A 72,089-nucleotide genomic window follows, 5' to 3' on the forward strand; every position below is an offset into this window, starting at 1 on the left:
GGACAAGGGGAAAACATTGACACCGGTAACCTTGGGAGCACTCGAAGACAAGTTGAACCAAATCTACAGTGTCGGAGTCAAGGTGTTTGACAATAAATGTCTAAGAGACGTTGTATTAAAGGACGAGACAGGGAGGAACTTAGAGGCTGTAGAAGAGGTTGAGCCGGGGAAAAAGAGGGTCAGGGAAGGGAGTGGAGAGGGGAACATAAAGATGGCGAGAGCATCAGGGGAGTTAAAGGATTGTGATGACGAGGATGGATGTGATTGTGACTGTGATTAAAAGTGATGAGTTTTGTCCAGTGGTAATTCCCACAACTATTCAGTACACATTCCCAAAGGTACAAGGGTTATAAGGGTTTAATGGTTATAAGGGTTAAGTAATAAGGGTTATAAGGGTTAAGTTATAATGGCTATAAGGGTTTAATGGCTATAAGGGTTTAATGGCTATTAGGGTTTAATGGCTATAAGGGTTTAATGGTTATAAGGGTTTAATGGCTATAAGGGTTTTAATGGTTATAAGGGTTTAATGGCTATAAGGGTTTAATGGCTATAAGGGTTATAAGGGTTTAATGGTAATAAGGGTTTAATGGCTATAAGGGTTTAATGGCTATAAGGGTTTAATGGCTATAAGGGTTTAATGGCTATAAGGGTTTAATGGCAATAAGGTATTAATGGCTATAAGGGTTTAATGGCTATAAGGGTTTTAATGGTTATAAGGGTTTAATGGCTATAAGGGTTATAAGGGTTTAATGGCTATAAGGGTTTAATGGCTATAAGGGTTATAAGGGTTAAGTTATAATGGTTATAAAGGTTTAATGGCTATAAGGGTTAAGTTATAATGGTTATAAGGGTTAAGTTATAAGTGTTATAAACCATGGTTCTAATTAAACTAGTTTAAGGCTTGTGAAGGTTAAAGACACGCTACATTACTTTGGCGACTAAGAAAGTCTTTTTTTAAACCTCCCACTTTGGGCTGGATGTGTCAATATGTCGTTCATACATGAGTCTATGAGCAGAAAAACCATTTCCCTACAATTCACCCCCCCTACCAATTTGAGTCTGAGCCAATGAGCATCAGCCCCTCACATTTGAGTGAAAACTAGTGTGGTGGCAGAATTTGTGTTGAACTGTTGTAACTTCTCAAGGGACATGTTCTGTGTTGGACTGTGATGTCATGTCTTTCATAGAGTCCTGGTGTGTCTGGACCTTAAACACACCTTAAACACAAGGCCATTGTGTTCTAGAACTGTTGCTGGTATAAATAACTGTTGTGTAACAATCTGATGATATTATCACCTCCCACTATATAAGGGACATGGAACCATTTACTCAGGAGGTTCTTCCCTGTGAAATCAGAATCATGTCCCCTGCAGCTGCTTGATTAAACATGTTTCTATACAATTAAAAAGTCTCTGCCTTCATCTTTGGATCTAATTTTCCACAACTGCAGCAAGAGGCCTGCCCAGCATTATCCAATGAGGTTGCATGGCGGGCCCAATAGCTCAGTGGACACGAGAGAGAGAGAAGCCAAAGGAACTGAGTAACATTAAGAAATGCTATAGATGGAAGGAATGTAGTGTGGAAACCTACCAAAAACCATTTAGGCAACAACAAATTCAATCCCTTTTAGACAACTTCTTTGATCAAATGTTCCACCGTAATGGTGAAGTTGTAAACTTGGCAGTATAAAACCTTAACAGTATAAGAAAATGAACAATGACAAATGGTTTGATGAAGAATGCAAAAATCTAAGAAAGAAATTGAGAAACCTGTCCAACCAAAAACCTGAGTCTACGCCTTCATTATGGTGAATCACTAAAACAATACAGAAATACACTACGGAAAAAGAAGGAACAGCACGTCAGAAATCAGCTCAATGTAACTGAAGAATCCATAGACTCTAACCACTTCTGGGAAAATTGGAAAACACTAAACAAACAACAACACTTTTTTAAAAATGTCTGACTGGTGACCACTTAGATAACATCATTTTCACATTTTGATATATACTTAGAATGTTTGGGAATTATGTTTTTTTAAATGTACCTTTATTTAACTAGACAAGTCAGTTAAGAACAAATTCTTATTTTCAATGACGGCCTAGGAACAGTGGGTTAACTGCCTTGTTCTGCCTTTGAACTGGACTGTGTGTTTACAGGCAGTAGGGCCTGTTATCATTCACTATGAACTGGACTGTGTGTTTACAGGCAGTAGGGCCTGTTATCATTCACTATGAACTGGACTGTGTGTTTACAGGCAGTAGGGCCTGTCATCATTCACTATGAACTGGACTGTGTGTTGACAGGCAGTAGGGCCTGTTATCATTCACTATGAACTGGACTGTGTGTTTACAGGCAGTAGGGCCTGTCATCATTCACTATGAACTGGACTGTGTGTTTACAGGCAGTAGGGCCTGTCATCATTCACTATGAACTGGACTGTGTGTTTACAGGCAGTAGGGCCTGTTATCATTCACTATGAACTGGACTGTGTGTTGACAGGCAGTAGGGCCTGTTATCATTCACTATGAACTGGACTGTGTGTTTACAGTCAGTAGGGCCTGTCATCATTCACTATGAACTGGACTGTGTGTTTACAGGCAGTAGGGCCTGTTATCATTCACTATGAACTGGACTGTAGGGCCTGTCATCATTCACTATGAACTGGACTGTGTGTTTACAGGCAGTAGGGCCTGTCATCATTCACTATGAACTGGACTGTGTGTTGACAGGCAGTAGGGCCTGTTATCATTCACTATGAACTGGACTGTGTGTTTACAGGCAGTAGGGCCTGTCATCATTCACTATGAACTGGACTGTGTGTTTACAGGCAGTAGGGCCTGTCATCATTCACTATGAACTGGACTGTGTGTTTACAGGCAGTAGGGCCTGTTATCATTCACTATGAACTGGACTGTGTGTTGACAGGCAGTAGGGCCTGTTATCATTCACTATGAACTGGACTGTGTGTTTACAGTCAGTAGGGCCTGTCATCATTCACTATGAACTGGACTGTGTGTTTACAGGCAGTAGGGCCTGTTATCATTCACTATGAACTGGACTGTGTGTTTACAGGCAGTAGGGCCTGTCATCATTCACTATGAACTGGACTGTGTGTTGACAGGCAGTAGGGCCTGTTATCATTCACTATGAACTGGACTGTGTGTTTACAGGCAGTAGGGCCTGTCATCATTCACTATGAACTGGACTGTGTGTTTACAGGCAGTAGGGCCTGTTATCATTCACTATGAACTGGACTGTGTGTTGACAGGCAGTAGGGCCTGTTATCATTCACTATGAACTGGACTGTGTGTTTACAGGCAGTAGGGCCTGTCATCATTCACTATGAACTGGACTGTGTGTTTACAGGCAGTAGGGCCTGTCATCATTCACTATGAACTGGACTGTGTGTTTACAGGCAGTAGGGCCTGTCATCATTCACTATGAACTGGACTGTGTGTTGACAGGCAGCAGCAACAGTGTGAATTCAGATCATTAGAACACATTCACCAAAAGCCACAAAATACACCTGGATGGATTTCTGTAAACACCACAGCAGTCCTCTTACATTTAGGGACTTTACAGTCCCATTGATCAGACAACCATGACACGGTCGGGTCTCTCTCTCAATTATACACATCAACAACTCATGCTCGCCAGAGCAAGATGAGCCAAAATCTAACGGAGCATTAGCTAAACCCTCTCTTTTTCAGCTAGTTGGCAGTCAAAATTGCACCGATAAACTATGGGAAATTGAAGCCTCCTCGTCCTTCTGCAGATTGCCTGCCAATTTACACCAATGCATGCTTGTCTCAACCAAAAATCCAAGCCAGCTGGTTAAAGTTGACTCGCTTGCTACTTCCAGACACAAATAAGAGAACAGCTGACTCTTACTCGCCATATCAGAGCTGGTTAGGTTGTTTTCATGCCATATAGAACCTTCATGACTGTTACTTTTTGCCTACGTTGACTGACACCGGTCATATTCAGCGGCTGGTGCACGTTTCCTAAATGAATCCGTTGTTCTGCGCTCTGGCACAGATGAGAGTCTTCTGAAACCGGAGTAGAGAGCCAGAGTGAATTTGCAAACGCAAGAGATATACTAACTGGATAACAGTTGTTCAAGTTCTTGCTAGTTAACCAAATGACACCTGCATCTCTAGCCGTGTATAGCCACCGAAAACCTATACGAGGGGAAAATGTCAGTCCTTCACCCACTCCTCCAATGGCATGACATCCTCCAGCTAGCTACTAACTTTAGGCTCTGTGTTTTTAGCTTGCTGCATAAATAGATACGCTAGTTTATTAGCCACGTAATCCATAAATAGATACGCTAGCCTATTAGCCACGTAATCCATAAATAGATACACTAGCCTATTAGCCATGTTATGCATAAATAGATATGCTAGCCTATTAGACACGTAATGCATAAATAGATATGCTAGCCTATTAGCCACGTAATCCATAAATAGATACGCTAGCCTTTTTGCCATGTTATGCATAAATAGATACGCTAGCCTATTAGCTATGTTATGCATAAATAGATATGCTAGCCTATTAGCCATGTTATGCATAAATAGATACGCTAGCCTATTAGCCACGTAATCCATAAATAGAAACGCTAGTTTATTAGCCACGTAATCCATAAATAGATACGCTAGTTTATTAGCCACGTAATCCATAAATAGATACGCTAGCCTATTAGCCACGTAATCCATAAATAAATACGCTAGCCTATTAGCCATGTTATGAATAAATAGATACGCTAGCCTATTAGCCATGTTATACATAAATAGATACACTAGCCTATAAGCCACGTAATGCATAAATAGATACGCTAGTTTATTAGCCATGTTATGAATAAATAGATACGCTAGCCTATTAGCCACGTTATGCATAAATAGATACGCTAGCCTATTAGCCACGTTATGCATAAATAGATACGCTAGCCTATTAGCCATGTTATGCATAAATAGATACACTAGCCTATTAGCCATGTTATGCATAAATAGATATGCTAGCCTTTTAGCCATGTTATGCATAAATAGATATGCTAGCATTTTAGCCATGTTATGCATAAATAGATATGCTAGCCTTTAAGCCATGTTATGCATAAATAGATAGGCTAGCCTTTTAGCCATGTTATGCATGAATGGATATGCTAGCCTTTTAGCCATGTTATGCATAAATAGATATGCTAGCCTTTAAGCCATGTTATGCATAAATAGATATGCTAGCCTTTTAGCCATGTTATGCTTAAATAGATATGCTAACTTTTTAGCCATGTTATGAATAAATAGATATGCTAGCCTATTGGCCATGTTATGCTTAAATAGATATGCTAACTTTTTAGCCATGTTATGAATAAATAGATATGCTAGCCTATTGGCCATGTTATGCATAAATAGATACGCTAGCCTATTAGCCATGTTATGCATAAATAGATACACTAGCCTATTAGCCATGTTATGCATAAATAGATACGCTAGCCTATTAGCCATGTTATGCATAAATAGATACACTAGCCTATTAGCCATGTTATGCATAAATAGATATGCTAGCCTTTTAGCCATGTTATGCATAAATAGATATGCTAGCCTTTTAGCCATGTCATGCATAAATAGATATGCTAGCCTATTAGCCATGTTATGCATAAATAGATACGCTAGCCTATTAGCCAGGTTATGCATAAATAGATAGGCTAGCCTTTTAGCCATGTTATGCATGAATGGATATGCTAGCCTTTTAGCCATGTTATGCATAAATAGATATGCTAGCCTTTAAGCCATGTTATGCATAAATAGATATGCTAGCCTTTTAGCCATGTTATGCTTCAATAGATATGCTAGCTTTTTAGCCATGTTATGAATAAATAGATATCCTAGCCTATTGGCCATGTTATGCATGAATAGATACGCTAGCCTATTAGCCATGTTATGCATGAATAGATATGCTAGCCTTTTAGCCATGTCATGCATAAATAGATATGCTAGCCTATTAGCCATGTTATGCATAAATAGATACGCTAGCCTATTAGCCATGTTATGCATAAATAGATATGCTAGCCTTTTAGCCATGTTATGAATAAATAGATATGCTAGCCTTTTAGCCATGTTATGCATAAATAGATACGCTAGCCTTTTAGCCATGTTATGCATAAATAGATATGCTAGCCTTTTAGCCATGTTATGCATAAATAGATATGCTAGCCTTTAAGCCATGTTATGCATAAATAGATGTGATAGCCTTTATGCCATGTTATGCATAAATGGATACGCTAGCCTTTTAGCCATGTTATGCATAAATAGATACGCTAGCCTTTTAGCCATGTTATGCATAAATAGATATGCTAGCCTTTTAGCCATGTTATGCATAAATAGATATGCTAGCCTTTAAGCCATGTTATGCATAAATAGATATGCTAGCCTTTTAGCCATGTTATGCATAAATAGATATGCTAGCCTTTAAGCCATGTTATGCATAAATAGATATGCTAGCCTTTTAGCCATGTTATGCATAAATGGATACGCCTAGCCTTTTAGCCATGTTATGCATTAGATTAGCCTTTTAGCCATGTTATGAAAAAATAGATATGCTAGCCTTTAAGCCATGTTATGCATAAATAGATATGCTAGCCTTTTAGCCATGTTATGCATAAATGGATACGCTAGCCTTTTAGCCATGTTATGAATAAATAGATATGCTAGCCAAGCCATGTTTTAAGCCATGTTATGCATAAATAGATATGCTAGCCTTTTAGCCATGTTATGCATAAATGGATACGCTAGCCTTTTAGCCATGTTATGAATAAATAGATATGCTAGCCTTTTAGCCATGTTATGCATAAATAGATATGCTAGCCTTTTAGCCATGTTATGCATAAATAGATATGCTAGCCTTTTAGCCATGTTATGAATAAATAGATATGCTAGCCTTTTAGCCATGTTATGCATAAATAGATAGCCATGTTATGCATAAATAGCCTTTAAGCCATGTTATGCATAAATAGATACTCTAGCCTTTTAGCCATGTTATGAATAAATAGATATGCATAAATAGCCTTTTAGCCATGTTATGCATAAATAGATATGCTAGCCTTTAAGCCATGTTATGCATAAATAGATGTGATAGCCTTTATGCCATGTTATGCATAAATGGATACGCTAGCCTTTTAGCCATGTTATGCATAAATAGATATGCGCTAGCCTTTTAGCCATGTTATGCATAAATAGATATGCTAGCCTTTTAGCCATGTTATGCATAAATGGATACGCATAAATAGCCTTTTAGCCATGTTATGAATAAATAGATATGCTAGCCTTTAAGCCATGTTATGCATAAATAGATATGCTAGCCTTTTAGCCATGTTATGCATAAATGGATAGCCATGTTATGCATAAATAGCCTTTTAGCCATGTTATGAATAAATAGATATGCTAGCCTTTTAGCCATGTTATGCATAAATAGATATGCTAGCCTTTTTTTAGCCATGTTATGCATAAATAGATATGCTAGCCTTTTAGCCATGTTATGAATAAATAGATATGCTAGCCTTTTAGCCATGTTATGCATAAATAGATATGCTAGCCTTTAAGCCATGTTATGCATAAATAGATATGCTAGCCTTTTAGCCATGTTATGCATAAATGGATACGCTAGCCTTTTAGCCATGTTATGAAAAAATAGATAGATGCTAGCCTTTAAGCCATGTTATGCATAAATAGATATGCTAGCCTTTTAGCCATGTTATGCATAAATGGATACGCTAGCCTTCTAGCCATGTTATGAATAAATAGATATGCTAGCCTTTAAGCCATGTTATGCATAAATAGATATGCTAGCCTTTTAGCCATGTTATGCATTAATGGATACGCTAGCCTTTTAGCCATGTTATGAATAAATAGATATGCTAGCCTTTTAGCCATGTTATGCATAAATAGATATGCTAGCCTTTTAGCCATGTTATGCATAAATAGATATGCTAGCCTTTTAGCCATGTTATGAATAAATAGATATGCTAGCCTTTTAGCCATGTTATGCATAAATAGATATGCTAGCCTTTTAGCCATGTTATGAATAAATAGATATGCTAGCCTTTTAGCCATGTTATGCATAAATAGATACGCTAGCCTTTTAGCCATGTTATGCATAAATAGATATGCTAGCCTTTTAGCCATGTTATGCATAAATAGATATGCTAGCCTTTAAGCCATGTTATGCATAAATAGATATGCTAGCCTTTTAGCCATGTTATGCATAAATAGATATGCTAGCCTTTAAGCCATGTTATGCATAAATAGATATGCTAGCCTTTTAGCCATGTTATGCATAAATGGATACGCTAGCCTTTTAGCCATGTTATGAAAAAATAGATATGCTAGCCTTTAAGCCATGTTATGCATAAATAGATATGCTAGCCTTTTAGCCATGTTATGCATAAATGGATACGCTAGCCTTTTAGCCATGTTATGAATAAATAGATATGCTAGCCTTTAAGCCATGTTATGCATAAATAGATATGCTAGCCTTTTAGCCATGTTATGCATAAATGGATACGCTAGCCTTTTAGCCATGTTATGAATAAATAGATATGCTAGCCTTTTAGCCATGTTATGCATAAATAGATATGCTAGCCTTTTAGCCATGTTATGCATAAATAGATATGCTAGCCTTTTAGCCATGTTATGAATAAATAGATATGCTAGCCTTTTAGCCATGTTATGCATAAATAGATACGCTAGCCTTTAAGCCATGTTATGCATAAATAGATACTCTAGCCTTTTAGCCATGTTATGAATAAATAGATATGCTAGCCTTTTAGCCATGTTATGCATAAATAGATATGCTAGCCTTTAAGCCATGTTATGCATAAATAGATGTGATAGCCTTTATGCCATGTTATGCATAAATGGATACGCTAGCCTTTTAGCCATGTTATGCATAAATAGATACGCTAGCCTTTTAGCCATGTTATGCATAAATAGATATGCTAGCCTTTTAGCCATGTTATGCATAAATAGATATGCTAGCCTTTAAGCCATGTTATGCATAAATAGATATGCTAGCCTTTTAGCCATGTTATGCATAAATAGATATGCTAGCCTTTAAGCCATGTTATGCATAAATAGATATGCTAGCCTTTTAGCCATGTTATGCATAAATGGATACGCTAGCCTTTTAGCCATGTTATGAAAAAATAGATATGCTAGCCTTTAAGCCATGTTATGCATAAATAGATATGCTAGCCTTTTAGCCATGTTATGCATAAATGGATACGCTAGCCTTCTAGCCATGTTATGAATAAATAGATATGCTAGCCTTTAAGCCATGTTATGCATAAATAGATATGCTAGCCTTTTAGCCATGTTATGCATAAATGGATACGCTAGCCTTTTAGCCATGTTATGAATAAATAGATATGCTAGCCTTTTAGCCATGTTATGCATAAATAGATATGCTAGCCTTTTAGCCATGTTATGCATAAATAGATATGCTAGCCTTTTAGCCATGTTATGAATAAATAGATATGCTAGCCTTTTAGCCATGTTATGCATAAATAGATACGCTAGCCTTTAAGCCATGTTATGCATAAATAGATACTCTAGCCTTTTAGCCATGTTATGAATAAATAGATATGCTAGCCTTTTAGCCATGTTATGCGTAAATAGATATGCTAGCCTTTTAGCCATGTTATGCATAAATAGATACGCTAGCCTTTTAGCCATGTTATGAATAAATAGATATGCTAGCCTTTTAGCCATGTTATGCATAAATAGATACTCTAGCCTTTTAGCCATGTTATGAATAAATATGCTAGCCTTTTAGCCATGTTATGCATAAATAGATATGCTAGCCTTTTAGCCATGTTATGCATAAATAGATATGCTAGCCTTTAAGCCATGTTATGCATAAATAGATATGCTAGCCTTTTAGCCACGTTATGCATAAATAGATATGTTAGCCTTTTAGCCATGTTATGTATAAATAGATATGCTAGCCTTTTAGCCACGTTATGACTGACTTGTGATCATTTGCCCTTGCTAGCTTTGATTGCATTGACATTCCCAGCCTTAGTTACATTCGTCTGTTTTTGTCCAGAACATTGAGTCATTGAAACTGAAACAGTGCATCCCGAATGGAGACAGCAAACAATGTACCAGGCCAGCTGGGATTTACAACCTGATAGCAATATATTCTGGACGACCAAGAAATGTATTGGTGAATTATATTCATCATGCATTGAACTACATTTATCTATTCTGACAACAATACCTTAGTGTACGTCATGGAATGTTGAGTCAACTCAAACAAATTTCTAAAAGCTCTAATTGGTTTTGTAGCATAAATTGGGAATTTGATAATTTCGATTGATATTATGATTGTCTGTTTGTTTCCTATCTGCAAAGTAGTTAAAACGTTGTCGGTTCCACTTTAATCTGTAGGTCAGCGGTTACTTTGTGTGCTAAATCATTAAATTTTTTGCAATAGGAAGTAATAGTTGTACATTTTGATTAGGAAATGCTTAATGGTTGTGTTTTTGTATTGTTATGATTGACACCTACTGGCTTATTATGTCTGAGTTTATGGACTGCTTATCCTTTAACATGCTGTGTGACTGCTGTCTCTCCATCAGTCCTATCCAGTGATGTAGTGGTGATTTAACATCCTGCTGTGTGACTGCTGTCTCTCCATCAGTCCTATCCAGTGATGTAGTGGTGATTTAACACCCTGCTGTGTGACTGCTGTCTCTCCATCAGTCCTATCCAGTGATGTAGTGGTGATTTAACATCCTGCTGTGTGACTGCTGTCTCTCCATCAGTCCTATCCAGTGATGTAGTGGTGATTTAACACCCTGCTGTGTGACTGCTGTCTCTCCATCAGTCCTATCCAGTGATGTAGTGGTGATTTAACATCCTGCTGTGTGACTGCTGTCTCTCCATCAGTCCTATCCAGTGATGTAGTGGTGATTTAACATCCTACTGTGTGACTGCTGTCTCTCCATCAGTCCTATCCAGTGATGTAGTGGTGATTTAACATCCTACTGTGTGACTGCTGTCTCTCCATCAGCCCTATCCAGTGATGTAGTGGTGATTTAACATCCTGCTGTGTGACTGCTGTCTCTCCATCAGCCCTATCCAGTGATGTAGTGGTGATTTAACATCCTGCTGTGTGACTGCTGTCTCTCTATCAGCCCTATCCAGTGATGTAGTGGTGATTTAACACCCTGCTGTGTGACTGCTGTCTCTCCATCAGTCCTATCCAGTGATGTAGTGGTGATTTAACATCCTGCTGTGTGACTGCAGTCTCTCCATCAGCCCTATCCAGTGATGTAGTGGTGATTTAACATCCTGCTGTGTGACTGCTGTCTCTCTATCAGCCCTATCCAGTGATGTAGTGGTGATTTAACACCCTGCTGTGTGACTGCTGTCTCTCCATCAGTCCTATCCAGTGATGTAGTGGTGATATAACATCCTGCTGTGTGACTGCTGTCTCTCCATCAGCCCTATCCAGTGATGTAGTGGTGATTTAACATCCTGCTGTGTGAATGCTGTCTCTCCATCAGCCCTATCCAGTGATGTAGTGGTGATTTAACATCCTGCTGTGTGACTGCTGTCTCTCCATCAACCCTATCCAGTGATGTAGTGGTGATTTAACATCCTGCTGTGTGACTGCAGTCTCTCCATCAGCCCTATCCAGTGATGTAGTGGTGATTTAACATCCTGCTGTGTGACTGCTGTCTCTCCATCAGCCCTATCCAGTGATGTAGTGGTGATTTAACATCCTGCTGTGTGACTGCTGTCTCTCCATCAACCCTATCCAGTGATGTAGTGGTGATTTAACACCCTGCTGTGTGACTGCTGTCTCTCCATCAGTCCTATCCAGTGATGTAGTGGTGATTTAACATCCTGCTGTGTGACTGCTGTCTCTCCATCAGCCCTATCCAGTGATGTAGTGGTGATTTAACATCCTGCTGTGTGACTGCTGTCTCTCCATCAGCCCTATCCAGTGATGTAGTGGTGATTTAACACCCTGCTGTGTGACTGGATACCCAGTGCAAATCCATGTCTATGCCCCTGATGCAAACAGCGTATTACGACAAAATTGGTTCGCAACTGCGCAAACATGTCTATAATAGATAGAAAGGCTGTTAAGATATGTTTCCAGAAAGAAGTGCATGTATTTGGCAAAGCGGTTTTGTGTGCTGACAGAATGAAAGATGATAATTAGGAGTTTTTTAAAATTATGAGTCCTTACTGTCCAACACCGAGTCAGGAACGAGACACTCAAAATGTGGTCTCGATACTGGACTGGCACTAAACCAGGAAATGCAGGTATCAGGAGAATATATTTGAATTGTGACGAGGAAAACACATTTAGTTCAGTCAAGAGAGCTTTCACTTACACAAAGTGCCCTTATCAGGAGTCGACTGTGGATCATCACCTCCCAAAATATTCCAACAATATCATGAACGAGTAGAATGAGGTGAGAATGGATGACAAATGGATGGATGACAAATGGATGACAAATGGATGGATGACAAATGAATGGATGACAAATGGATGGATGACAAATGGATGACAAATGGATGGATGACAAATGGATGACAAATGGATGGATGACAAATGGATAGATGACAAATGGATGACAAATGGATGGATGACAAATGGATGACAAATGGATGGATGACAAATGAATGGATGACAAATGGATGGATGACAAATGGATGACAAATGGATGGATGACAAATGGATGACAAATGGATGGATGACAAATGGATGACAAATGGATGGATGACAAATGAATGGATGACAAATGGATGGATGACAAATGGATGACAAATGGATGGATGACAAATGGATGACAAATGGATGGATGACAAATGGATGGATGACAAATGGATGGATGACAAATGGATGACAAATGGATGGATGACAAATGGATAGATGACAAATGGATGGATGACAAATGGATGACAAATGGATGGATGACAAATGGATGACAAATGGATGGATGACAAATGAATGGATGACAAATGGATGGATGACAAATTGATGACAAATGAATGGATGACAAATGGATGACAAATGGATGGATGACAAATGGATGGATGACAAATGGATGACATACTCAGATGGAAGCAAGTGTATCTGACCCCAAGACACTCATTATGTGGTCTGGAGTCCTACAACACTTCTTCCTAATGTAAGCTAAATGCATTGGATACTAAGCAAACCCTGGCATATTCTAAAGGAGAACATGTCCAAATGAATTATATGTATGCATATCAAACAGGAATATATATTAAGTGAATACATTACGTGGTAAACGCGTGGGGTGTTGTGTTTGTGTGCACAGAGACAGGGAGGTTCTATCAGAAAACACACTTTTACTTGGCATCATAAAATAAACATAACAAAATAACTTTGGGTTGGCTCTGTCCTTCTTCAGGGCCACCTCCTCGTAATCGGTTCCGTACCCCGGGAGCTTCGCGCCCTGCCTCTCTTTTCCTCCCCTGCAGTGTTCCGTTTATGTGGCCTGCACGGCTGGTTGGCACTCTCCCCTAATTGCTGCCATCAACGTCAGCGTCTCCATTCCGGGTACTCCCAGCAGAGGGAGCCAACGTACTTGGCACGTACCTCCCTCTCAATCACCAACCCCCGGGGTAGACCTCCCAGGATAGCACAATTATTGTGTTTCTCCTTGCATGGGGATTAGACAGATGAACTGCATCCTGTCCAAGCCTCCAAACCAGAACCAGAGACACCAACACTTGTCCTTTTTAATAATGTAAAGTCTTATTGGCTTCCTGTATCTGTGCACGAAACCTTAGAACACAGTCCATTGTACAAAATAAGTCATCCCCAAGTGAGGGACATCATGAAGATGACCCTCCAACACTCAAAAGCTTGTTGCGTACATGAAGGCTCATGACAGTCACATTTTGTTTTGTTCCAGACCCTTACTGAATGAAGGCTAATGACAGTCACATTTTGTTTTGTTCCAGACCCTCACTGAATGAAGGCTCATGACAGTCACATTTTGTTTTGTTCAATACCCTCACTGAATGAAGGCTCATGTTCCAGACCCTCACTGAATGAAGGCTCATGTTCAAGACCCTTACTGAATGAAGGCTGAATGAAGGCTCATGTTCAAGACCCTTACTGGATGAAGGCTGAATGAAGGCTCATGTTCCAGACCCTCACTGAATGAAGGCTCATATTCCAGACCCTTACTGGATGAAGGATGAATGAAGGCTCATGTTCCAGACCCTTACTGGATGAAGGCTGAATGAAGGCTCATGTTCCAGACCCTCACTGAATGAAGGTTCATATTCCAGACCCTCACTGAATGAAGGCTGAACGAAGGCTCATGTTCCAGGCCCTTACTGGGTGAAGGCTGAATGAAGGCTCATGTTCCAGACCCTTACTGAATGAAGGCTCATGTTCCAGACCCTTACTGAATGAAGGCTCATGTTCCAGACCCTTACTGAATGAAGGCTCATGTTCCAGACCCTTACTGAATGAAGGCTGAATGAAGGCTCATGTATCAGACCCTCACTGAATGAAGGCTCATGTTCCAGACCCTCACTGAATGAAGGCTGAATGAAGGCTCATGTTCCAGACCCTTACTGAATGAAGGCTCATGTTCCAGACCCTCACTGAATGAAGGCTCATGTTCCAGACCCTTACTAAATTAAGATTCATGTTCCAGACCCTTACTGAATGAAGGTTCATGTTCCAGACCCTTACTGAATGAAGGCTGAATGAAGGGTCATGTATCAGACCCTTACAGAATGAAGGCTCATGTTCCAGACCCTTACTGGATGAAGGCTGAATGAAGGCTCATGTTCCAGGCCCTTACTGGATGAAGGCTGAATGAAGGCTCATGTTCCAGACCCTTACTGAATGAAGGCTGAATGAAGGCTCATGTTCCAGACCCTTACTGAATGAAGGCTGAATGAAGGCTCATGTTCCAGACCCTCACTGAATGAAGGCTCATGTTCCCGACCCTTACTGAATGAAGGCTGAACGAAGGCTCATGTTCCAGACCCTCACTGAATGAAGGCTGAACGAAGGCTCATGTTCCAGACCCTCACTGAATGAAGGCTGAACAAAGGCTCATGTTCCTGACCCTTACTGAATGAAGGCTGAACGAAGGCTCATGTTCCAGACCCTCACTGAATGAAGGCTGAATGAAGGCTCATGTTCCAGACTCTTACTGGATGAAGGCTGAATGAAGGCTCATGTTCCAGGCCCTTACTGGATGAAGGATGAATGAAGGCTCATGTATCAGACCCTTACTGAATGAAGGCTCATGTTCCAGACCCTTACTGAATGAAGGCTGAACGAAGGCTCATGTTCCAGACCCTCACTGAATGAAGGCTGAATGAAGGCTCATGTTCCAGACCCTTACTGAATGAAGGCTGAATGAAGGCTCATGTCCCAGACCCTTACTGAATGAAGGCTCATGTCCCAGACCCTTACTGAATGAAGGCTCATGTTCCAGACCCTTACTGAATGAAGGCTGAACGAAGGCTCATGTTCCAGACCCTCACTGAATGAAGGATGAAGAAGGCTCATGTTCCAGACCCTTACTAAACACCTCATTCAACTAGTTGTGATCTAAATTGAGGATCATGAATAGTTGAACAGCTGGGCTGACAGGAAAGAACTTGTACACAGTGCATTACCCTGGGACAGAAATCACCCACATCTGTATCTTAGAATGAGCTTTATAAGTTATAATGAGCGGACAATTCTGCATGATAGATAACAGCATGTGTGAATCTACTTCTATCTAACCATAGTGATGGTAACTAAACTCCTGGGAGGGTGATGTTGCTGACTAACCTCCTGACTAACCTCCTGAGAGGGTGATGTTGCTGACTAACCTCCTGACTAACCTCCTGAGAGGGTGATGTTGCTGAATAACCTCCTGAGAGGGTGATGTTGCTGAATAACCTCCTGACTAACCTCCTGAGAGGGTGATGTTGCTGACTAACCTCCTGACTAACCTCCTGAGAGGGTGATGTTGCTGAATAACCTCCTGACTAACCTCCTGGGAGGGTGATGTTCCTGAATTACCTCCTGACTAACCTCCTGAGAGGGTGATGTTGCTGAATAACCTCCTGACTAACCTCCTGGGAGGGTGATGTTCCTGAATTACCTCCTGACTAACCTCCTGAGAGGGTGATGTTGCTGACTAACCTCCTGACTAACCTCCTGAGAGGGTGATGTTGCTGAATAACCTCCTGACTAACCTCCTGAGAGGGTGATGTTGCTGAATAACCTCCTGACTAACATCCTGAGAGGGTGATAACATCCTGAGAGGGTGATGTTGCTGACTAACCTCCTGACTAACCTCCTGAGAGGGTGATGTTGCTGAATAACCTCCTGACTAACATCCTGAGAGGGTGATGTTGCTGAATAACCTCCTGACTAACCTCCTGACTAACCTCCTGACTAACCTCCTGAGAGGGTGATGTTGCTGAATAACCTCCTGAGAGGGTGATGTTGCTGACTAACCTCCTGAGAGGGTGATGTTGCTGACTAACCTCCTGACTAACCTCCTGGGAGGGTGATGTTGCTGACTAACCTCCTGAGAGGGTGATGTTCCTGACTAACCTCCTGAGAGGGTGATGTTGCTGACTAACCTCCTGAGAGGGTGATGTTGCTGACTAACCTCCTGAGAGGGTGATGTTGCTGAATAACCTACTGAGAGGGTGATGTTGCTGACTAACCTCCTGACTAACCTCCTGAGAGGGTGATGTTGCTGAATAACCTCCTGACTAACCTCCTGGGAGGGTGATGTTGCTGACTAACCTCCTGAGAGGGTGATGTTGCTGAATAACCTCCTGAGAGGGTGATGTTGCTGAATAACCTCCTGACTAACCTCCTGAGAGGGTGATGTTGCTGAATAACCTCCTGAGAGGGTGATGTTGCTGAATAACCTCCTGAGAGGGTGATGTTGCTGACTAACCTCCTGACTAACCTCCTGAGAGGGTGATGTTGCTGACTAACCTCCTGACTAACCTCCTGACTAACCTCCTGAGAGGGTGATGTTGCTGAATAACCTCCTGACTAACCTCCTGACTAACCTCCTGGGAGGGTGATGTTGCTGACTAACCTCCTGACTAACCTCCTGAGAGGGTGATGTTGCTGACTAACCTCCTGGGAGGGTGATGTTGCTGAATAACCTCCTGACTAACCTCCTGCGAGGGTGATGTTGCTGAATAACCTCCTGACTAACCTCCTGAGAGGGTGATGTTGCTGAATAACCTCCTGACTAACCTCCTGAGAGGGTGATGTTGCTGACTAACCTCCTGAATAACCTCCTGAGAGGGTGATGTTGCTGAATAACCTCCTGAGAGGGTGATGTTGCTGACTAACCTCCTGAGAGGGTGATGTTGCTGACTAACCTCCTGACTAACCTCCTGAGAGGGTGATGTTGCTGAATAACCTCCTGACTAACCTCCTGGGAGGGTGATGTTGCTGAATAACCTCCTGACTAACCTCCTGGGAGGGTGATGTTGCTGAATAACCTCCTGACTAACCTCCTGAGAGGGTGATGTTGCTGAATAACCTCCTGAGAGGGTGATGTTGCTGACTAACCTCCTGACTAACCTCCTGAGAGGGTGATGTTGCTGACTAACCTCCTGACTAACCTCCTGAGAGGGTGATGTTGCTGACTAACCTCCTGACTAACCTCCTGAGAGGGTGATGTTGCTGACTAACCTCCTGACTAACCTCCTGAGAGGGTGATGTTGCTGAATAACCTCCTGACTAACCTCCTGAGAGGGTGATGTTGCTGAATAACCTCCTGACTAACCTCCTGGGAGGGTGATGTTGCTGAATAACCTCCTGACTAACCTCCTGGGAGGGTGATGTTGCTGAATAACCTCCTGACTAACCTCCTGAGAGGGTGATGTTGCTGAATAACCTCCTGAGAGGGTGATGTTGCTGACTAACCTCCTGACTAACCTCCTTAGAGGGTGATGTTGCTGACTAACCTCCTGAGAGGGTGATGTTGCTGACTAACCTCCTGAGAGGGTGATGTTGCTGACTAACCTCCTGACTAACCTCCTTAGAGGGTGATGTTGCTGACTAACCTCCTTAGAGGGTGATGTTGCTGACTAACCTCCTTAGAGGGTGATGTTGCTGAATAACCTCCTGACTAACATCCTGAGAGGGTGATGTTGCTGAATAACCTCCTGAGAGGGTGATGTTGCTGACTAACCTCCTGGGAGGGTGATGTTGCTGACTAACCTCCTGACTAACCTCCTGAGAGGGTGATGTTGCTGAATAACCTCCTGACTAACCTCCTGGGAGGGTGATGTTGCTGAATAACCTCCTGACTAACATCCTGAGAGGGTGATGTTGCTGAATAACCTCCTGACTAACCTCCTGACTAACCTCCTGACTAACCTCCTGAGAGGGTGATGTTGCTGAATAACCTCCTGACTAACATCCTGAGAGGGTGATGTTGCTGAATAACCTCCTGAGAGGGTGATGTTGCTGACTAACCTCCTGACTAACCTCCTGGGAGGGTGATGTTGCTGACTAACCTCCTGAGAGGGTGATGTTCCTGACTAACCTCCTGAGAGGGTGATGTTGCTGACTAACCTCCTGAGAGGGTGATGTTGCTGAATAACCTCCTGAGAGGGTGATGTTGCTGAATAACCTCCTGACTAACCTCCTGAGAGGGTGATGTTGCTGAATAACCTACTGAGAGGGTGATGTTGCTGACTAACCTCCTGACTAACCTCCTGAGAGGGTGATGTTGCTGAATAACCTCCTGACTAACCTCCTGGGAGGGTGATGTTGCTGAATAACCTCCTGAGAGGGTGATGTTCCTGACTAACCTCCTGAGAGGGTGATGTTGCTGACTAACCTCCTGAGAGGGTGATGTTGCTGAATAACCTCCTGAGAGGGTGATGTTGCTGACTAACCTCCTGAGAGGGTGATGTTGCTGAATAACCTCCTGACTAACCTCCTGACTAACCTCCTGGGAGGGTGATGTTGCTGACTAACCTCCTGACTAACCTCCTGAGAGGGTGATGTTGCTGACTAACCTCCTGGGAGGGTGATGTTGCTGAATAACCTCCTGACTAACCTCCTGGGAGGGTGATGTTGCTGAATAACCTCCTGACTAACCTCCTGAGAGGGTGATGTTTGCTGAATAACCTCCCTGACTAACCTCCTGAGAGGGTGATGTTGCTGACTAACCTCCTGACTAACCTCCTGAGAGGGTGATGTTGCTGAATAACCTCCTGACTAACCTCCTGGGAGGGTGATGTTGCTGAATAACCTCCTGACTAACCTCCTGGGAGGGTGATGTTGCTGAATAACCTCCTGACTAACCTCCTGAGAGGGTGATGTTGCTGAATAACCTCCTGAGAGGGTGATGTTGCTGAATAACCTCCTGAGAGGGTGATGTTGCTGACTAACCTCCTGACTAACCTCCTGAGAGGGTGATGTTGCTGAATAACCTCCTGAGAGGGTGATGTTGCTGACTAACCTCCTGACTAACCTCCTGAGAGGGTGATGTTGCTGACTAACCTCCTGAGAGGGTGATGTTGCTGACTAACCTCCTGACTAACCTCCTTAGAGGGTGATGTTGCTGAATAACCTCCTGACTAACCTCCTGGGAGGGTGATGTTGCTGACTAACCTCCTGAGAGGGTGATGTTGCTGACTAACCTCCTTAGAGGGTGATGTTCCTGTTGTTCGGGAGGTTCCCAACTTCTTTACATCTGTCTGGGTGATGGGGTGGGATGTGCTTCAACCTGAGAAGAACAGAGCGGAAACATAAGGGGGGGAATTAACCTCACTGCTCAAATGTCAGTGTTGGTTCAAGCTACTGAGAACCTCCACTACCTCTATTAATGTGCAATGGTTTCGTAAACAGTTTTGCATATTCATAGGCTTGATCAAGTTGTAGGCATTGTATGTATTCAGCTCCACTCCTTGTGGTGGTGGAAAATGGTGTTTCATTAAGCACATCTTTCTGCTTTTTTCCTCCTTCGATATTAAATCGAGTTCTGGAGAAAATGGAGGCCTTGTAGCAGAATGTTTTCACGTACTAACCGGTCCGCGGGGAATACCAATATAGACGGCTGCATACCATGCCTTTGGATGGTAAAATGAAACAACGAGATCTCCATCTGGATTGACTGATGTAATAATGTACAAATAAATTGGCTGGCTAACATGCCTAGACTGAACAGAACACAGCTGGTTAGCTGCATTTTCAACGTTTTTAAATCACATGTGAGATGAAGAGGTGTGAAGTGAACGCATCAGTTGCCATCTTTAGTTTCTGAATAATTTTTTTATAGATGTGCGACATTTGTCATTAGCTGACTAGGAAGTTCCTCCATTCAGGGTAAAAATAAATAAATAAATCTGGGTCTTCACAATTGACACATTGCTGACTTTACAATGATTTAGTTTAGTTGTTCATCTCTTAACAGCTGATATGCAGGAAGAGGTCGCCTGCCAGCTAGTTTTTGGATCTGATGCCAATTTAGCTTGACGAGCGAGCTGATAAATAGCACCGACTCGACATCTGAATTAAATATTCACATGAAAGTAATTTGTTGAGCATTTAAACAACTTGGTAAATAAATCAACGTAAATTTCAAAGTTATTCGCTATGTTCGCTCTGGAACATTTTCTCCCAAACGGGGACGTTAATTCAGACATTGATATGATTATTTCCGCTACTTGTCGCAAGGTGTTATGGGATAGCCTCCCCGGTGAAGGAAACATTGACGAGGCCTTCAAAATCAATAAAATAACGACACCTTAAATCAGCAGTTTAATTGGGATTAAAACACGCCAATTCTGACATATATTGCCTTGAAATTCTGCCTTTTATCGTTGTCGATTGGGACACAACTGTCTGACTTGATTTAGGTTTAGTTCAGCCGCCCTGTTGCACTTATCCAACATGACACTATAGGGCAGCGATCATCCACAGAAGTGCCTGTTTTCTCCACCACAGTAAACTAAATCCAGGGGAGGGACAAAATAAGGATGTTTGCGTGTAATCTTTTGCGCATTATTTTCCTGTTTGAAATCCAACCGGATGTCTAGCCAGTCTCAACTAGCGAAAATCCACCAATGGGAATGCGAGACAATCTCCAGGAACCGTATCCAACTACGTGTGGTCCAATCATATTCGTCCTTTGACTTTAGCTCCGCCCCAAAAGCAAACGGCGGCCATGACACTTTCTCCTCATCGGATCATTGTTTACATCAAACGGAGTGTTACAGAGGAAGTATCTTTTATAAGGTTGAATGAAATGGATTGTAATCTTATTGCTACATCTGTGAAGTTGTAAGAAGAATGGAAAAGCGAATTGAAAACATTATACAGTTCTATCTCTGCAGTCATCTACCTATGATGCCCGTTGTATTGGTTCGGTATCGGTAACTACCGGTACAATCAGCGGCCACTTGTCTGCATTTTCAATACTGTTTTTACAATCGTGTCTATTTTAATGTAACTATCTCTTATATTCGTGCTTTGTTGTATGTTGTAAGACGTCTGTGAAGTTGTGAAATCGTGTGAAGGTGATGCAGGCTACAGTTCAGTAACTTTAACATGCTACTGGACAGTAGTTTATTTTCAACTCCAGTGTTTAACACAGTTTGATTCAACATGTATCAGTCATGGATTAGCTAATACATGCATTATGTTATCTAGTTTAATGGTGTGATAATCGCGATATTTGCCTTGCATTTCAATCTACACATGAATATGGTTCTGCAATGTCAGGTTGGCTATTCTGTTCCCTTGACATTCTGCAAGCATGAATACTTTACACTAATGGAAGATATGTGTTCATCATACTAGTTGGCAATGTATTGAAGGATACACAACTTTCCATAGATGCAGTGTGGACTTTTTACAGATGAAACCCCTTCCATTATGACACTCCCTTCCTGTGTCTGTCATAAAGGCCAATGCATTCTTTGTCCTTTAGTTACACAACTAAATCTAGTAGCTGTCACTTACCTTTCATGCTGTAGGTCTGCTCTCATGGTGCTGAGAATGCTTAGTACTGTATCTGTCACTTACCTTTCATGCTGTAGGTCTGCTCTCATGGTGCTGAGAATGCTTAGTACTGTATCTGTCACTTACCTTTCATGCTGTAGGTCTGCTCTCATGGTGCTGAGAATGCTTAGTACTGTATCTGTCATGTATGTATTCTCTGTATGAAGGTATGAACCCTTGGACATACTGGTGCCTCCTGCACTCCCTCCTGCCTCACGTCTGGCCCCTGTCCCTGATGATCTACCCCAGGCCCTCTTGTATTCACCCCAGGCTTCTGAACTTGCCCCAGTGTGGTGAAGACCAGAAGAGGGTGATGTCCTTCCTGCCTCTCTCTCGCTCTCCCTTAAACACAGCTGGTGATTCCAGAGATGTGGTCATCTCTCAACAAGAAGCAGCAGCAGTGGATTGACCAGACACTGTTTACCAGGAGCCTCCTACAGAGCTCACAGTTCATCACTGTCCTTTCCCTGGTGGGGAGAAGACCAGAAGAGGGTGATGTCCTTCCTGTCTCCAAGGCCTGCTTCAGAATGTGCTGGGGTGAGTTTTTACATAATAAATGAGCAGCTTAGAAATGGTAATTTAATATTTTATTCTCTCATGATGTATCAATGTCTCAGGATGCCACTGGGTAAACATATCTAACTGATTAACTTCTCTGTGATGATATGTGGAACAAGGTGTGTCTGAGGTCAACAGAGGACTTGGCCTAGAGTTAGTCCTGTCTGGTATAATTAGAGGTCCAGACTGGACAAGGAGGGTTGGATAAACTCCTCTCTATGAAGATGAGTCCTGTCTGGTATAATTAGAGGTCAAGACTGGACAAGGAGGGTTGGATAAACTCCTCTCTATGAAGATGAGTCCTGTCTGGTATAATTAGTGGTCAAGACTGGACAAGGAGGGTTGGATAAACTCCTCTATGTGGAACAGGTGTAACTATTTATCATGTGTAACAATCAAACCTCCCTATTGGCTGTGTGTTCCACATTCTAAAGTAGAACCATCGTTTTACTTGCTGACATATTGTCCAGAAATGACCTCATTGGACAGAAAGTGGAACTCCTCCCACACGCATGTTGAACAAATATAATGTTTCCCTGAAACAAAGTATTTCTGTAGTTTCATAAAATAAGAAAGTAATTCATAGTGTCCTTTGTCTGGGGTGATGTGAGTTTCCTTCAACAATCAGTCTTCCAGAGAGATGACACGGGAACCTTGGTGTAAAACTCCTTAGTAATAAAATGTCATTGCAGACAGAATACCTCAGTAGTCTGCAGTAAAGATCTGTGTGGTGAAACAGGAGACAACACTCTGTGGTGTGGACAACCGATGTCAAATGCATACGTCAATCATACCTTAACATTGTTGCATTGGATTAGATACAAGGTGTCTAAGATAAGAAAAGCATGTCTAGACTGTGGTTTCTCACTCTGCTCTAAGCCATCAACCACACCTGTGTGGTCTCAGGCGCTTTGGTGCTTTCGGAACATTTTGGCCTTGAGGCTGCGTGACTATCAGCAGGTGCAAGCAGTTCTCAGCCTGAGAACTAAAGCAGTACATCTCCATTACTTTTACATCGTTGCTCATTGCAAGCATACAAAGGTTATCACATATACAGTAGGGCTCTTCTGGCTCTTACAGACCTGTAACTTCTTCTTTAAGAGGCTCCTCTGTCCTCCACTCGTTACCTGTATTAATGGCACCTGTTTGAACTTGTTATCAGTATAAAAGACACCTGTCCACAACCTCAAACAGGCACACTCCAAACTCCACGATGGCCAAGACCAAAGAGCTGTCAATGGACACCAGAAACAAAATTGTAGACCTGCACCAGGCTGGGAAGACTGAATCTGCAATAGGTAAGCAGCTTGGTTTGAGGAAATCAACTGTGGGAGCAATTATTAGGAAATGGAAGACATACAAGACCACTGATAATCTCCCTCAATCTGGGGCTCCACGCAAGATCTCACCCCGTGGGGTCAAAATGATCAAAATGATCACAAAAATCTCAGAACCACACGGGGGGACCTAGTGAATGACCTGCAGAGAGCTGGGACCAAAGTAACAAAGCCTACCATCAGTAACACACTACGCCGCCAGGGACTAAAATCCTGCAGTGCCAGACGTACTGTGAATCATGGAGGTGGAAACATCATGCTTTGGGGCTGTTTTTCTGCAAAGGGACCAGGACGACTGATCCGTGTAAAGGAAAGAATGAATATATATATACAGTAATCATGGCATTGGTGTAGCCCCTCCCCCGACCCCCAGGGTAACACCCAACAATAGTATTTCATACAAGCCCAACATTTTAAGGCAACATTTGATGTGAACAATTAGCAAATAAACTTCCACACCTTTAGAGGAAGTAGAACTGTGTGACCTGCTTCAGCTGTTTAACATTTGTATGTAGGTGAAGAAGTTAAAAATGTTTTACTTAAGCGAAGCAGTCATTTTAAATATTATACATGTAGGTAGGGTAGACTGGGGAACAAAGTAACACCGGGTCAGTTGTAACAGATAAATAACTCCAATTAGAAACCAGGTAGAAAGCTCTTATTCAATGTGATAATGGTTGGATAGTTTCTCTAATAGGGCTGGGCGGTATACTGTATTTGACTATATACCGGTGTTGATAAACGGACCGCTTTGGGTTTTTACTTTACCTTCTATAACGATATTTAAATGTTTGGTTTGTTAAATGTGATTCGCTGTGTGTAACGTCCATTTTTCTAGTTTACTTGAGTCGTCCCTCTCTGCTCTCTCTCTCTCTCTCTGCTCTCTTCTCTCTCTGCTCTCTCTCTCTGCTCTCTCTCTCTGCTCTCTCTGCTCTCTCTGCTCTCTCTCTCTCTCTCTCTCTCTCTCTCTCTCTGCTCTCTGCTCTCTCTCTCTCTCTGTCTCTCTCTCTCTCTCTCTCTGCTCTCTTCTCTCTCTGCTCTCTCTCTCTCTCTCTGCTCTTCTCTCTCTGCTCTCTCTCTCTGCTCTCTCTCTCTCTGCTCTCTCTCTCTCTCTCTCTGTTCTCTTCTCTCTCTGCTCTCTCTCTCTCTCTGCTCTCTTCTCTCTCTGCTCTCTGCTCTCTCTCTGCTCTCTCTCTGCTCTCTCTCTGCTCTCTCTCTGCTCTCTCTCTCTGCTCTCTCTCTCTCTCTGCTCTCTCTCTCTCTCTGCTCTCTCTCTCTCTCTCTCTCTCTCTCTGTCTCTCTGTCTCTCTCTGTGTCTCTGTCTCTCTCTCTGTCTCTCTGTCTCTCTGTCTCTCCCTCTGTCTCTCTGCTCTCTCTCTCTCTCTCTCTCTGCTCTCTTCTCTCTCTGCTCTCTCTCTCTCTCTCTGCTCTCTCTCTGCTCTCTCTCTTCTCTCTCTCTCTCTGCTCTCTCTCTGCTCTCTCTCTCTGTCTCTCTCTCTCTCTCTCTCTCTCTACGCCGCTTTCCACACAGACCTAGGCCCGTCCCCTGTCACTCAAGGAGAACATTTGTTGTTGCTTGACCACGACCCTCTTTCATTCAGTCTGCATGGTCAATGCAGCACATGCAACAATGTTGATGACAACGATGTTTCCACTTTGATCTTAATATAAAGCCACGTGTTCTATAATTACAATATTAGTTTGTGTTTCTTACATCAGCAAGCAGCTCGTTTGTATTTTCGTAGCAAGTTAAACTAAATCGTGTTTGCCACTAATGGCTAACACGCTAGTTAGCTGGCTAATTTTTTTATTTTTATTTTATTTCACCTTTATTTAACCAGGTAGGCTAGTTGAGAACAAGTTCTCATTTACAACTGCGACCTGGCCAAGATAAAGCATAGCAGTGTGAACAGCAATTCGTTCCAGTCGCAGGCAGCAGAGTACTGGAACGAAAGGCGGCCGAATGAGGTGTTGGCTTTAGGGATGATCAGTGAGATACACCTTCTGGAGCGCGTGCTACGGATGGGTGTTGCCATCGTGACCAGTGAACTGAGATAAGGCGGAGCTTTACCTAGCATGGCCTTGTAGACGACCTGGAGCCAGTGGGTCTTGCGACGAATATGTAGCGAGGGCCAGCCGACTAGAGCATACAAGTCGCAGTGGTGGGTAGTATAAGGTGCTTTAGTGACAAAACGGATGGCACTGTGATAAACTGCATCCAGTTTGCTGAGAAGAGTGTTGGAAGCAATTTTGTAGATGACATCGCCGAAGTCGAGGATCGGTAGGATAGTCAGTTTTACTAGGGTAAGCTTGGCAGCGTGAGTGAAGGAGGCTTTGTTACGGAATAGAAAGCCGACTCTTGATTTGATTTTCGATTGTAGATGTTTGATATGAGTCTGGAAGGAGAGTTTGCAGTCTAGCCAGACACCTAGGTACTTATAGGTGTCCACATATTCAAGGTCGGAACCATCCAGTGTGGTGATGCTAGTCGGGCATGCGGGTGCAGGCAGCGATCGGTTGAAAAGCATGCATTTGGTTTTACTAGCGTTAAAGAGCAGTTGGAGGCCACGGAAGGAGTGTTGTATGGCATTGAAGCTCGTTTGGAGGTTAGATAGCACAGTGTCCAATGACGGGCCGAAAGTATATAGAATGGTGTCGTCTGCGTAGTGGTGGATCAGGGAATCGCCCGCAGCAAGAGCAACATAATTGATATATACAGAGAAAAGAGTCGGCCCGAGAATTGAACCCTGTGGCACCCCCATAGAGACTGCCAGAGGACCGGACAGCATGCCCTCCGATTTGACACACTGAACTCTGTCTGCAAAGTAATTGGTGAACCAGGCAAGGCAGTCATCCGAAAAACCGAGGCTACTGAGTCTGCCGATAAGAATATGGTGATTGACAGAGTCGAAAGCCTTGGCAAGATCGATGAAGACGGCTGCACAGTACTGTCTTTTATCGATGGCGGTTATGATGTCGTTTAGTACCTTGAGTGTGGCTGAGGTGCACCCGTGACCGGCTCGGAAACCAGATTGCATAGCGGAGAAGGTACGGTGGGATTCGAGATGGTCAGTGACCTGTTTGTTGACTTGGCTTTCGAAGACCTTAGATAGGCAAGGCAGAATGGATATAGGTCTGTAACAGTTTGGGTCCAGGGTGTCTCCCCCTTTGAAGAGGGGGATGACTGCGGCAGCTTTCCAATCCTTGGGGATCTCAGACGATATGAAAGAGAGGTTGAACAGGCTGGTAATAGGGGTTGCGACAATGGCGGCGGATAGTTTCAGAAATAGAGGGTCCAGATTGTCAAGCCCAGCTGATTTATACGGGTCCAGGTTTTGCAGCTCTTTCAGAACATCTGCTATCTGGATTTGGGTAAAGGAGAACCTGGAGAGGCTTGGGCGAGGAGCTGCGGGGGCCGGAGCTGTTGGTCGAGGTTGGAGTAGCCAGGCGGAAGGCATGGCCAGCCGTTGAGAAATGCTTGTTGAAGTTTTCAATAATCATGGATTTGTCGGTGGTGACCGTGTTCCCTAGCCTCAGTGCAGTGGGCAGCTGGGAGGAGGTGCTCTTGTTCTCCATGGACTTCACAGTGTCCCAGAACTTTTTGGAGTTGGAGCTACAGGATGCAAACTTCTGCCTGAAGAAGCTGGCCTTAGCTTTCCTGACTGACTGCGTGTATTGGTTCCGGACTTCCCTGAACAGTTGCATATCGCGGGGACTGTTTGATGCTATTGCAGTCCGCCACAGGATGTTTTTGTGCTGGTCGAGGGCAGTCAGGTCTGGAGTGAACCAAGGGCTGTATCTGTTCTTAGTTCTGCATTTTTTGAACGGAGCATGCTTATCTAAAATGGTGAGGAAGTTACTCTTAAAGAATGACCAGGCATCCTCAACTGACGGGATGAGGTCAATGTCCTTCCAGGGTACCCGGGCCAGGTCGATTAGAAAGGCCTGCTCACAGAAGTGTTTTAGGGAGCGTTTGACAGTGATGAGGGGTGGTCGTTTGACTGCGGCACCGTAGCGGATACAGGCAATGAGGCAGTGGTCGCTGAGATCCTGGTTGAAGACAGCGGAGGTGTATTTGGAGGGCCAGTTGGTCAGGATGACGTCTATGAGGGTGCCCTTGCTTACAGAGTTAGGGTTGTACCTGGTGGGTTCCTTGATGATTTGTGTGAGATTGAGGGCATCTAGCTTAGATTGTAGGACTGCCGGGGTGTTAAGCATATCCCAGTTTAGGTCACCTAACAGAACAAACTCTGAAGCTAGATGGGGGCAATCAATTCACAAATGGTGTCCAGGGCACAGCTGGGTGCTGAGGGGGTCGGTAGCAGGCGGCAACAGTGAGCGACTTATTTCTGGAGAGAGTAATTTTCAGAATTAGTAGTTCGAACTGTTTGGGTATGGACCTGGAAAGTATGACATTACTTTGCAGGCTATCTCTGCAGTAGACTGCAACTCCTCCCCCTTTGGCAGTTCTATCTTGACGGAAGATGTTATAGTTGGGTATGGAAATCTCTGAATTTTTGGTGGCCTTCCTGAGCCAGGATTCAGACACGGCAAGGACATCAGGGTTAGCAGAGTGTGCTAAAGCAGTGAGTAAAACAAACTTAGGGAGAAGGCTTCTGATGTTGACATGCATGAAACCAAGGCTTTTCGATCACAGAAGTCAACAAATGAGGGTGCCTGGGGACATGCAGGGCCTGGGTTTACCTCCACATCACCCGCGGAACAGAGAAGGAGTAGTATGAGGGTGCGGCTAAAGGCTATCAAAACTGGTCGCCTAGAGCGTTGGGGACAGAGAATAAGAGGAGCAGGTATCTGGGCATGGTAGAATATATTCAGGGCATAATGCGCAGACAGGGGTATGGTGGGGTGCGGGTACGGCGGAGGTAAGCCCAGGCACTGGGTGATGATGAGAGAGGTTTTATCTCTGGACATGCTGGTTGTAATGGGTGAGGTCACCGCATATGTGGGAGGTGGGACAAAGGAGGTATCAGGGGTATGAGGAGTGGGACAAGGGGCTCCATTGTGAACTAAAACAATGATAACTAACCTGAACAACAGTATACAAGGCATATTGACAATTGAGAGAGACATACAGCGAGGCATACAGTAATCACAGGTGTTGAACTGGGAAAGCTAGCTAAAACAGTGGGTGAAACAACAGCTAATCAGCTAGCATAACAACAGCAGGTAAAATGGCATTGACTAGGCAACGGGGCCGACAGATAAAACAAACAAGCAGAATGGAGTACCGTGATTAATGGACAGTCCAGCGTGCATCAGCTATGTAGCCAAGTGATCAGAGTCCATGGGGCAGGGGGGCTGGACTGGCGAGTGTTATCCAGGTTAAAAAACTAACAATGACTAAATAGCTTGTAGCTAGTTAGCTGGTTAGCTTCTGGAGGTTCTTGAGTGTGTTCTAAAAATTAAAAATAATAGCGATTCCGTATCACATTGGTTGAGGCAGGTTTCCGGAAGGTATAAAAACAAATTAAAAATCAGGAAGAGATAGAAATTACATATGGGCCACTGCGTGTTTGGGACGCGGAAATGCAGACGGTTAGCAGGCCTGTGCTAACAAGCTAACAGATTAGCAGGCCTGTGCTAGCAGATTAGCAGGCCGGGGTAAACAAGGTAGTAGTTAGCGGACCTGGGCTAAACAAGCTAGCAGTTAGCATGCCGAATTAGCAAGCAAGGAGATAGCGAGGGCTAGAGAGTTAGCCTTTGGAGGGCGTCGCGATGGGGTGAGTCTGTTTATTCCTCTTCATGCAGTGACATCGATAGACCGGTCGTGGGTCCGGGTATTGTAGCCCAGGAGTATGCTATGAGCACAGGAGCTCTGGCCGGGCTAGCTTCAAGCTACGTGGGTGGAAAAGCTGGCCAGGAGTAATCAACCAGGGTTGCGGTTTAGCTTGATAGCTAGTTGTGAATATCCAGCTGAGAGATGTTCCGTTTGCGGTGGGAATCCGGGGTTGAAAAAAAAAAAATTGGTTAGCGTCGCGTTGTTCGAACTGGCGAGAGCTTTCCGAGCTAAGGGTTAGCTGATGACCAGTTAGCTGAAGACCGCTAGCATAGCAGGTTGTTAGCTGGCTAGCTTCAGTTGAGGGGTTCCGGTTCCGAAGTAAATATAAATACTTTAGGAAAAGTAGCTACATTGGGTGAGGCGGGTTGCAGGAGAGTATTTGGAAGCGAGCAAAAATGTTTTTACAGATATGCGAAGAAAAATATCTAAAACTATCTAAAACGAAAAAGAGACGATATTTACAGAGAGACGATACGACAGGACGACTTACTGCTACGCCATCTTGGAAATCAGCATGTTGTTTGTTCAACAGTATCTTCTAAATCAAAGAGGAAGAGGCGAAGCATGAATATGTTGGTAATATGAATAAAGATGTAAATGTAGCCAAAGATTATAGGGTCCCCTAGGAAACACTGAACATCACTTTGGTTCCTAACCTGTCACAATAACTCGTCCATGGGCATTTTCATTCGTTGTCATGTCCCAATATTATTTAACCACTGTATTCAAATGATTCCAAAAGTTCACCCAAGTGTTTTGATTTAAATATTATTTGGTTTTATATTCTAACTGAAATTATTGCAGGAAATGATTTTATAATGAACAGAATAAACATTCATTGAAATATTTCCATGATTCCATAAAAAAAAACTTTTACTAATCAAAAACATAAAATAGCGTCAAAAATGTGAAAAATATAATGATATGATATTGTGAACACATCGCCCAGCTCTAGTCGCTACATGCCCAACAACAACAGCTAACAGCTAAGTAACTCCAATTAGAAAGCTCTTATCCAATGGGATAATGGTTGGTTCGTTTCTCTACATGACCAAGTGGTTTTGTTTACATCCATTGATGACTTTTAGTTTTATTGAAGAGTAAAAAAGGTTTTGAGGCCCTAAAGTAAATATAAATCCCGCCACTTTTGGTTGAATTGTAAATGACTGGTACGTCCTAGGAACATATTTACTGTGTAATGGTAGCTTAGATATGTTATTTACATAAAAATATGATTAATCGAAGATAAATAATATTTTCATAATAAACTAAAGTCTAAAAGTGTTAGTTTGTTCCCCAGTCTCCTCTACTCTCACTGAGAAAAGGCCTCAACTGAAGAATCTACAGCTGCTGAGTCTGAGGTGTTAACCAGTCCATTGCTGCTCTGACCACAGTGTTGTTTCTAACTCTACATACACAGCCTTGTGTCAACTCTCACTGTGACCTACTTCAGTTAGTGGAAATAAAGTCAGCAGTGGTCAGACCACAGAATACACCAACATAAATGCACTGCTCGGGCGGCAGGGTCGCCTAGTGGTTAGAGCGTTGGACTAGTAACCGAAAGGTTGCAAGTTCAAATCCCCGAGCTGACAAGGTACAAATCTGTTGTTCTGCACCTGAACAGGCAGTTAACCCACTGTTCCTAGGCCGTCATTGAAAATAAGAATTTGTTCTGAACTGACTTGCCTATTTAAATAAAGGTCAAAAAAACATTTCATTTTGTTGTACACATCTTCCTCCGTTTCATTCAGTAGGACACATCTTCCTCAGTTTCATTCAGATGGACACATCTTCCTCCATTTCATTCAGTAGGACACATCTTCCTCTGTTTCATTCAGTAGGACACATCTTCCTCCGTTTCATTCAGTAGGACACATCTTCCTCCGTTTCATTCAGTAGGACACATCTTCCTCTCTCCATTCAGTAGGACACATCTTCCTCCGTTTCATTCAGTAGGACAACATCTTCCTCTGTTTCATTCAGTTGGACACATCTTCCTCCGTTTCATTCAGTTGGCCACACATCTTCCTATGGATTCAGTAGGACACATCTTCCTCCATTTCATTCAGTAGGACACATCTTCCTCCGTTTCATTCAGTAGGACACATCTTCCTCCATTTCATTCAGTAGGGCTGCAGGGCTCCAGTTTTTCAAGGCCATCAGACTGTTAAACAGCCATCACTAACATTGAGAGGGTGGTGAGGTCTGCCACTTTAATAAATGGATCACTAGTCACTTTAATAATGCCACTTTAAGAATGTTTACATGCCTTCCAGGACATTTACATTTACATTTAAGGAAGGCCATAAAGATCTTATCAAGGACAACAAACCCCAGCCTGAATTCACCTTCTGACATCCAGTGGAACAGCCACTTTACAATAGTGCATCTAAATCATGGGACTGAGGGGGGAAAACAGCTTCTGTTTTTCTATCCATCAGACTGTTAAACAGCCATTGAACAGGTGAGGGTTTCAGGTGTCTCATAAAGGTGAAATCATTGGCCACTTTAATAAATGGATCACTAGTCACTTTAATAATGCCACTTTAAGAATGTTTACATATCTTGCATTATTCATCTAATATGTATATACTGTATTCTGTCACACCCTGATCTGTTTTACCTGTCCTTGTGATAGTCTCCACCCCCTCCAGGTGTCGCCCATCTTTCCCATTATCCCCTGTGTATTTATACCTGTGTTCTCTGTTTGTCTGTTGCCAGGTCAACCAGATATTTTTTGTTGTACTTCTCAGTCTGTCTTTTTCCCGCCCTCCTGGTTTTGACCTTTTCCTGTCCTGACTCTGAGCCCGCCTGCCTGACCACTCTGCCTTCCCTGACCCTGAGCCCGCCTGCCGTCAGGTACCGTTGCCCCACCTCTGGTTTACTGACCCCTGCCTGCCTTGTCCTGTCTATTGCCTTCATACCTGATAGTATAGTATACTATCTATACTATGCTATCCATACTATACTATACTATACTATACTATACTATACTATACTATACTATACTATACTATCTATTGCATCTTAGCTGCTGTGACACTGCTCCTCCATATATATATATATATACACTGCATTCTACACTATCTATTCTATACTATATATTGCATCTTAGCTGCTGTGACACTGCTCCTCCATACAGTGCCTTGCGAAAGTATTCGGCCCCCTTGAACTTTGCGACCTTTTGCCACATTTCAGGCTTCAAACATAAAGATATAAAACTGTATTTTTTTTGTGACGAATCAACAACAAGTGGGACACAATCATGAAGTGGAACAACATTTATTGGATATTTCAAACTTTTTTAACAAATCAAAAACTGAAAAATTGGGCGTGCAAATTGCCATCATACAAACTGAGGTAGCAGACTTTGTGAAAATTAATATTTGTGTCATTCTCAAATCTTTTGGCCACGGCTGTATGTGAGGCCTTTGAGACATCATACTAAATATGTTGACTTGCTGGTCAAGGGAAATGCAAGTTTACTTCTTTGAGTTGTTGTGTCAGAGGCGCTAAGCCTTGTGGGATATTAATGAATGTGAACTCGGCAACCGTAATTCCAGAACAGTCCCACTGTGGTAATAGTGTGATGTGTATCTTCTGACAGACTCTATGCTGAGTAAAGTCATGTTTTTATCCTAAAACGTTTTTCTACCAGAACCAAAGTGTGGATGCAGTCACTATTTAGAGCAGTCTAATCTCATTAACCCAGAACTATAATCTTGTGTGATTAAGTTCTGGGTCCATACGAGTCAGAAACTACAGTAGGTGAGTCACATGTTATTTGTTACAGCAGTTTCCATTGAAATTAACAGAGGTGTTTATGCAAATCAACCCTTTCTGTCTTGACATCTGAAGGAGGAGTCTCTGAAAATCTATTTAAATCAGTCTGTCCTGACTCAGCTCAACAGTCTCCAGTCTACCAACTGGTCTCTGTAACTTCATCTTTGTCTCTGTGGTGTACAGTCTTCAGGTGATGATGGGGGTATTGAATCATCTCTCCACTCTCCTCCTCCTCTCTCTCCTTCCTCCTGCTCTCTCTCATGTAGTGGAGAACTTCAGTGTTGTTCCACAGTGCCAGACGTTCTTCCTGAATGACACAACTCCAAATCTCCCAGGTATTTTGGTTGGTGGGACTGTCCAGAACCAGGGCCGCTACAAGCCGATTTGCCAGTTGTTCAACAACATCTACAGGTTTGCAACTCTGTACGACACGACCAACAGGATCCCTGTGTTCTCAGCCTACACCTTCTCTGGTCCTCCTACAGACCCCAGACCACATCAACCCTGGATGATCGAGCCCCAGGTAGGACCAATGTTTTGTCATATAACATGACATGATTTGTTTACTGCTATACAGTTGAAGTCAGACGTTTACATACACTTAGGTTGGAGTCATTAAAACTCATTTTTCAACCACTCCACACATTTCTTCTTAACAAACTGTCATTTTGGCAAGTTGTTTAGGACATCTACTTTGTGTATGACACAAGTATTTTTCCAACAATTGTTTACAGACAGATTATTTCACTTTTATAATTCATTGTATCACCCAGTGGGTCAGAAGTTTACATACACTAAGTTGGCTGTGCCTTTTAAACATCTTGGAAAATTCCAGAAAATGATGTCACGGCTTTAGAAGCTTCTGAAATGGCTAATTGACATCATTTGAGTCAATTGGAGGTGGACCTGTGGATGTATTTCAAGGCCTACCTTCAGCCTCTTCACATGACATCATGGGAAAATCTAAAGAAATCAGCCAAGACCTCAGAAACAAAATTGTAGACCTCCAAGTCTGGTTCATCCTTGGGAGCAATTTCCAAATGCCTGAACAATCCCAGAACAACAGCAAAGAACCTTGTGAAGATGCTGGAGGAAACAGGTACAAAAGTATCTATATCCACAGTAAAACGAGTCCTATATCGACATAACCTGAAAGGCTGCTCAGCAAGGAAGAAGCCACTGCTCCAAAACCGCCATAAAAAAGCCAGACCACGGTTTGCAACTTTACATGGGGACAAAGATCATACTTTTTGGAGAAATGTCCTCTGGTCTGATGGGGGTGCTTTGCTGCAGGAGGGACTGGTGCACTTCATAAAATAGATGGCATCATGAGGCGGGAAATTATGTGAATATATTGAAGCAACATCTCAAGACATCTGTCAGGAAGTTAGAGCTTGGTCGCAAATGGATCAAAATGGCTTAAGGGGAGAACAAAGTCAAGGTATTTGAGTGACCATCACAAAGCCCAGACCTCAGTCCTATAGACAATTTGTGGGCAGAACTGATAAAGCGTGGGCGAGCAAGGAGGCCTACAAACCTGGTTCAGTTACACCAGCTCTGTCAGGAGGAATGGGCCGAAATGCACCCAACTTATTGTGGGAACAACAAGGGGACAACAAGGAAAAACTGAGTTTAAATGTTTTTGGCTAAGGTGTATGTAAACTTCCGACTTCAACTGTATATCACAGACAGTTATGTTACAGAATATAAAACTACCACTATGGAGGGTGTAGAGACTTGATTGATTGTCTTGATTTTGACCCCCCCCCCCCGGAAAAGAGGGTTTATTGTACAGAAGGTTTGTGAATGGATGTATGATTGTTTCCTGCAGCTCAACGATGTAAACAACAGCCATGAAATGGAGATTATGGAAGAACACTCTCAACACCAGGCTGGGAACTACGACTATATTAACTCAATACAAAATAAAGGGGTGAACAGAGGTCATCTCTTCCCAAATTCACATGCTCATGACCTTGATACTCAGAGGTCCACCTTTACCCTGACCAACATCGTTCCCCAGGTGGTGTCCTTCAACAATGGCATCTGGAGAGAAATGGAGGAACATGTCAGAGAAAAGCTGATGACGGACTGTTTTAGTAACAACAGGAAGATAAAGGCCTATGTGGTGACTGGAGCAGTGCCCAGTAAGAGCAACACACTGAACAACACACTGAACGCACTTAACAACACACTGAAGAACGCACTGAACGACAGAGTGAACATCCCAGATCTCATGTGGACAGCCTACTGCTGTTTGGACAAGAAGAAAAAGTGGATGGCGGAAGCACACTGGGGGAAGAACAAGAAGGTCAAGAGGAAAACATTGAACCCAGAAACCTTGGGAGCACTCGAAAAGAAGTTGAGCGAATTTCACCAAGGTGATCGTGTCCAGGTGTTCCCAAAGGATTGTCCAAGAGGTCCTAACCCTACCACTCCCTCTAACCAACCCAGTTGGAAGAATTCTCTTAAAATAATTTCTTCCAAAGTCAGGAATCTTTACAATTCCATGATGAATAGAATTGGATGATCAAGGTACAGATGCTCAGACTATATCAACAAATTATCAACTAAACTCTGTTGAAATGATGTTGATATGCAACCACTTGTTATGGTTAGAGTAATGATTATAAGGGTTATAGTGGTAATCAGGGTTATAGTGGTAATCAGGGTTATAGTGGTAATCAGGGTTATAGTGGTAATAAGGGTTATAGTGGTTATAAGGGTTATAAGGATTATAGGGGTTATAGGGGTTATAAGGGTTATAGTGGTAATAAGGGTTATAGTGGTTATAAGGGTTATAGTGGTTATAAGGGTTATAGTGGTTATAAGGGTTATAGTGGTTATAAGGGTTATAAGGATTATAGGGGTTATAAGGGTTATAGGGGTTATAGTGGTAATAGTGGTTATAGTGGTTATAAGGGTTATAAGGATTATAGGGGTTATAAGGGTTATAGGGGTTATAGGGGTTATAAGGGTTATAGTGGTAATAAGGGTTATAGTGGTTATAAGGGTTATAAGGATTATAGTGGTTATAGGGGTTATAGGGGTTATAAGATTATAGTGGTAATAAGGGTTATAGTGGTTATAGGGGTTATAGGGGTTATAAGATTATAGTGGTTATAAGGGTTATAAGGATTATAGGGGTTATAGTGGTTATAGGGGTTATAGTGGTTATAGGGGTCATAGTGGTTATAGTGGTTATAGGGGTTATAAGGGTTATAGTGGTAATAAGGGTTATAGTGGTAATAAGGGTTATAGTGGTTATAAGGGTTATAGTGGTTATAAGGGTTATAGTGGTAATAAGGGTTATAGTGGTAATAAGGGTTATAGTGGTAATAAGGGTTATAGTGGTAATAAGGGTTATAGTGGTAATAAGGGTTATAGTGGTAATAAGGGTTATAGTGGTAATAAGGGTTATAGTGGTAATAAGGGTTATAGTGGTAATAGGGGTTATAGCGGTTATAAGGGTTATAGTGGTAATAAGGGTTATTGGTGGTTATAAGGGTTATAGTGGTAATACTTGTTATAGTGATTATAAGGGTTATTGGTGGTAATAAGGGTTATAGTGGTAATAAGGGTTATAGTGGTAATAAGGGTTATAGTGGTTATAAGGGTTATAAGGGTTATAGTGGTAATAAGGGATATTGGTGGTTATAAGGGTTATAAGGGTTATAGTGGTAATAATTGTTATAGTGGTTATAAGGGTTATTGGTGGTAATAAGGGTTATAGGGGTTATAAGGGTTATAGTGGTTATAGTGGTAATAAGGGTTATAGGGGTTATAGTGGTAATAAGGGTTATAGTGGTAATAAGGGTTATAGTGGTAATAAGGGTTATAGTGGTTATAAGGTTTATAGTGGTTATAGTGGTAATAAGGGTTATAGTGGTAATAAGGGTTATAGTGGTTATAGGGGTTATAAGGGTTATAGTGGTAATAAGGGTTATAAGGGTTATAGTGGTTATAAGGGTTATAGTGGTAATAAGGGTTATAGTGGTAATAAGGGTTATAGTGGTAATAAGGGTTATAGTGGTTATAAGGATTATAGTGGTTATAGTGGTAATAAGGGTTATAGGGGTTATAGTGGTAATAAGGGTTATAGTGGTTATAGTGGTTATAGGGGTTATAAGGGTTATAGTGGTTATAAGGGTTATAGTGGTTATAGTGGTTATAGGGGTTATAGTGGTTATAGGGGTTATAAGGGTTATAGTGGTAATAAGGGTTATAGTGGTTATAAGGGTTATAGTGGTAATAAGGGTTATAGTGGTAATAAGGGTTATAGTGGTAATAAGGGTTATAGTGGTTATAAGGGTTATAGTGGTTATAAGGGTTATAGTGGTTATAAGGGTTATAGTGGTAATAAGGGTTATAGTGGTTATAAGGGTTATAGTGGTTATAAGGGTTATAGTGGTAATAAGGGTTATAGTGGTAATAAGGGTTATAGTGGTAATAAGGGTTATAGTGGTAATAAGGGTTATAGTGGTTATAGTGGTAATACTTGTTATAGTGGTAATAAGGGTTATAGTGGTAATAAGGGTTATAGCGGTTATAAGGGTTATAGTGGTTATAAGGGTTATAGTGGTTATAGTGGTTATAAGGGTTATAGTGGTTATAGTGGTTATAAGGGTTATAGTGGTTATAGTGGTTATAAGGGTTATAGTGGTAATAAGGGTTATAGCGGTAATGAGGGTTATAATGGTAATGGGGGTTATAATGGTACCCAACTCTCTGATAAGTGTATCTACCCAATTCTTCTATGTCTATATATCTATAGTGTCTTCTCTTCCCTCTCTGCCCATCTCTTCTATGTCTATATATCTACAGTCTCTTCTCTTCCCTCTCTACCCATCTCTTCTATGTCTATATATATCTATAGTATATACGCTCCTCTCCCCTCTATACTCTTCTCTGTTTATATCAAATATAAAAAGTATGTAAGGGGACAGAATTCTATTTTAATAAATAAAATACAGTTTAAATATTTGATGTGCTGCCATTACTCTTGTTAATGTTTATAATGAGGTTAACAGCAGGGTTGAGGTCAATTCCATTTCAATTCCAGTCAGTTCTAGAAGCACACTGGAAATCCATTTCTCTGCCATGCTTTTCAATGAGGAACATTTGGAATTGTAATGGAATTAACCCCAACACTGGCCTACAGCTTGTCAGGTTGTGACTTCCGTATGACTGTTACCATGGAGATACTATTATATGTTCTGAATGTAATTCTATCACTGTTACCATGGAGATACTATTATATGTTCTGAATGTAATTCTATCACTGTTACCATGGAGATACTATTATATGTTCTGAATGTAATTCTATCACTGTTACCATAGAGATACTATTTTATGTTCTGGGTGTAATTCTATCACTGTTACCATGGAGATACTATTATATGTTCTGAATGTAATTCTATCACTGTTACCATAGAGATACTATTATATGTTCTGGGTGTAATTCTATCACTGTTACCATGGAGATACTATTATATGTTCTGAATGTAATTCTATCACTGTTACCATGGAGATACTATTATATGTTCTGAGTGTAATTCTATCACTGTATGTCTCCATCTTCTTCCCATCTGAAGGAATAAACATCTATAATGAATGAAGCCTGTGAGAGTCTGGTGTTTTGTTCTCATGCTGTTTAAATGTAACCAAGTGACTCCAAAATGTTCCAATTCAACATTAAACAACGTTATTTGAGCTAAAAATATAAATGATTGAAAGCACTATTTTAGTTGTCAGTTATTCATTAAAACTTTGCCATAACTACGTGTTCAACCAGTCCAGCATACCAGCTTGCTACCATGTCTCTAAACATACCTGGAGCTGGTCAAGAAGCTACCATGTCTCTAAACATACCTGGAGCTGGTCAAGATGCTACCATGTCTCTAAACATACCTGGAGCTGGTCAAGAATCTACCATGTCTCTAAACATACCTGGAGCTGGTCAAGATGCTACCATGTCTCTAAACATACCTGGAGCTGGTCTAGAAGCTACCATGTCTCTAAACATACATCACCCATAGGGCGGGGCACTATTGGCCCAGCATCGTCCAGGTTAGGCCGTCATTGGAAATAAGAATTTGTTCTTTACTGGCTTGCCAAGTTAAATAAAGGTTAAATGATTTAATAAAGGATTTTCAAGCAGTGTTCTCAAATCATCTCACCAGCAGGGGTCAGCCTTGTTTCAGTTTTCAAACCTCCAATCCATGACCTCTGTGGACAGGACAGGTTTCAATTGATTGATTGATAAATATTGATATATATATATATACATATATATACATATATATATGTATAAAATATTTTGTTTTGGATGAATTTACCTCTGCCCAGATGCCTTTTATGGATTATTTGGCTTGAAGACCATTGAGATGCGTTTTAACCCTTTGAAGACTATTCAGAAAAACTACAAAAAACTACAAGGCTACTTCCTGGAAAATGACGTGTCACTTTAGTAGTGTATAGAAAAAAAGACCTTGGATGAGAGAGAGACAGAGAGGGAGGCAGAGAGTGAGGGAGGCAGAGATAGAGAGAGGCAGAGAGTGAGGCAGAGATAAATAGAGAGAGACAGAGAGGGAGGCAGAGATAGATAGAGACAGAGAGGGAGGCAGAGATAGATAGAGAGAGACAGAGAGGGAGGCAGAGATAGATAGAGAGAGACAGAGAGGGAGGCAGAGAGAGACAGAGAGGGAGGCAGAGATAGAGAGAGACAGAGAGGGAGGCAGAGATAGATAGAGACAGAGAGGGAGGCAGAGATAGATAGAGACAGAGGGAGGCAGAGTTAGAGAGAGAGAGACAGAGAGGGAGGCAGAGATAGATAGAGAGAGACAGAGAGGGAGGCAGAGTTAGATAGAAAGAGACAGAGAGGGAGGCAGAGATAGATAGAGAGAGACAGAGAGGGAGGCAGAGATAGATAGAGAGGGAGGCAGAGAGAGAGAAAGAGGCAGGCAGAGAGAGAGAGAGAGAAAGAGGCAGGCAGAGAGAGAGAGAAAGAGGCAGAGAGAGAGAGAAAGAGGCAGAGATAGACAGAGAGACAGAGAGGGAGGCAGAGAGTGAGGGAGGCAGAGATCGATAGAGACAGACAGTGAGGGAGGCAGAGAGAGAGGCAGAGAGAGAGAGAGGCAGAGAGAGAGGGAGGCAGAGAGAGAGTGAGGCAAAGAGAGAGTCAGAGAGTTAGAGACAAAGAGAGAGAGAGAGGCAGAGAGAGAGCGAGACAGAGAGCAAAGGGGGTAGAGAGAGAGAGAGAGTAGACAGATATAGAGAGATGGAGGCAGAGAGAGAGAGAGAGAGAGAGAGAGATGGAGACAGGTATAGAGAGATGGAGGCAGAGAGAGAGAGTAATATGTCATATATTCATTTGAGACAGTTTCACACAACAGAAATTATCCTCCAGCAACAGGAAATTGTTATGTTGTTTTTAATCAATGGACATTTTTTGTAGGGGGTGGTTAAAAAATTGTTTGGTCAAAAAAAGTCTGACATTTTAAAGAAGAAAATACTAACTTTAGAAGCCTTTTTAACCTGGAATACATTACAAATTAGCATCTCATTCTGTGCAGGAAAATTCCTACAACAACAGGATGATCAAATTAAGACCTGGCTCCTGTAGATTTCACAGCAGTATTTCGTTCCAAGCAGGTTTTGCAGTTTTTGCAGCAAACAAAAAGAAAATACCCTTTTACAATGTACAAAATACAAAACATATCTTACCTGGTGTAAGAGATATGATGCAGAACGCGTGTTCAGAGTGTCAAGATCCAGACGGGTCTGAGGGCTACCAAGAGAACCTTCCTTGGGAACCTAAATCTAGACAGAGTCACACAGACAGAATGACAGACAGACAGATACACAGACAGAATGACAGACAGACAGACAGAATGACAGACAGACAGACAGACAGACAGACAGACAGATACACAGACAGAATGACAGACAGACAGACAGAATGACAGACAGACAGACAGATACACAGACAGAATGACAGACAGACAGACAGAATGACAGAATGACAGACAGACAGATACACAGACAGAATGACAGACAGACAGATACACAGACAGACAGATACACAGACAGAATGACAGACAGACAGAATGACAGACAGACAGATACACAGACAGAATGACAGACAGACAGAATGACAGACAGACAGATACACAGACAGAATGACAGACAGACAGAATGACAGACAGACAGATACACAGACAGAATGACAGAATGACAGACAGACAGATACACAGACAGAATGACAGACAGACAGACATACACAGACAGAATGACAGACAGACAGATACACAGACTGAATGACAGACAGACAGAATGACAGACAGATACACAGACAGAATGACAGACAGACAGAATGACAGACAGACATACACAGACAGAATGACAGACAGATACACAGACAGAATGACAGACAGACATACACAGACAGAATGACAGACAGACAGAATGACTGACAGACAGAATGACAGACAGATACACAGACTGAATGACAGACAGACATACACAGACAGAATGACAGACAGATACACAGACAGAATGACAGACAGACAGAATGACAGACAGACATACACAGACAGAATGACAGACAGATACACAGACAGAATGACAGACAGACAGAATGACAGACAGACATACACAGACAGAATGACAGACAGACAGATACACAGAAAGACAGATACACAGACAGAATGACAGACAGACAGAATGACAGACAGACATACACAGACAGAATGACAGACAGATACACAGACAGAATGACAGACAGATACACAGACAGAATGACAGACAGACAGAATGACAGACAGACATACACAGACAGAATGACAGACAGACAGATACACAGACAGAATGACAGACAGACAGAATGACAGACAGACATACACAGACAGAATGACAGACAGACAGATACACAGACAGAATGACAGACAGACAGAATGACAGACAGACATACACAGACAGAATGACAGACAGACAGAATGACAGACAGACATACACAGACAGAATGACAGACAGATACACAGACAGAATGACAGACAGATACACAGACAGAATGACAGACAGACAGAATGACAGACAGATACACAGACTCAAACTCCTTAGAACCATTGTCATGTTTTATCAGACCCAGTTCTGCCAGCTGACTTTAACAAACCACCACTGATTGGATATAGGAGAGGTCGCAATATATGTAACAAAATGGTCCATGCCAAACCTCCAGCCACAAAAGAAAACGAGCCAGGCTCTTTTACGCCCTCTTCTGATTGGTTGCTGTAAGTGCAGATGTTGAGCCCAGTGCAACAATATGATGAAGTGTGAATGTTTCTGCCATCCACAAACAGGAACATGGTTCCAAATGAATGACATTATTACGTGTTCCACCACCCATGTTATCTACATGATTAAATGTCCATGTGGGCTGTGTTATGTAGGTTAACACCACCCATGTTATCTACATGATTAAATGTCCATGTGGGCTGTGTTATGTAGGTAAACACCACCCATGTTATCTACATGATTAAATGTCCATGTGGACTGTGTTATGTAGGTAAACACCACCCATGTTATCAACATGATTAAATGTCCATGTGGGCTGTGTTATGTAGGTTAACACCACCCATGTTAAACACCACCCATGTTATCTACATGATTAAATGTCCATGTGGGCTGTGTTATGTAGGTAAACACCACCCATGTTAAACACCACCCATGTTATCTACATGATTAAATGTCCATGTGGGCTGTGTTATGTAGGTAAACACCACCCATGTTATCTACATGATTAAATGTCCATGTGGGCTCTGTTATGTAGGTAAACACCACCCATGTTAAACACCACCCATGTTATCTACATGATTAAATGTCCATGTGGGCTGTGTTATGTAGGTAAACACCACCCATGTTATCTACATGATTAAATGTCCATGTGGGCTGTGTTATGTAGGTAAACACCACCCATGTTATCTACATGATTAAATGTCCATGTGGGCTGTGTTATGTAGGTAAACACCACCCATGTTATCTACATGATTAAATGTCCATGTGGGCTCTGTTATGTAGGTAAACACCACCCATGTTATCTACATGATTAAATGTCCATGTGGACTGTGTTATGTAGGTAGACACCACCCATGTTATCAACATGATTAGATGTCCATGTGGGCTTTGTTATGTAGTTAAACACCACCCATGTTATCTACATGATTAAATGTCCATGTGGGCTGTGTTATGTAGGTAGACACCACCCATGTTATCAACATGATTAAATGTCCATGTGGGCTGTGTTATGTAGGTAGACACCACCCATGTTATCTTCATGATTAAATGTCCATGTGGGCTGTGTTATGTAGGTAGACACCACCCATGTTATCTACATGATTAAATGTCCATGTGGACTGTGTTATGTAGGTAAACACCACCCATGTTATCTACATGATTAAATGTCCATGTGGGCTCTGTTATGTAGGTAAACACCACCCATGTTATCTACATGATTAAATGTCCATGTGGGCTGTGTTATGTAGGTAAACACCACCCATGTTATCTACATGATTAAATGTCCATGTGGGCTGTGTTATGTAGGTAGACACCACCCATGTTATCTACATGATTAAATGTCCATGTGGGCTGTGTTATGTAGGTAAAACCTCTCATTATCTCAGAGAATTATTGAATATAAAAGTTAAATCAGGAGTAAAGACTGGGATTATCCAGTCGCAGTACATTGTAATGACCTAAAACATGACATTTCTACCTTCAGGTTGTGTGACAGAGAGAAAGTCAAGATATCAGACAGGGGAGGTGATATAACACTGATCTAATGAGAATGTTTTGGGATTTTCACCCTCCAGACATTATTCCCTATAGGTCTTAATGATGAAATGTCCAAGCATGTTATGTTGTAAACGTCAACATGAATTAATGCCTCCACTTCAGGCAACTCTGACGTTTCTTCTGGAACGGAACCCAATGATTTATGAAAACTGACTTGACGTCCTCATTGTGGGTTTCCAGACGGGATCAGAGCCCTCCCATTAGCCCTCCAATTAGACCCTCCCATTTGCCCTCCCATTAGACTCTCCCATTTGCACACCCATTAGACCCTCCCATTAGCCCTCCCATTAGCCCTCCCATTAGACCCTCCCATTAGACCCTCCCATTAGACCCTCCCATTAGACCCTCCCATTAGCCCTCCCATTAGACCCTCCCATTAGCCCTCCCATTAGCCCTCCCATTAGACCCTCCCATTAGCCCTCCCATTAGACCCTCCCATTAGCCCTCCCATTAGACCCTCCCATTAGACCCTCCCATTAGCCCTCCCATTAGCCCTCCCATTAGCCCTCCCATTAGCCCTCCCATTAGACCCTCCCATTAGACCCTCCCATTAGCCCTCCCATTAGCCCTCCCATTAGACCCTCCCATTAGCCCTCCCATTAGACCCTCCCATTAGCCCTCCCATTAGACCCTCCCATTACCCTCCCATTAGACCCTCCCATTAGCCCTCCCATTAGACCCTCCCATTAGCCCTCCCATTAGACCCTCCCATTAGCCCACCCATTAGACCCTCCCATTAGACCCTCCCATTAGCCCTCCCATTAGCCCTCCCATTAGAACCTCCCATTAGCCCTCCCATTAGACCCTCCCATTAGACCCTCTCATTAGACCCTCCCATTAGCCCTCCCATTAGCCCTCCCATTAGCCCTCCCATTAGACCCTCCCATTAGCCCTCCCATTAGCCCTCCCATTAGACCCTCCCATTAGACCCTCCCATTAGACCCTCCCATTAGCCCTCCCATTAGACCCTCCCATTAGCCCTCCCATTAGACCCTCCCATTAGCCCTCCCATTAGACCCTCCCATTAGCCCTCCCATTAGACCCTCCCATTAGCCCTCCCATTAGACCCTCCCATTAGACCCTCCCATTAGCCCTCCCATTAGACCCTCCCATTAGCCCTCCCATTAGACCCTCCCATTAGCCCTCCCATTAGACCCTCCCATTAGCCCACCCATTAGACCCTCCCATTAGACCCTCCCATTAGCCCTCCCATTAGCCCTCCCATTAGCCCTCCCATTAGACCCTCCCATTAGACCCTCCCATTAGACCCTCCCATTAGACCCTCCCATTAGCCCTCCCATTAGCCCTCCCATTAGCCCTCCCATTAGACCCTCCCATTAGCCCTCCCATTAGCCCTCCCATTAGACCCTCCCATTAGACCCTCCCATTAGACCCTCCCATTAGCCCTCCCATTAGACCCTCCCATTAGACCCTCCCATTAGACCCTCCCATTAGACCCTCCCATTAGACCCTCCCATTAGACCGTCGCCTGTGGCAGCACCTGAATTTGAGGCGATATTTTGACAATTGTCTGCCGCCCTCCATCGCCCCTGTTCGGTCACTACACCGCCCGCGGCGCCCAGCCACCAGCTCATAGTGTTGCTACAGTTCCCCCCCCCCACCCCATTCCCCCTTCTCCCGAAGTTCACTCACACTATCCTTGGTAGGAATGGTGATGTCTGTCTTTATATGGGATTATCCAATTGTGAAACATGAATAAATTAATCTGCCAAATAAATGATTGTACTTTTTAAGTGTGTTTGTGAGGAAGACAATTAGTGATTTAATCACCAACGTTATCAGGTTAGGTTAGGCTACTGTTTTAATCACTAACGTTGTCAGGTTAGGTTAGGTTACTGTCTTAATCACCAACGTTATCAGGTTAGGTTAGGCTACTGTTTTAATCACTAACGTTATCAAGTTAGGTTAGGCTACTGTTTTAATCACTAACGTTAACAGGTTAGGTTAGGCTACTGTTTTAATCACTAACGTTATCAAGTTAGGTTAGGCTACTGGTTTAATCACTAACGTTAACAGGTTAGGTTAGGCTACTGTTTTAATCACTAACGTTAACAGGTTAGGTTAGGTTACTGTCTTAACCTGTTAAATCTATGGGGGCGCTATTTAATTTTTGGATAAAAAGACGTGCCCGTTTTATGCGCAATATTTTGTCTCAAAAAGATGCTCGATTATGCATATAATTGATAGCTATGGAAAGAAAACACTCTGACGTTTCCAGAACTGCAAATATATTGTCTGTGAGTGCCCCAGAACAGAAGCTACAGGCAAAACCAAGATGAAACTGCAACCAGGAAATGAGCAGGATTTTTGAGGCTCTGTTTTTCATTGTCTCCTTATATGGCTGTGAATGCGACAGGAATGAGCCTGCCCAATCTATCGTTTCCCCAAGGTGTCTGCAGCATTTCAAATAATATGCTACCATGTCTAACAGACAAAAAATATCAGGAAGGGATATATTTTTAACTATGAGAAAAGAGGCACAATCTCCTAACCAAAGAAATTCTCTGTTGAAATGTATCAGTGTGCAACAATGTCCATCAGCCGGTGTGGAGAGTTACAAGCCTACGAGGACAGGCCATTCATTTGCCGAGAACGACGAGCCCCCGTTAGCTGATTCTAGCAGCGAAGAAGACAAAACGGAGGAGTCCGAGCCATGCACTTCCACCGATGATGACAGCTCTCTGTCTGGACAAGAACAGGTGGTCGCACCAGGCCAGGCTACACCTCCAAACAATGCCGGCGAAGACCCTACTATCTTGGACCCAGACTCAGATTCGTCGCTCCCCGTCCCCGGTGACAGTGGTGGTGCTGCTGCTAAATCCGACTCCCAGACAAAAACATAGAAGATCCCGCTGAGTGGACAAAATATAGGAATGGATCTTTACGGGATATGTTAGTGCAGGCTGGGCCACATCAGGATAAGGAGGGGAATTTACCATGAGATGAGGGGCAACGAACGTTTTCGGTGGCTAACTACAATAGGAAGATGGGGAACGGGGAGAGAGTGGAGAAACCAAGGCTTCTGATTGTTGCGGCAAACTTTTTTCACACGAGTCCAAATCTGCGCTGGTCGGGGATGGAACCAGGGAAGAATCAGTGTCACCTCCTCAGCCTCTCATGAGAAGTCACATGACCACCTAGATAGTTTCCAGAGGTGGAAGGAGCTGGAGATCAGGCTGGTGTCTAAGCAAACTCACATGATCTGATTTCAGGACCATGGACAGCTACCGAGAGAAAACATCGCTGACTGCAATGCATCACCACAGCAGAGGAAATAGGCCACTCTACAAAATAAATTCCTCTCTATGACAATCTGAAGCTGAGCTGCAGCCTATAATATTGGAGGAAAGAAAAAAAGACTTTGCTATTCTGTCCCTATTAATTGAGCTTTTATCTTTTTGAAAACCCAGGCAGCTGCTTGTTAGGTAGCTCTGGTCCAGGTTGTTATATCCATCAACACGGTTCAGCTTCATCAAGATGCACGTCACACACTGGACCAGAGCTAATCATTAGGACGTAGTGCAACAACATATTCCAGTTACATACGTCCCTAATGGCCCCCTGTTCCCTTTATAGTGCACTACAATAGAGTCCCATTTGGGAAGGAAATAAGTTCGTTCTTACAACAAAGAACCACTGGGGGGCGACAGACAACAGTAGACAACTCTGTACAATAGAAAATAAATACATAAATAAATTACATTATAATGCCAATCACTGCAGACTGTGTGTGTGTGTGTGTGTGTGTGTGTGTGTGTGTGTGTGTGTGTGTGTGTGTGTGTGTGTGTGTGTGTGTGTGTGTGTGTGTGTCAGTATGACCCCAGTTTCAATGAAAATCACTTTGTTCAACAGACCTGGAGATATTTATTGGTTTCTGATGGATCAGCAGAGTGATTGGTGACAGATTGGTAACATGGTGAGTTCAGGGTTCTCCGTGTTTACTTCACTACTTTAGATCAGGGCCTATTTGAACCCTATTCCCTATGTAGTGCACTACTTTAGGCCAGGGCCTATTTGAACCCTATTCCGTATTTTGTGCACTACTTTAGACCAGGGACTATTTGAACCTTATTCCCTATGTAGTGCACAACTTTAGACCAGGGCCTATTTGAGAAGGCCTAGGCTATAGGCTAAATCAGAAACGTTTCTTAGAGTAGGTCTAGGCTATAGTCTATATCAGATACGTTTCTTAGAGGAGCTCTAGGCTATAGTCTATATCAGATACGTTTCTTAGAGGAGGTCTAGGCTGTAGTCTATATCAGATACGTTTCTTAGAGGAGGTCTAGGCTATAGTCTATATCAGATACGTTTGTTAGAGTAGGTCTAGGCTATAGTCTATATCAGATACGTTTCTTAGAGTAGGTCTAGGCTATAGTCTATATCAGATACGTTTCTTAGAGGATGTCTAGGCTATAGTCTATATCAGATACGTTTCTTAGAGGAGGTCTAGGCTATAGTCTATATCAGATACGTTAATTAGAGGAGGTCTAGGCTATAGTCTATATCAGATACGTTAATTAGAGGAGGTCTAGGCTATAGTCTATATCAGATACGTTAATTAGAGTAGGTCTAGGCTATAGTCTATATCAGATACGTTTCTTAGAGGAGGTCTAGGCTATAGTCTATATCAGATACGTTAATTAGAGTAGGTCTAGGCTATAGTCTATATCAGATACGTTTCTTAGAGGAGGTCTAGGCTATAGTCTATATCAGATACGTTAATTAGAGTAGGTCTAGGCTATAGTCTATATCAGATACGTTTCTTAGAGGAGGTCTAGGCTATAGTCTATATCAGATACGTTTCTTCTTTCTTTTTGTGTTTTTTTTTTATTATTACAATTTTTTATTTCACCTTTATTTAACCAGGTAGGCTAGTTGAGAACAAGTTCTCATTTACAACTGCGACCTGGCCAAGATAAAGCATAGCAGTTCGACACATACAACAGAGTTACACATGGAATTAACAAAACATACAGTCAATAATACAGTAGAAAAAAGAAAACAAAAAGTCTATGTACAGTGAGTGTAAATGAGGTAAGATAAGGGAGGTAAGGCAATAAATAGGCCATGGTGGCGAAGTAATTACAATATAGCAATTAAACACTGGAATGGTAGATGTGCAGACGATGAATGTGGAAGTAGAGATACTGGGGTGCAAAGGAGCAAGATAAATAAATAAATAGAGTATGGGGATGAGGTAGATAGATGGGCTGTTTACAGATGGGCTATGTACAGGTGCAGTGATCTGTGAGCTGCTCTGACAGCTGGTGCTTAAAGTTAGTGAGGGAGATATGAGTCTCCAGCTTCAGTGATTTTTGCAGTTCGTTCCAGTCATTGGCAGCAGAGAACTGGAAGGAAAGGTGGCCAAAGGAGGAATTGGCTTTGGGGGTGACCAGTGAGATATACCTGCTGGAGTGCGTGCTAGCTGCTGGTATTTTTCCATGGGATTCTGAGACGAAAGCAGGCTTCCACGAACGGCATATCAATGAAGAGATATGTGAAAAAACACCTTGAGGATTGATTCTAAACAACGTTTGCCATGTTTCGGTCGATATTATGGAGTTAATTTTGAAAAAAGTTTGACGTTTTGGTGACTGAATTTTCGGTTAGTTTCGGTAGCCAAATGCGATGTACGAAACGGAGCGATTTCTCCTACACTGTCACGAATCCCGTTTCCTGAGTCTGTTTTTTTGCCTGTGTTCTGTCCTGGAGTGTTTTTTTCGGCGTCCTGGAACGCACCCTGTCTGGTTGCCAGGCAATGTAGCCAGTTGGGAGTTCTGATTACCCGCACCTGTATCCCATCAGCTATCTGCACACCTGGTCCTGATCATCATCTCTCCTCTTCATAAGCCCGGACCTGACATCCATTCCCTGCCGGATCGTTAGCCATGAACAGTATGTCGTGCCATAGTATCAGCCTCAAGTTAGATAGAATTTGTTTTGTTCTTTTTTACATATTGCTTGCCTTAAACTTACCTCCGTTTGTTCTGTCTTCAGTTACTCACCTGGATCATTTACCCCATTCCCGCCTGGTCATCGGAGAATTCCGCTACCCCATTGGATCCACCTATTTACTCCCATCAACTCACCACCGCTGCCCGCTACGCCACCTGGATATATCTACCCATTCATATTCACTTGTAAATAAATACTCACCTTCTTCCTACTCTCCTTGTCCTGGTCTGCTTCTGGGTTCGATTTTGAAAGAACGTGACATACACAAAGAATCTTTCAGGAAAAACTGAACATTTGCTATGTAACTGAGAGTCTACTCATTGAAAACATCCGAAGTTCTTCAAATGTAAATGATTTTATTTGATTGGTTTTCTGGTTTTTGTGAAAATGTTGCAGGTTAGGTTAGGATTGCTAAACGCTACGCTAAATGCTAACGCTAGCTATCAAAACTCTTACACAAATGCTTGATTTGCTATGGTTCAAAAGCATATTTTGAAAATCTGAGATGACAGTGTTGTTAAGAAAAGGCTAAGCTTGAGAGCAGGCATATTTATTTCATTTCATTTGCGATTTTTAGAAATCGTTAACGTTGCGTTATGGTAATGAGCTGTTTTAATCACTAACGTTAACAGGTTAGGTTAGGCTACTGAGGCAGGTTGTTTTAATCACTATTTTTAATCAACGTTAACAGGTTAGGTTAGGCTACTGGTTTAATAATCACTAACGTTATGTATTCACGATCCCGGATACGGGATGGGTAAGTTCAAGAAGTTTAATTTTAATCATCACTAACGTTATCAGGTTAGGTTAGGCTACTGTTTAATTTTAATCACTGTTTTAATAACGTTAACAGGTTAGGTTAGGCTACTGGTTTAATCACGTTAACAGGTTAACAGGTTAAAACAGGTTAGGTTAGGCTACTAGTTTAATCACTAACGTTAACAGGTTAAAACAGTGACCTAACCGTTAGCTAGCTACTACTAGTGGATATCACTCTAGATAAATCTGTAGAGATTTCAAATAATATGCTACCATGTCTAACAGACAAAAATTATCAGGAAGGGATATATTTTTAACTATGAGAAAAGAGGCACAATCTCCTAACCAAAGAAATTCTCTGTTGAAATGTATCAGTGTGCAACAATGTCCATCAGCCGGTGTGGAGAGTTACAAGCCTACGAGGACAGGCCATTCATTTGCCGAGAACGACGAGCCCCCGTTAGCTGATTCTAGCAGCGAAGAAGACAAAACGGAGGAGTCCGAGCCATGCACTTCCACCGATGATGACAGCTCTCTGTCTGGACAAGAACAGGTGGTCGCACCAGGCCAGGCTACACCTCCAAACAATGCCGGCGAAGACCCTACTATCTTGGACCCAGACTCAGATTCGTCGCTCCCCGTCCCCGGTGACAGTGGTGGTGCTGCTGCTAAATCCGACTCCCAGACAAAAACATAGAAGATCCCGCTGAGTGGACAAAATATAGGAATGGATCTTTACGGGATATGTTAGTGCAGGCTGGGCCACATCAGGATAAGGAGGGGAATTTACCAAGAGATGAGGGGCAACGAAAGTTTTCGGTGGCTAACTACAATAGGAGGATGGGGAACGGGGAGAGAGTGGAGAAACCAAGGCTTGTCTATTCCAAGCAAAACGATGCAGCCTTCTGATTGTTGCGGCAAACTTTTTTCACACGAGTCCAAATCTGCGCTGGTCGGGGATGGAACCAGGGAAGAATCAGTGTCACCTCCTCAGCCTCTCATGAGAAGTCACATGACCACCTAGATAGTTTCCAGAGGTGGAAGGAGCTGGAGATCAGGCTGGTGTCTAAGCAAACTCACATGATCTGATCTCAGGACCATGGACAGCTACTGAGAGAAAACATCGCTGACTGCAATGCATCACCACAGCAGAGGAAAGAGGCCACTCTACAAAATGAATACATCGATTATCGATTCCTCTCTATGACAATCTGAAGCTGAGCTGCAGCCTATAATATTGGAGGAAAGAAAAAAAGACTTTGCTATTCTGTCCCTATTAATTGAGCTTTTATCCTTTTGAAAACCCAGGCAGCTGCTTGTTAGGTAGCTCTGGTCCAGGGTGTTATATCCATCAACACGGTTCAGCTTTATCAAGATGCAAGTCACACACTGGACCAGAGCTAATCATTAGGACGTAGTGCAACAACATATTCCAGTTACATATGTCCCTAATGGCCCCCTGTTCCCTTTATAGTGCACTACAATAGAGTCCCATTTGGGAAGGAAATAAGTTCGTTCTTACAACAAAGAACCACTGGGGGGCGACAGACAACAGTAGACAACTCTGTACAATAGAAAATAAATACATAAATAAATTACATTATAATGCCAATCACTGCAGACAGTGTGTGTGTGTGTGTGTGTGTGTGTGTGTGTGTGTGTGTGTGTGTGTGTGTGTGTGTGTGTGTCAGTATGACCCCAGTTTCAATGAAAATCACTTTGTTCAACAGACCTGGAGATATTTATTGGTTTCTGATGGATCAGCAGAGTGATTGGTGACAGATTGGTAACATGGTGAGTTCAGGGTTCTCCATGTTTTCTCCCAGGTCAGGGCCTATTTGAACCCTTTTGCCTATGTAGTGCACTACTTTAGACCAGGGACTATTTGAACCCTATTCCCTATGGAGTGCACTACTTTAGACCAGGGCCTATTTGAGAAGGTCTAGGCTATAGTCTATATCAGATATGTTTCTTAGAGAAGGTCTAGGCTATAGGCTATATCAGATACGTTTCTTAGAGATGGTCTAGGCCAGGGGTGTCAAAGTCAAATGGACGGAGGGCCAAATAAAAAATTTAGCTACAAGCCGAGGGCCGGACTGTTCGAATGTTCATTGAAAAATTTTTAAATGACGCATATAGTCTAGTGAACCTAATTGAACCTACTGAAAACCTAACAAATATATTCCAATATGATCAGATAAATAAAGCAATATTTTCTTATGGCTCTGTCAGTAATCTTTAATTTTCAACAGACACAAAAGACAAATTTCCTTTATATAAAAATCCCCATAACATGAACATTAAATGAAAGAAACCGGTATTCAAGGCACCATCAGTAGCCTATATTTTCTATTTTAGCAAAAGTGGGCTAAATTTACTTCAAAGAAAAAAACAATAATAGCAATTTTCTATCATCCACTCAACTGAAATATTTTTAAAATATAATTGGATTGAAATACAATAAAATAAAGTGCAAAAATCTATTAATCAAAAACAACACTTTGTTCCTCACGAAGCTCGAAACATCTTTGAAGCACCTTTCCCTGGCTTAGCCATCGCACCTCTGTGTGATAAGGCAAATCACCATGCTCCGTTTCTAACTCCGTCAGAAATGCCTTGAACTGGCGGTGATTCAAACCTTTGGCTCTGATAAAGTTAACTGTGCGCGTGATGATGCTCATTACATGCTCCATTTTCAAGGCTTTACCGCACAACGCTTCCTGGTGTATGATACAATGATAAGCTGTCAGCTCACCTGTCGCGTTTTCCTCTTGCATCTTTTCCCGTATCTTCTCCACCAGTCCGCTCCTGTGTCCACACATCGCAGGTGCTCCGTCGGTTGTCAAACCCACGAGTTTTTCCCAAGGCAGCTCCATCTCATTTACACATCTTGACACCTCTTCATACAAATCATGCCCCGTAGTTGTGCCATGCATAGGACGTAAAGCCAAAAACTCCTCTGTCACGCTTAGGCTGGAGTCCACTCCGCGGATGAAAATTGACAACTGGGCAATGTCAGAAATGTCGGTGCTCTCATCCACAGCCAAGGAATATGCAATGACATCTTTTCCCTTTTTCACAAGCTGCTCTTTTAGATTGATGGACAACTGGTCTACTCTCTCGGCAATGGTGTTTCTGCTCAGACTCACATTTAAAAAGAGTTGCCTTTTTCTGGGCAAACTTCGTCACAAACTTTAATCATGCAGTTTTTGATGAAATCCCCCTCCGTAAATGGCCGGGCTGATTTAGCGATCTCTTCTGCCAAAATAAAACTGGCCTTGACAGCAGCCTGGCCTTGTGATTTGGCTTTTTTGAACAGAGCCTGTCGAGATTTGAGGCCTCGTTTTAATTCCTCTGCCTTTTGTAGCCTTTGTTCCATGTCCATATTCTTGTTTTTGTCCGCGTGTTTCGTTTCATAATGTCGTCTCAGATTATACTCTTTCAGTACCGCCACACTTTCTCCACACAGAAGACACACAGGTTTTCCAGCTACCTCCGTGAACATATACTCCGACTCCCACCTTGTTTGAAACCCCGGTTCTCAGTGTCCACCTTCCGTTTTGCCATTTTTGATGGGTATCTGAAAGTTAATTTTACTGTGATGCTGACGACTGCTGTGCCAATAAATATTGAAATGAAGCAGCCTACTGCTCGGTGCGTCACCGTTGCATTGTGGGAAATGTAGTATTGGTGCGTGTAAAAGATCTGCGGGCTGCCGGCTTGCTGCGGTCTGCGGGCCGGTTCTAATAATAAATCAAGATCATCCCAGGGGCCGTAAAAAACCTTCTCGCGGGCCGGATGTGGCCCGCGGGCCTTGACTCTGACATATGTGGTCTAGGCTATAGGCCATATCAGATACGTTTCACAGAGAAGGTCTAGGCTATATTCCATATCAGATACGTTTCTTAGAGAAGGTCTAGGCTATATTCCATATCAGATATGTTTCTTAGAGAAGGCCAAGGCTATAGGCTATATCAGAAACGTTTCTTAGAGTAGGTCTAGGCTATAGTCTATATCAGAAACGTTTCTTAGAGTAGGTCTAGGCTATAGGCTAAATCAGATACGTTTCTTAGAGGAGGTCTAGGCTATAGGCTATACCAGATACGTTTCACAGAGAAGGTCTAGGCTATAGTCTATATCAGAAACGTTTCTTAGAGTAGGTCTAGGCTATAGGCTAAATCAGATACGTTTCTTAGAGTAGGTCTAGGCTATAGGCTAAATCAGATACGTTTCTTAGAGGAGGTCTAGGCTATAGGCTATACCAGATACGTTTCACAGAGAAGGTCTAGGCTATAGTCTATATCAGAAACGTTTCTTAGAGGAGGTCTAGGCTATAGTCTATATCAGATACGTTAATTAGAGGAGGTCTAGGCTATAGTCTATATCAGATACGTTTCTTAGAGGAGGTCTAGGCTATAGTCTATATCAGATACGTTTCTTCTTTCTTTTTGTGTTTTTTTGTTAATTATTAAAAACATTTATTTCACCTTTATTTAACCAGGTAGGCTAGTTGAGAACAAGTTCTCATTTACAACTGCGACCTGGCCAAGATAAAGCATAGCAGTTCGACACATACAACAGAGTTACACATGGAATTAACAAAACATACAGTCAATAATACAGTAGAAAAAAAGAAAACAAAAGTCTATGTACAGTGAGTGCAAATAAGGGAGGTAAGGCAATAAATAGGCCATGGTGGCGAAGTAATTACAATATAGCAATTAAACACTGGAATGGTAGATGTGCAGACGATGAATGTGGAAGTAGAGATACTGGGGTGCAAAGGAGCAAGATAAATAAATAAATACAGTATGGGGATGAGGTAGATGGATGGGCTGTTTACAGATGGGCTATGTACAGGTGCAGGGATCTGTGAGCTGCTCTCACAGCTGGTGCTTAAAGCTAGTGAGGGAGATATGAGTCTTCAGCTTCAGTGATTTTTGCAGTTCGTTCCAGTCATTGGCAGCAGAGAACTGGAAGGACAGGCGGCTAAAGGAGGAATTGGCTTTGGGGTGACCAGTGAGACATACCTACTGGAGTGCGTGCTATGAGTGAGTGCTGCTATGGTGACCAGTGAGCTGAGATAAGGCGGGGCTTTACCAAGCAGAGACTTGTAGATGACCTGGAGCCAGTTGGTAAGGTGACGAGTATGAATCGAGGGCAAGCCAGCAAGAGCGTACAGGTCACAGTGGTGGGTAGTGTATGGGGCTTTGGTGACAAAACGGATGGCACTGTGATAGACTGGATCCAATTTGTTGAGAAGAATGTTGGAGGCTATTTTGTAAATGGCATCGCCAAAGTCAAGGATCTGTAGGATGGTCAGTTTTACGAAGGTATGTTTGGCAGCATGTGTGAAGGATGCTTTGTTGTGAAATTGGAAGCCGATTCTAGATTTAATTTTGGATTGGAGATGCTTAATTTGGGTGAAGGAGAAATGGGGGAGGAAGGTGCGAGTTGCAGTGGGGTGTGCAGGGCTGTTGATCGGGGTAGGGGTAGCCAGGTGGAAAGCATGGCCAGCTGTAGAAAAATGCTTATTGAAATTCTATATTATAGCGGATTTTATCGGTGGTGACAGTGTTTCCTAGCCTCAGTACAGTGGGCAGCTGGGAGGAGGTGCTCTTATTCTCCATGGACTTTACAGTGTCTCAGAACTTTGAGTTTGTGCTACAGGAGGCAAATATCTGCTTGAAAAAGCCTGCCTTAGCTTTCTTAACTGACTGTGTATATTGGTTCCTAACTTCCCTGAAAAGTTGCATATCGCGGGGGCTATTTGATGCTAATGCAGAATGACACAGGATGTATCTGTGCTGGTCAAGGGCAGTCAAGTCTGGAGAGAACCAAGGGCTATATCTGGTACTTGTTCAAATTTTTTTTGAAAGGGGCATGCTTATTTAAGATGGTGAGGAAGGCACTTTTAAAGAATGACCAGGCATCTTCTGATGGGATGAGGTCAATATCCTTCCAGGATACCTTGGCCAGGTCGATTAGATAGGCCTGCTCGCTCAAGGGTTTTAGGAAGGATTTGACAGTGATGAGGGGTGGTCATTTGACCGCAGACCCGTTACGGATGCAGGCAATGAGGCAGTGCTCACTGAGATCTTGATTGAAAACTACAGAGGTGTATTTGGAGGGCAAGTTGGTTAGGATGATATCTGAGGTTGACTGTGTTTACAGATTTGGGGTTGTACCTGATAGGTTCATTGATAATTTGTGTGAGATTGAGGGCATCAAGCTTAGATTGTAGGATTTATGGGGTGTTAAGCAAGTCCCAGTTTAGGTCACCTAGCAGCACGATCTCTGAAGATATATGGGGGGCAATCAGCTCACATAGGGCATAGCTGGGGGCAGAGGGTGTTCTATAGCAAGCAGCAATAGTGAGAGACTTGTTTCTGGAAAGTTGGATATTTAAAAGTAGAAGCTCGAATTGTTTGGGTACAGACCTGGATAGTAAGACAGAACTCTGCAGGCTCTCTCTGCAGTAGATTGCAACACCACACCCTTTGGCAGTTCTATCTTGTCGGAAAATGTTATAGTTGGGGATGGAAATTTCGGGGTTTTTGGTGGTCTTCCTGAGCCAGGATTCAGACACGGCTAGGACATCCGGGTTGGCACAGTGTGCTAGGGCAGTGAATAAAACAAACTTAGGAAGGAGGCTTCTAATGTTAACATGAAACCAATGCTTTTACGATTACATAAGTCAACAAATTAGAGCACCTGGGAATGGGAGTGGAGCTAGGCACTGCAGAACCTGGATTAACCTCCACATCACCAGAGGAACAGAGAAGGAGTAGGTTAAGGGTATGGCTAAAGGCTAAAAGAACTGGACGCTCAGTACATTCAGAACAGAGAGCAAGAGGAGCAGATATCTGGGCATGGGCAAGTTGTCCGTGGTAGCTGATGACCGCAAGCAGTGGCTAGCTTACAACAAACTAATAGCTAGTTAGCTGGCTAGCTTCCATTTGGGTTCCGGTTTGGAGGAAGGATCAGCAGGGCTCTGTGTGGTAAACCAGGCCAATTGGCAAACTAGGTATAGTGGCCAAAGAATTTGTCCAATGGGCCGCTTAAGCTAACAGTCCGATGTGCTTTAGACAGCTAGCGGGCCGTGGTTAGCTAGTAGCCAGTTAGCTGGTAGCCAGTAAGCTAGTAGCCAGTTAGCTAGTAGCCAGTTAGCTGGCAGCCAGTAACCTAGTAGCCAGTTAGCTAGTAGCCAGTTAGCTAGTAGCCAGTTAGCTGGTAGCCAGTAAGCTAGTAGCCAGTTAGCTAGTAGCCAGTTAGCTGGCAGCCAGTAACCTAGTAGCCAGTAACCTAGTAGCCAGTTAGCTAGTAGCCAGTTAGCTAGTAGCCAGTTAGCTGGTAGCCAGTAAGCTAGTAGCCAGTTAGCTAGTAGCCAGTTAGCTGGTAGCCAGTAAGCTAGTAGCCAGTTAGCTAGTAGCCAGTTAGTTCGTAGCCAGTTAGCTGGTAGCCAGTAAGCTAGTAGCCAGTTAGCTAGTAGCCAGTTAGCTAGTAGCCAGTTAGCTGGTAGCCAGTAAGCTAGTAGCCAGTTAGCTAGTAGCCAGTTAGTTCGTAGCCAGTTAGCTGGCTAGCTGATGATGGGAATTCTGGATTCTTAAAAGTATAAAAATAGCAGATCCGTACCACATCGGGTGAGGCGGGTTGCAGGAGAGTATATTCAGTCAGTAGATGGAAAGTGAGATTAAATATATCCGAAATACATACGAAGAAAAATATAGAAACATGGGACGGGACAAGACAAACAGACGTCCGACTGCTACGCCATCTTGGAAGATACACGTCATGCATTTCATTAGGTGAGGATGTGTTTACAAACACGTCATGCATTTCATTAGGTGAGGATGTGTTTACAAACACGTCATGCATTTCATTAGGTGAGGATGTGTTTACAAACACGTCATGCATTTCATTAGGTGAGGATGTGTTTACAAACACGTCATGCATTTCATTAGGTGAGGATGTGTTTACAAACACGTCATGCATTTCATTAGGTGAGGATGTGTTTACAAACACGTCATGCATTTCATTAGGTGAGGATGTGTTTACAAACACGTCATGCATTTCATTAGGTGAGGATGTGTTTACAAACACGTCATGCATTTCATTAGGTGAGGATGTGTTTACAAACACGTCATGCATTTCATTAGGTGAGGATGTGTTTACAAACACATGCATTTCATTAGGTGAGGACGTGTTTACAAACACGTCATGCATTTCATTAGGTGAGGATGTGTTTACAAACACGTCATGCATGTCATTAGGTGAGGACGTGTTTACAAACACGTCATGCATTTCATTAGGTGAGGATGTGTTTACAAACATGTCATGCATTTCATTAGGTGAGGACGTGTTAACAAACACGTCATGCATTTCATTAGGTGAGGATGTGTTTACAAACACGTCATGCATTTCATTAGGTGAGGATGTGTTTACAAACACGTCATGCATTTCATTAGGTGAGGATGTGTTTACAAACACGTCATGCATTTCATGAGGTGAGGATGTGTTTACAAACACGTCATGCATTTCATTTCGTTAAATAAGCGAATGATCAACTGTTGCCAAATAATGCTTGCTGGTGTGTGAACCTATTTTGAATGATTTTATTGATTTATGTGTAGATACATTTAGTCTGTTATGTACTTGAGTGAAGACCCAAAAGCGGTTTTAACAGAAAACAGAGTTCTTTAATGAAAAACAGGAATGGCATAAATCCTCTTCCAACGTAGTCAATGGAACAAAAAGAACGTAGTATAATGCAGGATGCACCTGCCAGGCAGACTCCGACAGGATAGGACAAGGTGGAAGCAAACGAGACGACAGCTTGCTTCTGGCATCAAAAACACAAACAAGAATCAGACACTGAAAGTAGCAGGAACAGAGAGAGAAATAGAGACCTAATCAGAGGGGGAAGAGAGAACAGGTGGGAAAGAGTGAATGAGCTAGTTAGGGAAGATGTAGAACAGCTGAAGAATGAGAGACAGAGAAGGTAACCTAAAAAGACCAGCAGAGAGAGACAGAGTGAAGAGAAAGGACAGGAACAGACATAACAAGACATGACAGTACCCCCCACTCACCGAGCGCCTCCTGGCGCACTCGAGGAGGAAACCTGGCGGCAACGGAGGAAATCATCGATCAGCGAACGGTCCAGCACGTCCCGAGAGGGAACCCAACTCCTCTCTCAGGACCGTACCCCTCCCAATCCACTAGGTACTGATGACCACGGCCCCGAGGGCGCATGTCCAAAATCTTACGAACCCTGTAGATGGGTGCGCCCTCGACAAGGATGGGGGGGGAGGGACGAGCGGGGCGCGAAGAACGGGCTTAACACAGGAGACATGGAAGACCGGGTGAACGCGACGAAGATAGCGGGAGAAGAAGTCGCACTGCGACAGGATTAATGACCTGAGAAATACGGAACGGACCAATGAACCGCGGGGCCAACTTGCGAGAAGCTGTCTTAAGGGGAAGGTTCTGAGTGGAGAGCCATACTCTCTGACCGCAACAATATCTAGGACTCTTGGTCCTACGCTTATTAGCGGCCCTCACAGTCTGCGCCTATTACGGCAAAGTGCCGACCTGAACCCCTTCCAGGTGCGCTCGCAACGCTGGACAAAAGCCTGAGCGGAGGGGACGCAGGACTCGGCGAGCTGAGATGAGAACAGCGGAGGCTGGTACCCGAGGCTACTCTGAAAAGGAGATAGACCGGTAGCAGACGAGGGAAGCGAGTTGTGGGCGTACTCTGCCCAGGGGAGCTGTTCTGACCAAGACGCAGGGTTACGAAAAGAAAGACTGCGTAAAATGCGACCAACAGTCTGATTGGCCCGTTCGGCTTGACCGTTAGACTGGGGATGAAAGCCGGACGAGAGACTGACGGAAGCCCCAATCAAACGGCAAAACTCCCTCCAAAATTGAGACGTGAACTGCGGGCCTCTGTCGGAAACGACGTCAGACGGAAGGCCATGAATTCGGAAAACATTCTCGATAATGATCTGAGCCGTCTCCTTAGCAGAAGGGAGCTTATCGAGAGGAATGAAATGAGCCGCCTTAGAGAATCTATCGACAACCGTAAGAATAACTGTCTTCCCCGCTGATGAAGGCAGTCCGGTGATAAAATCTAAAGCGATGTGAGACCACGGTCGAGAGGGAATGGGAAGCGGTCTGAGACGGCCGGCAGGAGGAGAGTTCCCAGATTTAGTCTGCGCGCAGACCGAACAAGCGGCGACAAATCGACGCGCGTCACGTTCCCGAGTGGGCCACCAGAAACGCTGGCGAATGGAAGCGAGCGTACCCCGAACGCCGGGGTGGCCGGCTAACTTGGCAGAGTGGGCCCACTGAAGAACGGCCGGACGAGTAGGAACGGGAACGAACAGAAGGTTCCTAGGACAAGCTCGCGGCGACGGAGTGTGAGCGAGTGCTTGCTTTACCTGCCTCTCAATTCCCCAGACAGTCAACCCGACAACACGCCCGTCAGGGAGAATCCCCTCGGGGTCGGTGGAGACCTCAGAAGAACTGAAGAGACGAGATAAAGCATCAGGCTTGGTGTTTTTTGAGCCCGGACGATAAGAAATAACAAACTCGAAACGAGCGAAAAACAGAGCCCAACGAGCCTGACGCGCATTAAGTCGTTTGGCTGAACGGATGTACTCAAGGTTCCTATGGTCAGTCCAAACGACAAAAGGAACGGTCGCCCCCTCCAACCACTGTCGCCATTCGCCTAGGGCTAAGCGGATGGCGAGCAGTTCGCGATTACCAACATCATAGTTACGTTCTGACGGCGATAAGCGATGAGAGAAAAACGCGCAAGGATGGACCTTGCCGTCAGAGAGAGAGACTGCTGAGAAAGAATGGCTCCCACGCCCACCTCTGACGCGTCAACCTCAACAACAAACTGACTAGAGATGTCAGGTGTAACAAGAATAGGTGCGGATGTAAAACGATTCTTAAGAAGATCAAAAGCTCCCTGGGCGGAAACGGACCACTTAAAGCACGTCTTAACAGAAGTAAGGGCTGTGAGGGGAGCTGCCACCTGACCGAAATTACGGATGAAACGACGATAGAAATTAGCGAAGCCAAGAAAGCGCTGCAGCTCGACGCGTGACTTAGGAACGGGCCAATCAATGACAGCCTGGACCTTAGCGGGATCCATCTTAATGCCCTCAGCGGAAATAACGGAACCGAGAAAAGGGACAGAGGCGGCATGAAAAGTGCACTTCTCAGCCTTCACATAAAGACAGTTCTCCAAAAGGCGCTGGAGGACGCGTCGCACGTGCTGAACATGAATCGAGAGAGACGGTGAAAAAATCAGGATATCGTCCATGTAAACGAAAACAAAAATGTTCAGCATGTCTCTCAGGACGTCGTTAACTAGTGCCTGAAAGACAGCTGGAGCGTTAACGAGGCCGAAAGGAAGAACCCGGTATTCAAAGTGCCCTAACGGAGTGTTAAACGGCGTCTTCCACTCGTCCCCCTCCCTGATGCGCACGAGATGGTAGGCGTTACGAAGGTCCAATTTGGTGAAAAACCTGGCTCCCTGCAGGATCTCGAAGGCTGAAGACATAAGAGGAAGCGGATAACGATTCTTAACTGTTATGTCATTCAGCCCTCGATAATCCACGCATGGGCGCAGGGACCCGTCCTTCTTCTGAACAAAAAAAACCCCCGCTCTGGCGGGAGAGGAGGAGGAGACTATGGTACCGGCGTCGAGCGAAACCGACAAATAATCCTCGAGAGCCTTACGTTCGGGAGCCGACAGAGAGTATAATCTACCCCGGGGGGGGAGTAGTTCCCGGAAGGAGATCAATACTACAGTCATACGACCGGTGTGGAGGGAGAGAAGTGGCCTTGGAACGACTGAACACCGTGCGCAGATCGTGATACTCCTCCGGCACCCCTGTCAAATCGCCAGGCTCCTCCTGTGAAGAAGAGACAGAGGAAACAGGAGGGATAGCAGACATTAAACAGGTCACATGACAAGAAACATTCCAGGATAGGATAGTATTACTAGACCAATTAATAGAAGGGTTATGGCGCACTAGCCAGGGATGACCCAAAACAACAGGTGTAAAAGGTGAACGAAAAATTAAAAAAGAAATGGTTTCGCTATGATTACCAGAGACAGTGAGGGTTAAAGGCAGCGTCTCACGCTGAATCTTGGGGAGAGAACTACCATCTAAAGCGAACAAGGCCGTGGGCTCCCCTAACTGTCTGAGAGGAATGTCATGTTCCCGAGCCCAGGTCTCGTCCATAAAACAGCCCTCCGCCCCAGAGTCTATCAAGGCACTGCAGGAAGCAGATGAACCGGGCCAGCGGAGATGGACCGGAAAGGTAGTGCGTGATCCAGAAGGAGAGGCCTGAGTAGTTGCGCTCACCAGTAGCCCTCCTCTTACTGATGAGCTCTGGCTTTTACTGGACATGAGGTGACAAAATGACCAGCGGAGCCGCAGTAGAGACAGAGGCGATTGGTGATTCTCCGTTCCTTCTCCTTGGCCGAGATGCGGATACCCCCAGCTGCATAGGCTCAGCATCCGAGCCGGCGGAGGAGGGTGGCAGTGATGCGGCAGGTGGCAGTGATGTGGAGAGGGGAGCAACGGAGAACGCGAGCTCCTTTCCACGAGCTCGGCGACGAAGATCAAACCGTCGCTCTATGCGAATAGCGAGAGCTATTAAGGAGTCCAGACTGGAAGGAACCTCCCGGGAGAGGATCTCATCCTTAACCTCGACGAGGAGACCCTCCAGAAAACGAGCGAGCAAAGCCAGCTCGTTCCAGTCACTAGAGGCAGCGAGAGTGCGAAACTCAATAGAATAATCCGTTATGGATCGATTCCCCTGACATAGGGAAGACAGGGCCCTGGAAGCCTCCTCCCCAAAAACAGAACGGTCAAAAACCCGTATCATCTCCTCCTTAAAGTCCTGATACTGGTTAATACACTCAGCCCTCGCCTCCCAGATTGCCGTGCCCCACTCACGCGCCCGTCCGGTAAGGAGAGAAATGACGTAGGCGATGCGGGCTGCGCTCCTGGAGTAAGTGTTGGGCTGGAGAGAGAACACCACATCACACTGAGTGAGGAATGAGCGGCACTCAGTGGGCTCCCCAGAGTAACACGGCGGGTTGTTGATCCTGGGCTCCGGAGACTCGGAAACCCTGGAAGTGGGCGGTGGATCGAGGTGGAGTTGGTGAACCTGTCTTGTGAGGTCGGAGACTTGGACGGCCAGGGTCTCAACGGCATGTCGAGCAGCAGACAATTCCTCCTCGTGTCTGCCTAGCATCGCTCCCTGGATCTCGACGGCGGAGTGAAAAGGGTCCGGAGCCGCTGGGTCCATTCTTGGTCTGATTCTTCTGTTATGTACTTGAGTGAAGACCCAAAAGCGGTTTTAACAGAAAACAGAGTTCTTTAATGAAAAACAGGAATGGCATAAATCCTCTTCCAACGTAGTCAATGGAACAAAAAGAACGTAGTATAATGCAGGATGCACCTGCCAGGCAGACTCCGACAGGATAGGACAAGGTGGAAGCAAACGAGACGACAGCTTGCTTCTGGCATCAAAAACACAAACAAGAATCAGACACTGAAAGTAGCAGGAACAGAGAGAGAAATAGAGACCTAATCAGAGGGGGAAGAGAGAACAGGTGGGAAAGAGTGAATGAGCTAGTTAGGGGAGATGTAGATCAGCTGAAGAATGAGAGACAGAGAAGGTAACCTAAAAAGACCAGCAGAGAGAGACAGAGTGAAGAGAAAGGACAGGAACAGACATAACAAGATATGACATAGTCAATTAAATCAAATTAACTTTGAATTAAATTGCCAGTTGGATGCGGCGCCCTGCCTGTTCCCTCTCTCTCTCTCTTCTCCGCCCTCGATCTATTCTGTTCTCGACCTATTCTCTCTTCTCGACCTATTCTCTCTCCTTGACCTATTCTCTCTTCTCAACCTATTCTCTTCTCGACCTATACTCTCTTCTCGACCTATTCTATCTTCTCGACCTATTCTCTCTCCTTGACATATTCTCTCTTCTCAAACTATTCTCTCTTCTCGACCTATTCTCTCTTCTCAACCTATTCTCTCTTCTCGACCTATTCTCTCTTCTCAACCTATTCTCTCTCTTCGACCTATTCTCTCTCTTCTCAACCTATTCTCTCACCTCGACCTATTCTCTCTTCTCGACCTATTCTCTCTTCTCGACCTATTCTCTCTTCTCGACCTATTCTCGCTTCTCGACCTATTCTCTTCTCGACCTATTCTCTCTTCTCGACCTATTCTCTCTTCTCAACCTATTCTCTCTTCTCAACCTATTCTCTCTTCTCTACCTATTCTCTCTTCTCGACCTATTCTCTCTTCTCGACCTATTCTCTCTTCTCGACCTATTCTCGCTTCTCGACCTATTCTCGCTTCTCGACCTATTCTCTTCTCGACCTATTCTCTCTCCTCAACCTATTCTCGCTTCTCGACCAATTCTCTCTTCTCGACCTATTCTCTCTTCTCAACCTATTCTCTCTTCTCGACCTATTCTCTCTTCTCGACCTATTCTCTCTCCTCGACCTATTCTCTCTCCTCGATCTATTCTCTCTTCTCGACCTATTCTCTCTTCTCGACCTATTCTCTCTTCTCGACCTATTCTCTCTTCTCGACCTATTCTCGCTTCTCGACCTATTCTCTTCTCGACCTATTCTCTCTTCTCGACCTATTCTCTCTTCTCGACCTATTCCCTCTTCTCGACCTATTCTCTCTTCTCGACCTATTCTCTCTTCTCGACCTATTCTCGCTTCTCGACCTATTCTCTTCTCGACCTATTCTCTCTTCTCGACCTATTCTCTCTTCTCGACCTATTCCCTCTTCTCGACCTATTCTCTTCTCGACCTATTCTCTTCTCGACCTATTCTCTTCTCGACCTATTCTCTTCTCGACCTATTCTCTTCTCGACCTATTCTCTCTTCTTGACCTATTCTCTCTTCTCGACCTATTCTCTCTCCTCGACCTATTCTCTCTTCTTGACCTATTCTCTTCTCGACCTATTCCCTCTTCTCGACCTATTCTCTTCTCGACCTATTCTCTTCTCGACCTATTCTCTTCTCGACCTATTCTCTCTTCTCGACCTATTCTCTCTTCTCGACCTATTCCCTCTTCTCGACCTATTCTCTTCTCGACCTATTCTCTTCTCGACCTATTCTCTTCTCGACCTATTCTCTTCTCGACCTATTCTCTCTCCTCGACCTATTCTCTCTTCTCGACCTATTCTCTTCTCGACCTATTCTCTTCTTGACCTATTCTCTCTTCTCAACCTATTCTCTCTCCTTGACCTATTCTCTCTTCTTGACCTATTCTCTCTTCTCGACCTATTCTCTCTTCTCGACCTATTCTCTCTTCTCAACCTATTCTCTCTCCTTGACCTATTCTCTCTTCTCGACCTATTCTCTCTTCTCGACCTATTCTCTTCTTGACCTATTCTCTTCTTGACCTATTCTCTTCTTGACCTATTCTCTCTTCTCAACCTATTCTCTCTCCTCGACCTATTCTCTCTTCTTGACCTATTCTCGTCTTGACCTATTCTCTTCTCGACCTCTTTTGGTGAATATCACGTGATCCAGATGTTGTTGAACAACTGGCAAATCGGCTTGTCGCGGTTTTGATCCTGGACTGTCACACTTACCAAAATAATAGATTTGGAGTTGTCCCCTCCATGAAGAACTTCATCGATGTGCATTGATGTGAGCCATGACCAGCCTGTCAAAGCACTTCATGGCTACAGACGTGAGTGCTACTGGTCGGTAGACATTTAGGCAGGTTACCTTCGTGTTCTTGGGCACAGACTATGGTGGTCTGCTTAAAACACGTTGGCATTACAGACTCGGACAGGGAGAGGTTGAAAAGGTCAGTGAAGACAGTTGTTCAGCACTCGCAGTACACGTCCTGGTAATCCATCCGGCTCTGCGGCCTTGTGAATGATGACCTGTTTAAAGGTCTTACTCACCTCGGCCGCGGAGAGCGTGATCACACAGTCTTCCGGAACAGCTGATGCTCTCATGCATGTTTCAGTGCCATTTGCCTCGAAGTGAGCATAGAAGTAGTTTAGTTCGCCTGGAAGGCTTGTGTCACTGGGCAGCTCTCGGCTGTGCTTCCCTTTGTAGTCTGTAATGGTTTGCAGGCCCTGCAACATCCGACGATTGTCAGAGCCGGTGTAGTACGACTTCATCTTAGTCCTGTATTGACCCTTTGCCTGTTTGATGGTTTGTTGGAGGGACTGGTGGAATATCTTATAAGCTTCTGGTTTCGAGTCCCGCTCCTTGAAGGCGTCATCTCTAGCTCAGTGCGGACGCTGCCTGTAATCCATGGCTTCTGGTTGGGGTATGTACGTACGGTCACTGTGGGGATGACGTCATCGATGCACTTATTGATGAAGCCCATAACAGATGTGGTGTATTCTTCAATGCCATCGGAGGAATCCTGGAACATGTTCCACATAGATGTGATGGAAAAACAGTCCTGTAGTTTAGCATTTGCTTCATCTGACCACTTTTTTCTTGATCTTGTCACTGGTGCTTCCTGCTTTCATTTTTGCTTGTATACAGGAATCAGGAGGTTAGAATTATGGTCAGATTTGCCAAATGGAGGGCGAGGGAGAGCTTTGTATGTGTCTCTGTGTGTGGAGTATTGTGGTCTAGACTTTGTTTCCCTCTGGTTGCACATTTAACATGCTGATAGAAATGAGGTAAAATGGTTTTAAGTTTCCCTGTAGGAGAGCCGCCTCTGGGTGAGGGTTTTTTGTTTGCTTATGGCGGAGTACAGCTCATTCAATGCCATCTTGGTTCCAGCCTCTGACTGTGGTGGTATGTAAACAGTTGCACAGAATATAGATAAAAATCTCTCTCAGTAGGTAATGTGGTCTACAGTTTATCATGAGAAACTCTACCTCAGTCGAGCAATGACTCGAGACTTCCTTAGATATCGTGCACCAGCTGTTGTTTTCTCTCCCCTAATCAAACCAAATGTTATTTGTCACATGCGCCGAATTCAACAGAACACGACAGACCTTATAGTGAAAGGGGAGGGGAGAGAAAACATTGTATATATACAGTGGGGCAAAAAAGCATTTAGTCAGCCACCAATTGTGCAAGTTCTCCCACTTTAAAAGATGAGAGAGGCCTGTAATTTTCATCATAGGTACACTTCAACTATGACAGACAAAATGAGAAAAAAAATCCAGAAAATCACATTGTAGGATTTGTAATGAATTTATTTGCAAATTATGGTGGGAAAATAAGTATTTGGTCAATAAAATAAGTTTATCTCAATACTTTCTGTAAGTCTTCACAAGGTTTTCACACACTGTTGCTTGTATTTTGGCCCATTCCTCCATGCAGATCTCTGGTAGCCAGTAAGCTGGCTTGCTTTTGATGGGAGTTCTGGAGTCTTACCAACATTTCTACTACACTTTATGTCTCCAGACATTAGCAGTATCGTTTTTATTACAACAAAAATCACAGGGTAATATAGACCTATAGGCTACTGCTGACACAGGGTAGTATAGACCTATAGGCTACTGCTGACACAGGGTAGTATAGACCTATAGTCTACTGCTGACACAGGGTAGTATAGACCTATAGGCTAATGCTGACACAGGGTAGTATAGACCTATATACTACTGCTGACACAGGGTAGTATAGGCTACTGCTGACACAGGGTAGTATAGACCTATAGACTACTGCTGACACAGGGTAGTATAGACCTATAGGCTACTGCTGACACAGGGTAGTATAGGCTACTGCTGACACAGGGTAGTATAGACCTATAGTCTACTGCTGACACAGGGTAGTATAGACCTATAGACTGCTGACACAGGGTAGTATAGACCTATATACTGCTGACACAGGGTAGTATAGACCTATAGACTACTGACACAGGGTAGTATAGACCTATAGTCTACTGCTGACACAGGGTAGTATAGACCTATAGGCTACTGCTGACACAGGGTAGTATAGACCTATAGACTACTGCTGACACAGGGTAGTATAGACCTATAGTCTACTGCTGACACAGGGTAGTATAGACCTATAGACTACTGCTGACACAGGGTAGTATAGACCTATAGTCTACTGCTGACACAGGGTAGTATAGACCTATAGTCTACTGCTGACACAGGGTAGTATAGACCTATAGGCTACTGCTGACACAGGGTAGTATAGACCTATAGGCTACTGACACAGGGTAGTATTGACCTATATACTGCTGACACAGGGTAGTATAGACCTATATTCTGCTGACACAGGGTGGTATAGACCTATATACTGCTGACACAGGGTAGTATAGACCTATATTCTGCTGACACAGGGTGGTATAGACCTATATACTGCTGACACAGGGTAGTATAGACCTATATACTGCTGACACAGGGTGGAATAGACCTATATACTGCTGGCACAGGGTAGTATAGACCTATAGGCTACTGACAAACAAGCATTTCGCTCCACCCGCAAAAACCTGCAATAACATCTGCTAAATATGTGTATGTGACCAAATGTATCATTTGATTTGAACAGATCAATAGAAACCACATTGTCTGAAACCACATCATCTATGAAAAGGGAAGACACAATTTGGAGACTGTTGGTGTCACGCCTTGGTCTTAGTATTTAAATAGTTATTACAGAGACCAGTTGGTAGACTGGAGACTGTTGAGCTGAGTCAGGACAGACTGATTTAAATAGTTATTACAGAGACCAGTTGGTAGACTGGAGACTGTTGAGCTGAGTCAGGACAGACTGATTTAAATAGTTATTACAGAGACCAGTTGGTAGACTGGAGACTGATGAGCTGAGTCAGGACAGACTGATTTAAATAGTTATTACAGAGACCAGTTGGTAGACTGGAGACTGTTGAGCTGAGTCAGGACAGACTGATTTAAATAGTTATTACAGAGACCAGTTGGTAGACTGGAGACTGTTGAGCAGAGTCAGGACAGACTGATTTAAATAGTTATTACAGAGACCAGTTGGTAGACTGGAGACTGTTGAGCTGAGTCAGGACAGACTGATTTAAATAGGTTTTCAGAGACTCCTCCTTCAGGTGTCAAAACAGGTAGGGTTGATTTGCATAAACTCCTCTGTACGTTTCCATGGAAAATGCTTTAACTAATAAAATGTGACTCACCTCCTGTAGGTCTATTCCATGGGACTGACTCACCTCCTATAGGTCTATTCCATGGGACTGACTCATCTCCTATAGGTCTATTCCATGGGACTGACTCATCTCCTATAGGTCTATTCCATGGGACTGACTCACCTCCTACAGGTCTATTCCATGGGACTGACTCACCTCCTGTAGGTCTATTCCATGGGACTGACTCATCTCCTATAGGTCTATTCCATGGGACTGACTCACCTCCTATAGGTCTATTCCATGGGACTGACTCACCTCCTATAGGTCTATTCCATGGGACTGACTCACCTCCTGTAGGTCTATTCCATGGGACTGACTCATCTCCTATAGATCTATTCCATGGGACTGACTCATCTCCTATAGGTCTATTCCATGGGACTGACTCACCTCCTATAGGTCTATTCCATGGGACTGACTCACCTCCTATAGGTCTATTCCATGGGACTGACTCACCTCCTATAGGTCTATTCCATGGGACTGACTCACCTCCTATAGGTCTATTCCATGGGACTGACTCACCTCCTATAGGTCTATTCCATGGGACTGACTCACCTCCTATAGGTCTATTCCATGGGACTGACTCACCTCCTGTAGGTCTATTCCATGGGACTGACTCACCTCCTGTAGGTCTATTCCATGGGACTGACTCATCTCCTATAGGTCTATTCCATGGGACTGACTCATCTCCTATAGATCTATTCCATGGGACTGACTCATCTCCTATAGATCTATTCCATGGGACTGACTCACACCCTATAGGTCTATTCCATGGGACTGACTCACCTCCTATAGGTCTATTCCATGGGACTGACTCACCTCCTATAGGTCTATTCCATGGGACTGACTCACACCCTATAGGTCTATTCCATGACTCACCTCCTCTAGGTCTATTCCATGGGACTGACTCACCTCCTATAGGTCTATTCCATGGGACTGACTCACCTCCTATAGGTCTATTCCATGGGACTGACTCACCTCCTATAGGTCTATTCCATGGGACTGACTCACCTCCTATAGGTCTATTCCATGGGACTGACTCACCTCCTATAGGTCTATTCCATGGGACTGACTCACCTCCTATGGGTCTATTCCATGGGACTGACTCATCTCCTATAGGTCTATTCCATGGGACTGACTCACCTCCTATAGGTCTATTCCATGGGACTGACTCATCTCCTATAGGTCTATTCAATGGGACTGACTCACCTCCTCTCGGTCTATTCCATGGGACTGACTCATCTCCTATAGGTCTATTCCATGGGACTGACTCACCTCCTATAGGTCTATTCCATGGGACTGACTCACCCCCTATTGGTCTATTCCATGGGACTGACTCATCTCCTATAGATCTATTCCATGGGACTGACTCATCTCCTATAGGTCTATTCCATGGGACTGACTCATCTCCTATAGATCTATTCCATGGGACTGACTCATCTCCTATAGATCTATTCCATGGGACTGACTCATCTCCTATAGATCTATTCCATGGGACTGACTCACACCCTATAGGTCTATTCCATGGGACTGACTCATCTCCTATAGATCTATTCCATGGGACTGACTCATCTCCTATAGGTCTATTCCATGGGACTGACTCATCTCCTATAGATCTATTCCATGGGACTGACTCACCTTCTATAGATCTATTCCATGGGACTGACTCACCTCCTAAATGCCTATTCCATGGGACTGACTCACCTCCTATAGGTCTATTCCATGGGACTGACTCATCTCCTAAATGCCTATTCCATGGGACTGACTCACCTCCTATAGGTCTATTCCATGGGACTGACTC

At 43.5% G+C, this 72,089-nt stretch overlaps 2 protein-coding genes and 1 long non-coding RNA gene across 5 annotated transcripts in view; all 3 read left to right on the plus strand.

Moving 5' to 3' along the window:
* Positions 1–825, plus strand: part of LOC135510148 (endonuclease domain-containing 1 protein-like) — a 2,358-nt gene extending 1,533 nt beyond the window's left edge. The window contains exon 2 of the mRNA XM_064930931.1: positions 1–825. This exon is cut by the window's left edge and continues 431 nt beyond it. Within this exon, the coding sequence (XP_064787003.1) occupies positions 1–280 (280 nt within the window). The 3' untranslated portion in view covers positions 281–825.
* A 20,386-nt stretch (positions 826–21,211) lies between these two features.
* On the plus strand, positions 21,212–31,652 carry LOC135510154 (uncharacterized). 2 transcript variants are annotated; one of them, XR_010451071.1, is made up of 3 exons: positions 21,212–21,443; positions 22,229–22,598; positions 31,511–31,652. It is a non-coding gene; the product is annotated as an uncharacterized LOC135510154 (long non-coding RNA). The 2 variants fall into 2 exon arrangements; XR_010451072.1 differs by lacking the exon at positions 31,511–31,652 and having other exon boundaries at positions 22,229–24,842.
* Positions 31,653–32,264: 612 nt separating this feature from the next.
* On the plus strand, positions 32,265–39,157 carry LOC135510149 (endonuclease domain-containing 1 protein-like). 2 transcript variants are annotated; one of them, XR_010451068.1, is made up of 3 exons: positions 32,265–32,615; positions 33,806–34,062; positions 35,371–39,157. XR_010451068.1 is itself a non-coding variant. In XM_064930932.1 (2 exons), exons 1-2 carry the CDS (start codon positions 33,733–33,735, stop codon positions 36,067–36,069), a joined length of 1,029 nt encoding a protein of 342 aa, XP_064787004.1. In that variant the 5' UTR covers positions 32,788–33,732; the 3' UTR covers positions 36,070–39,157. The 2 variants fall into 2 exon arrangements, 1 of the variants encoding a protein (XP_064787004.1); XM_064930932.1 differs by lacking the exon at positions 32,265–32,615 and having other exon boundaries at positions 32,788–34,062.
* The last annotated feature ends 32,932 nt before the right edge of the window (positions 39,158–72,089 follow it).

Source organism: Oncorhynchus masou, chromosome 23 (assembly GCF_036934945.1).
Source record: "Oncorhynchus masou masou isolate Uvic2021 chromosome 23, UVic_Omas_1.1, whole genome shotgun sequence".
Classification (NCBI taxonomy): domain Eukaryota; kingdom Metazoa; phylum Chordata; class Actinopteri; order Salmoniformes; family Salmonidae; genus Oncorhynchus; species Oncorhynchus masou.

What these genes read in the sequence shown, in the direction of transcription:
- LOC135510149 (XM_064930932.1), top strand. Translation starts at nt 33,733, where the DNA reads ATGATGGGGGTATTGAATCATCTCTCCACTCTCCTCCTCCTCTCTCTC. An exon ending in CCTGGATGATCGAGCCCCAG is followed by an intron (nt 34,063 to 35,370) that starts GTAGGACCAATG and finishes TGTTTCCTGCAG; the next exon opens with CTCAACGATGTAAACAACAG.